This window comes from Pristis pectinata, chromosome 10, assembly GCF_009764475.1.
Source record: "Pristis pectinata isolate sPriPec2 chromosome 10, sPriPec2.1.pri, whole genome shotgun sequence".
Lineage (NCBI taxonomy): Eukaryota > Metazoa > Chordata > Chondrichthyes > Rhinopristiformes > Pristidae > Pristis > Pristis pectinata.
Window position 1 is genome coordinate 41435067 of NC_067414.1, and position 72089 is coordinate 41507155.

Sequence of the window (72089 nt, forward strand, 5' to 3'; positions counted from 1 at the left end):
CCCGCCCCTCTGGCTTGGCAATCACCCGGGACGTCTTCCAGTTTATCTGGCGGTCCAAGATGGAGTAAGTCCAATGGGTCACGCTGCACAAGTCCCCTGAGAATGGGGGCAAAAGTTTACCCAACATTGCCCTTATCCTGATGACCACCTCCGTGTATGGCTGTATCAGTCGGTGTTTGGAGCCATGTACGTGGGCACCAAGTGTCACTACGTACTGAGGCTCTACCTGTCCCTGGTGTTGCGGAAGATAGACCTGGCCCCTCTAGCGCAAAACATCCCAGTCAGGTGGACATTGCCGCACTACCTGTCCCTTGTGGAAGAGTCCTTCCAAGTGAACACCTTTGACCACAACTCCATCAGGAAGTGCTCCGCATGGAATGTACTTCAGATGCTGTGGGACAGGGACACTATGGATTCTGCGGGTTTGTTCCTGGAGTAAATGGTCCAAACCATCTGGCAGAATGCCTCATCGCCAGATCTCACCAACAAGTACCAAGACCTCGCTTGGCTGGTGGTGAGAGGTGCCCTCCTGGTCAGAGCTTTCCTCTACAGACAACGTATCACCCCCTTGGGAAGGCTGGCCTTGGGAAGGCTGTGGTGGGGAAGAAATTGTCACTCACCTCTTTGCAGACTGTGGATTTTCTAAGAGGGTGTGGAGACGGATGCAAGCGTCCGTGTCCTGGTTCATCCCCAGCAGCTGCGTATCAGAGTACACTCTGATCGACAGGCTGTTCCTGGGGCCACACCCAGATGGACATCAAGTGCTGCTAGAAGGTCATCAACTCGGTGAAGGACGCTCTTTAGTCTGCCCAAAACTTGTTGGTCTTCCAGCACAGTGAGATGTCCGTAAGGGAATGCTGCCAACTGGCACATTCCAGGCTGCAGGAATACTTGCTGAGGGATGCACTGATAAGAGAGATAAGATATCTTTATTAGTCACATGTACATCAAAACACACAGTGAAATTATCTTTTGCATAGAATGTTCTGGGGGCAGCCCGCAAGTGTCGCCACGTTTCCTGCGCCAACATAGTGTGCCCACAACTTCCCAACCCGTACGTCTTTGGAATGTGGGAGGAAACCGGAGCACCCGGAGGAAACCCGAGCAGACACGGGGAGAACGTACAAACTCCTTACAGACAGCGGCCAGAATTGAACTCGGGTCGCTGGTGCTGTAATAGTATTATGCTAACCGCTACACTACCATGCCTGCTGGAGCTGTAAGTAATCGAGTATTAAGCAACAGGCAATTCCATATTGAGCCACAAGTAATACTGTGTTGAGCTATTAGTAATACTGCATTGAGTCACAGATGGTAATGCATTGAGCCACAGGTTTGTGGGAGCTTGCTATGCACAGATTCACTGCAGGGCTTTGCAGACCCTTTCCTCCCAAAACCACAAACTGGATACAAATCCATGTTCACAAGATTACAGCAGGTGCATGCTTCCCCCAGACACATCAGTCAGTGGGTCACAAGTTCATTTACCACAAAAGGCAGCTTTTGTGCAGACAATACTAAGGCTCTGTGGGGAAGGACCACAGTCTAGGCTCCTTCTGCTACTGCACATGGAGGGGCAGAGCTGGATGGGGAAGCCCCTCAAACAATGAAAGGAGTATCACTGCAGGGAGCCACATAAGTGGCAATGCTATGTTTGTTTGTGTGTTTTTCTCTTCAAAGTTTACAGTACTGAATGTAACAACCATGAATGTTAAGGTTCTGTTTTTGCACTGTTTCTTCCTTTGTAAATATTTTTTATTATGGATAAAGTTTACTATTGAAATAAAAAAATGTAAAACAATTGGTTTATTGTAATTGTAATTATACAGGCACGGTAGTGTAGTGGTTAGCGCAACATTATTACAGCTCCAATGACCCGGGTTCAATTCCAGCTGCTATCTGTAAGGAGTCTGTACGTTCTTCCCATATCTGCGTGGGTTTCCTCCGAGTGCTCCAGTTTCCTCCCACATTCCCAAAGACATACGGGTTAGGAAGTTGTGGGCATGCTACGTTGGCGCCAGTAGCGTGGCAAAACTTGTGGGCTTCCCCCAGCACATTCTCAGTAATGCAAAAAGATGCATTTCACTGTGTGTTACGAGGTTCATGTGACTAATAAAGAAATCTTCTCTCATCTCTCTCATACTTGTATGTACATTGAAATGTTGTGAGACTGGACAAACCTGTTTGTCCATTTCATTGGGAGCTTCTTTGTTCAAATTGTTTGATTTTAAAATGATGAATTAACTCCTCGGTTTCAAAGCTGAGCCACATTTGATTCTGATCTTTTTTAAAACAAGTGGTGTAGACTTCTGAACAGCAAGAAGTTCTGGAAAAGATCCAACACTTCTCAATTCAAGACAAGTTTTTCACTGTACCTCGGTACGAGTGACAATAATAAACCAATACCAATACCAATACCAATACCAATAGAGCTGTTGTCTGCCAACATAAAGCACTGTGACTTTTCAGAGCCAAGATACTGTCTTTCAGAGACTTGGACTGTTTGGGTAGTTTGCTCTTTTCTAGGTCAAATATATAAAGTGAAATTTACCTGAAGTCAAAGAGAATGATGAAATATTGACTGCAGTTTAAAAGATGTGTATTATGGGGTTTTTCTGAATATTAAGAAATAAATTTTTAATTGGGGAAGCAAAGGTGAAATTTCACAAAATTTTTCAGTCTAGCAATAATTTGTTTAGTTAGGAATGAGAACATTGAACAAAGGTACAAAGTAGGGATATGTTTGAATATTTTGGGGTTTTTAATAATCAAGGAGGACTGTCCTACTAAACTAATGTTTAAGTGATTTTATGGAAATGCTGCATTGGATACTAAGGTCTATCCAGAGCTCCTGAATGAGATAAAATAGTAATTTCTACATCACAAATGGGAAGTTACAGCACTGATTGGGAAGATTTACAAAAGTGTTTGAGTTGGATGAAATGACCTAAATACCTGGGTGTAATTCACTAATAAATATTAGTTTTATTCTTTTTAAGTGAAATTTATAATTAATTCTTCGCTCTTGGAGAAATGTATGTCCTTGTCTATGAACGCTTTTAAAACAAAACTACATTTTATAACTTGTCCAATGCCTGAGAACTGGAGAGACAAGTCTAGCTCACTCAAAAGCCAAAACTTGGCTTGGGTAGATGACAGGTGTGGCATGATTGTGGGATACTACACTGAGTGTTGCAAGAATGATTGGAACAGTTTCTTACCCTCCGCCATCAGATTTCTGAATGCTCCATGAACCCATTAACACCACTTCGTTATTCCTTTGTTTTTTGCCCTGTGTATTTATTTTTGCAATTTATAATAATTTTGTGTCTTTGCACGATACTGCTGTCACAAAACAACAAATTTCATGTCATATAAGTTAGTGATAATAAATCTGATATTGGTTGTGACTGAGGTAACATGTGGAAATGTATGGTAATTTTACACCAAAGAACTGGTCTCAGACATGCACAATATATCTTGAAATGTTTAATTTGGTTCATGACAAAGTTACACTTATGGTTTTGAAAGATCATCAAGGCAGTGACACAAATCCCACAGAGGAAATGGTAATATAAGATTTCTTTATTAGTCACATGTACATCAAAACACACAGTGAAGTACATCTTTTGCATAGAGTGTTCTGGGGGCAGCCTGCAAGTGTCCGATGCCAACATAGCATGCCCACAATTTCCCAACCCGTATGCCTTTGGAATGTGGGAGGAAACCGGAGCACCCGGAGGAAACCCACGCAGACACGGGGAGAATGTACAAACTCCTTACAGACAGTGGCCGGAATTGAATCTGGGTCACTGGCACTGTAATAGTGTTACGCTAATTGCTACACAACAATTATTCTGGTCAAACATGTGGGTAAAAGTAAAACCTGGGAGTTAAAAGGGATGATGATTTTAGATTGATATAGTTGAACGCAAAGCAGAGGTAATACATTGCAATGAAAATCAAACAAAAACATCAGATGTTGTAAATCTAAAATAAAAGCAGAAAATTCTGGACATAGTAGTTCAGAATGCATCTGTGGGAAGAGAAACAGAGTTAACATTTCAGGTCAAAGATCCTTTGTCTGAACTGAGAAGAAGAGAATAGAAGTTCATTCAGTCTGCAGGGTGACTCTGAGTCTCCCGTTGCCTATCACGTTAATTCTCTATCCACTCCCACCCTGACTTTTCAGTCTGTGGACTCCTGTACTGGGGGGATGTCAAAGGTAAGTTCTTTACACAGAGAGTGGTGGGTGCCTGGAATGCACGGCTGGCAGGGATTTTGGAGGAAGATACATTAGGGACATTTAAGAGACTCTTAGATAGGCACATGAATGATAGTAAAATGGAAGGCTATGTGGGAGGGAAGGGTTAGATAGATCTTGGAGCAGGATAACCTGTCGGCACGACATTGTGGGCCGAAGGGCCTGTACCGAGCAGTAATGTTCTGTGTTCTATGTTACAATGAAATCCAGTACAAGCATGAGGAAGAGCACCTCATCTTCTCCATGGACATGTTGCAACCTTCTGGAATCAATATTGACTTCTACAAGTTCAGGTCACCTGATTTCCTTGTCTTTATCAATTGTCCGTCTGTGATATTAACTCAGCTTGTCTGCTTTTCTTTTGTTTTTTTCTCTCTGGAATTGAAGGACATGCCAGCCTTATGTAGTATGTCGTTGGCCATGAAGTTATTAAAAATTTGCAAAACAGCTGACTGGAACGAGTCAAGGATAGTGAAAGTCTGTTGATCTGGTCAACAAGGTTTGTTGATAATTGGTGTTGGATAACGGTTATATGGGGAAAGAATGGTAGTGTTAGGATAACAATAGACTCTGTTATAGTCCTGCTTTAGGTAACAAAGGGCTTATTACTTGAATACAACTTCATTGTGAATGTAATGGTACTGTTGGAGTGGATGCAAATCAAAAACAAGTTGATTAGTTAGCATGTAGTCCTGGCAACTCCATTCCTGTTGCTTTGCTGCCCTGAGACCCTTCCTCTACACCTAGTCCCATGATAGGGTTGACAATGACTGATAACACAAACATTGCAGTACCAACTGTTACTAGTCCTTTGTTGTGTGATGAGGTCCAAAAGATACAAGGGGGACATGACTTGTATTAGAAGAATCAGAAGAAGAAATTATTCTAGGACTAGGTTATAGACATGTGCAAGTGCTGTTCAACTTGACATCACTCCAGATTCCTAGACGGTGTGGAGTAAGCCTCCAGGAGGTTTTCCAACATCTATTATTTAAACAGGTTATTCATTCAGAATTTAAAACATGAGGGAGGCGAGAAAGGGGGATTGGGTTACACCACTGGAGTTTCCATGGTAAATACACGAGATATTGCAGAGGTAGACCTTCAGTTGAATTTCTACGGCAAAACATGAAAGAAAATGTGAAGCGAGATTATGAGGAAATGGGAGGAAATAATAATACTTTAGGCAAGCAACAGACAAACATAGTTTCAGAAATGCTCCATATCTTACACCCTTGGGAGACATGACAAACTGAATTATCAACAGAGTTAATATTGAGACCACCCTATATACTAAAGATGCTGTTTGTATAACCTATACCTCATGGTTACTTTCTGTAATCAGGTTCAATATGATGCAATTAGAGAACCATAGAGTTCCTGACTAGATTTCAGATGAACAATACATCAGGAGATATCATGGAGGAGGATAGATTTCACTTAGTAACTCACCCACCTATGCTATAAAGGGGCGAGATTCACAAGGTGGATCATGCCATCAAAAAGAATATTGAGTCTGCCCAGGGGGTCTGGTTTAGGCAGGATTAACAGAATGTGGCTTTGTTTCTTATGATAACTCTTCTTTATCTATCTTGCCCATCAGTAACAGGACATTCCTAAAATTTGACTTGGTGAATGATACCTATTCTATTGTCACTTCAAACACATACTATAAAAAGGTCTCGTTAAATTGCGGTCTCCAATGTTTCAGGAGACTTAGTTTTGGCCAGACATGTATTACCCAAACCTGTTGTAAGTCCCACCCATTTGCTGTAGTATACATGCCAAGGATACTATTGAAGATTTACTTAGATATGTACCTACTGCCTTTCCCTCTATTGTGACTGTGACTTGAGTCACCAGAGACACACTGAAGCTGGTGACATAGAAGTCTTTATTCATCATGACCAACAGATATTCTCCTGGAGACACTCTTGGTAGAGTCTCCCAGACTCAAAGTACTTTTTATATCCTTATGATCGAAGGTAACAACAGGTGATTCAATACAATTTCAATAGTTACAATAGCATCTTTTACTTCAATATTTTGAGTCTGACAATGTTTCCTTCGAGTTACATATCTACAACGGGAGACATCTCTGAATGTTCAAACACCTTTGCTGGGTAATTCACACGACGGTCTAAAAACTTCTGAGGACAGAGGTCCCAAACACCCAAAATTAATGCTGTGAGGGCTGATTCTCTGAGAACACAAATATCCCTAATATTGATTGATCAAACATGCCTGTGACCATGTTTGATGTGCTAAGTGACAACATCCGTCTGGTCTGCAAGCTTCCTTGAGCTCAGACACAATGGTGCAAAATAACTTAGCCATTGTTGCCTGGTTTGATACAGACCAATTAACATAACCCCGTTGTTTTACATTTGGCTGATGCAGACGAGAAAGTCTCATGGTCACATCACTTTACAAACTGTGTTATTATGCAGTTATAATAAAGAACTACAGTTCCCAGTGGGCAATGCAAGGGGTCACATGGGGGAACAGGAAGTGGCTCAAAAAAAGAGGGAAAGCAAGCCACTCTTGTGTTGGTTAACAAAAATGTTCAGATGTTAAACCCACGCGAAGTTTGTCTCTTGATGAAGAACAAACATAAGATGGTGTCAGAAGTTGGTGTGAGGTCTGAACAGGGAGAGTAGATGAATACTGTGTGCAATTGAGAAAGAGACTCGGTGAGTACGAAAGAAAAGCTGTAATAAGATAGATAAAATGCTGGCCGGCGTGGCGAGGGAGCACATTGTTCCTGAAGTTCAGCAGTCACCAGATTTGCCAAGAGAGATTCAGGTGAAAGGCCAGGAGTTCCTTTATGAATAAGCTAAGTCCTCCCATGACTATGCAGTTTACTGGCAATCTAACCGATAATTGGAAATGCTTCAAACAGCGATTCAACATATATTTAGATGCTAGTGGAGTGGGAGGGAACGATGAAAAATTGGAAGTGTCTATTTTTCTGCACATGATTGGTGAAGATGCTTTGGACATCTATAACAGCTTTCAAATTGATGAGACAGCTTTTGAGTTGGGCACTTCGATGAAAAAATTTTGAGGAGTATTTTATCCCAAGTAAAAACATCACGTTTGAGAGATATAAATTATTTTCCTGTGACCAGAAACAAGGTGTTAGCTTTGACCAATACTTAGCTGAGCTTCACACACTGAGTAAGTCTTGTGAATTTGGAGATTTGAGAAACTCACTAGTTAAAGACAGAATAGTTTGTGGAATTCCAGATAACGGACTCAGAGAAAGACTGTTGTGTGAAAAAGATTTGACACTGGAAAAGGCGGTGAATATGTGTAGGTCAGCAGAAACCGCACGAGCACAAGCTAGGGAGCTGCACAGGGCAGACACAAAACAGAGAAGCAGCACCCAAGGCATTTCCGAAAGCATCAGCAAAGCAAAGAGGAAGGCTCAAACAGCAAATGCAGCAGATGTGGAGGTAAGCACATTCTAAAGATGTGTCCTGCTTATGGGAAGTCCTGCAATAGCTGTGTGAAGAAGAATCACTTTGCAAGGTGCTGCAAAGCTGGGGCTAACAAGAGAAAGGTGCACACAGTTGATGAGGAAATGGCGGAATTCTTTGTGAATACTGTACAGACTGTGGCTGCTGGTAAAATAGAATGGATTGTTCCAGTAACTGTGAATGAGACAGTAATTCCATTCAAGCTTGACACCGGAGCTCAGCTGAATCTGTTATCCATGGATGATTATAAGGCTCTTACAGTAAAGGGTAAGATTTATCCTGTGAAGTTAAAAGTGACAGGCTACACTGGAGAGAAAGTTCCAGTAAAAGGGGGCTGTATGGTGAACTTTAAGCACAAGGGGCAGCACAAAATCACAGCTACTGATTGTAGAAAAGAGAGTACAGCTAATATTAGGTCTGAGTGCATGTGAAAATCTCAGCCTAGTGAAAAGAGTTTTCATAGTAGCTTTACATACCAAAGATGACCACACAACATGTATGGAAGAGTATGCAGATGTCTTTGAGGGGCTCAAATGCTTACCTGGTGTACACAAAATTCACATAGATGAAGCATTGGCTCCAGCTGTCCATGCATGCAGGGAAGTTCCATTTTAACTTAGAGATAAACTTAAACAAGAACTAGCACGCATGGAACGGATGAATTTCATACAGAAAATTGAAGAACCAACAGATTGGCTGAGTTCACTGGTCATTGTGCAAAAGAAAAATGGAACATTGCAAATATGTCTAGACCCAAGAGATCTCAATAAAGCCATCAAGAGAGACCATTTTAAATTGCCAACATTTCCCGGTTTTCAGGTGCCAAATGGTTTAGCAAGCTCGACGCATCGTCTGGGTTTTGGCAGATGAAGCTTGACGAGGCAAGTGCAAGACAGTATTTTTAACACACCACAGGGAAGATATCGCTATCTGCAGCTGCCATATCGGATTCTGTCCGCACCAGAAGTCTACCATGATTTTTGAGGGCATACCTGGTGTCGAGACCATGATGGATGACATCATCATCTGGGGGTCCACCAAGGAGGAACATGATGCTCGACTGAGACAAGAGCTTGACGTGACAAGGGATGTTTAGTGTGAAAGGTCATGGCTGTCACGTGACTGTGACAACACTGACCCTATCTGGTCAGTTGACAGCATTGTTCATCTGGTTGGAAGACACACCACTGTCAATCAAGGTCTGGCTCCACCCACCTATTAGCATACACACTTGACCATTAGACTTTGTAAAACATCTCTGTACCTGGCCCTGAGCGATTGGCTTGTTTGAATTACCTTGGCTGGCTCCACCCAACCCTCCAGCAGTATAAAGAGTGCCACATGCTTGTTTTCTGCCTCTTTTGTTCGTCTCTGAGGGATGTGGAGGTAAGCTGTGCACTACTTAAGAGTAATTATTTGAGGATCCCTAGGACCATAGAGCTGATGCTTGCACTGAGTCAGGGAGAGTGGCAGGTGTCATATTGTTTTGTCCTTGATTTACTTGGACCCAGTTTGTTGTGTGTGTGTGTGCGTGTGTGTGTGTGTGTGTGTGTGTGTGTGTGCGCGTGCATCCATTCCCGTTCATTCTGTCCCGTATTTGTCTTTGTGAATAAATCATTTTTAAAACGCCAAAGACTGTGTCCAGAGTCCTCTACCTTTGAGACCTCAAAGAACATATCTTACAACAGAATGTCAATTTGAAATTAAATAAAGAAAAATGTGAGTTTGGTGTTAAGACACTCATCTTTGTAGGAGATGTCATATCTGGAGAGAGAGTGAAGCCTGACCCAAGAAAGACATCAGCCATTGAAAACATGGAGAGTCCCCAAAACAAAGAGGAGGTGAGACATTTCTTAGGGATGGTGACTTACCTGGTTAAGTTCACCCCTCGACTGCCAACAGTGTCAGCACCACTTAGGTCACTCCTTGAGCAACAAAATGAATGGATTTGGTCTCATGAGCAAGAAGAGTGTTTCCAGACATTGAAAAGGGTCCTAACTGAAGAGCCTGTGCTGAAGTTTTATGATCCGGAAAGGTGTATCAGGATATCAGCTGATGTGTCCCTGCACGGCCTTGGATGGCATATGGCAACCTGTGGCCTATGCATCAACTGCGGAAGCCAACTATGCAAGATAGAGAAAGAGCTTCTCACCAGTACATATGCATGTCAAAGGTTCCATCAGTACATCTATGGGCAAGCTATTGAAGCGGAGACAGACCATAAACCATTGGTCTCAATTATGTCCAAACCACTGAATGACTGTCCCATGAGAATACAGCGCAAGCTGATAAGGCTGCAGAAATATGATGTGAAGATGATCTACACACCAGGAAAACATATGTTTGCTGTTGATGCTCTGTCTTGAGCAGTCAACAAGACAGAAAAGAGTGACCAACAGATTAATGCAGATATACAGGCCTATGTTGATATGATTGTCACCTCTCTTCCAGTATCTCCGGATAGAACAGAGCAGATTAGGAAAGCAGCAGAGGCAGATGAAACAATGAAAGTACTCAATGATACAATACAAAAAAGATGGCCAGCAGCAAAGGATGACTGTCCAATGTGTATTCGGGATTATTGGGCATGCAGAGCTGAACTGTCAGTAGTGAAAGGTATGGTCTTCAAAGGGAACAGGTTTGTGATTCCAGTGTAACCACACAAGGAGATGGTCCAGAAGATACACGAAGGGCATCTTGGGGAGGAAAAGTGAAAACGTAGAGCACGTGAAGTGATGTGCTGGCCAAGAATGAACCAAGACATCAGCTGGACCACTGCTTCATGTGAAATATGCCTTACCTACAGACCAAAGCAGCAAGCAGGACCACTTACAACACACCCTGTACCAGACAGGCCGTATTTCAAAGTTGGAGTGGATTTGTTTGACTGTAATGGGAAGAGCCATATTGTTGTAACAGACTACTTTTCCAATTACCCAGAGGTTGCGACACTGCAATCAACATCCAGCAAAGCAGTTATCACGTTCCTGAAAGCTGTGTTTGCGAGGCATGGAGTTCCATGTGAAGTAGTATCAGATAATGGTCCACAATTTTCGAGCTGTGAATTTGAATCCTTTGTCAATGTTTGGGGGTTTCGACATATAATCTCAAGCCCACATCACCCAAAATCTAATGGCCTAGCAGAGAGTTCAGTTAAGGTGGTGAAGGGCCTCATGAAGAAAGCACAAGATGGATGAGAGGATTTCCATAGAAGTCTAATAATTTACAGAAGTGTGCCACTGCAGAACGGCCTTTCACCAGCCCAAATGTGGAAGGAGCACACAAGATCAAACAGGCTAAAGAGGAAGGGAAAGAAAAACAAACAGAATCACAACAAGACGGCAAAAGGCCTACCAGTCCTGAAGTCTTGGGATCAAGTGCGAATCCGAGATCATGATTCTGGTACATGGTCCATGCAAGAAGTTGTGCAGGAGGAAGTAAATCCACATTCATACCAGATCCAGACAGAGCGAAGGACACCTCTGAGGAGGAACCGCATGGATCTACAACCACAAGCTCCAACCCATGGCTGTGACCCGTCTCCTGTCAGTACACCAAAGGGGCCAGCATATAGAGAAAATGAACATGTGGACCAGAGTTCCCAGGAAAACACCAACAGTAATGCAGCAAATGAAAGCAACACACCTGCGAAAACAAGTACCAGAAGCAAAAAAGGACCATTAAACCACCTCAGAGACTGATTGAAAGCTGCTGAGTGGACAAGGGTTCTTGGCAGGTTATAAGGACAAAGTATTGTGTTTGTTTTTCTTTAAAGGGGAAGATGTGTTATTATGTAGTTATAATAAAGAACTACAGTTCCCAGTGGGCAATGCAAGGGGTCACATGGGGGAACAGGAAGTGGCTAAAAAAAGAGAGGGAAAGCAATCTGTCTGGTGTTGGTTAACAAACTGTTCAGATGTTAAACCCACTTGAAGTTTGTCTCTTGATGAAGAACAAACATAACACAAAGCACATCTCTTGAGCAACCAGTCTCCTGCTGTGGGTCAGCAGCCTGTTCTCTGTAGATAGTACTGTTTGTTTGCAAAGCTGTCCTTGCAACTTCAGACTGATTACTGCTTGCAATTTACATGCAGAACTGAAGACTGGTTCTTGTTTGAATTAATATCTGCTATATTCACATAATTTCTTAACTCCTGAATCCCCACCACCCTCTATTCCTCATTTTACGGCAGAGAGGGATAGAGTTCTTCAGCCATTATCAGACGGTGGGATGAATTATCTCAGACTTTTAAAGACTATTAAAGAATATTGTTATTGGTATTGGTTTATTATTGTCACTTGTACCGAGATACAGTGAAAAACTTGTCTTGCATACCGATTGCACAGGTCAATTCATTACACAGTGCAGTTACATTGAGTTAGTGCAGAGTGTATTGAGGCTGTACAGGTTAAAACAATAACAGTACAGAGTACAGAGTAAAGTGTCACACTACAGAGAAAGTGCAGTGCAATAAAGTGCAAGGTCACAACAAGGTAGATCGTGAGGTCAGAGTCCATCGTATAAGGGAACCGTTCAATAGTCTTATCACAGTGGGGAAGAAGCTGTCCTTAAGCCTGGTAGTACGTGCCTTTTGGAGACTGTGCTGTCTGTGATCTTACTGTCACACGGACTGGCATAGAAGGATCTGCAGATCCTCAGTAATGTCTGCCTGTGAGGATGCTACTTCGGCATCCTCTTCCTTAAGGCTCTGGATCACAGAACTCCCCTTGTGAACCTTTCGGAACAAGAAGCGTGAGCACATCTCATTCTGCTCCACAAAGCTGACCCTGGATCTGAAGATGATCTTTGAGGATTCAGAGGCAAAGAGCACAGCTTGCCAACTCTTCACCTCTGAGTTCCTCTCTCACATTCACCCCCCTTAACTGCAGAAGGAGAAGTTGCTGCAAGTTTGTCTGGAGTTGGCGCAGTTCCCTTTGACTCTGTCTAGCTGTTTGAATACCTTTGTGGATGAAGAACCTCTTAATGTGCTCCTTGGTTGCCTCCCGCCAGTGAATCAGGGAGTTGAAGAGGGGCTTCGTAGTTCTCCAATCTGTGTTATCCCTCGATGTTCTCTGGAGTTAGCAGCTTAACCTTCAACTTCCACGTCCCTGTGTCTGCCTTCTGGTCCTCCTGTAGGTGACAGGAGGTTCGAAGGAGGCAGTGATCAGAGAAGAACACTGGTGTGACATTGGTGGCTCTGACCATGACTGCCTTCAACGTGAAGATGAAGTCTGTCTGGGACCGCAATGAGCTGTTCGTTCCTGTCTAGGCGTATTGTGGCTGTGCTCCACCTGCAGGGGTGCTGAAGGCATTGCACAACTTTGCATCTTTAACCGTTCTCATCAGGAGTCTGGAGCTGCTGTCCAGTCTCCTGTTGGCACTGCCGGATTGTCCAGCTGCATCATTGATGCAGTTGAAGTCACCGGCCAGAATGATTGGTAGGGATGTCGCCAGCAGCAGTGGGAGCTGCTTAAGGACAGCTAGCCGCTTGCTCAGCACGGGCGAGGTGTACACACTAATTAACCGGAGTGGATCGTTACAGTACTTTACATCAGCCACAAGGAGCTGCCCCCCTCCCCCCAACCACCTCTGACTTTTGTGTTAGAGAAGTTACCTCCCCGCAGCAGCATCCCCAGGCTGGATGTGCGACTATCATTTCCCCCGACCACATGGACAATCCCTGGGACCACCATCGCGGCCACCTCTGATAGTTGTGGAGGTGTGGCAGCCCATACTCCTCTAAAAAAGTCACAACCACCTTGACCTTGGCAAGGTATTGCAAGTGCTCTTTGCACTGCGCACACTTAAGATAAGCTATCTTTATTAGTCACATGTGCATTGAAACACATAGTGAAATGCATCTTTTGTGTAGAGTGTTCTGGGGGGCAGCCCACAAGTGTCGCCACGCTTCTGGCGCCAACATAGCATGCCCACAACTTCCTAACCTGTACATCTTTGGAATGTGGGAGGAAACCGGAGCACCTGGAGGAAACCCACACAGACATGGGGAGAACGTACAAACTCCTTACAGACAGCTGCCAGCTGTAAAGCGTTATGCTAACCACTACACTACCGTGCCTGCCTGATTTATCACCATAATTATTTGAGTTCATGGATCACAAATACTGTCCATTGTCAATCAGCCTGAGCCCTCGTACCGACAGCCTTGGTGAACTGCAGCACTGTTTTTGGCCTCAGGTACTGGGAATGGTCTTCCTCAGGGTGTGGTGATGTTGGTGATGTCACGGGGGGAGGAAGATTAGTTTCTGTTCCTGTTCTGCCCTCTGCCTCTGACTGTTGTGTACCCTGCATCTCTGAGAGCTGGAGTGCGCCGGACGTCGTGCAGCTCCTGGTCTCCCAGAGCTGGGGGCTGACGGTTTCTGTGCTGCTCCCGGACTCCCAGAGCTGGGATCCGATGACCTATGTGCTGCTCCCAGTCTCCCGGACTTAGAGGTCGGCAGGCTAAATCTCTTCCTCACCCATATTTGTCTGTGGCCTCCCTTCCTCCTTGTATTGGTATTGGTATTGGTTTATTATTGTCACTTGTACCGAGGTACAGTGAAAGACTTGTCTTGCATACCGATCATACAGGTCATAGTGTCGTAGAGTCATACAGCACAGAAAACAGGCCCTTCAGCCCAACCGGACATGCTGACCAAGATGCCCATTAAGCTAGTTCCATTTGCTCACATTTGGCCATATCATTCTAAAACCTTTCCTATCCGTGTATCTGTCCGAAGTGCCTTTTAAAATGTTGTTATGTGCCTTCCTCAACCACTTACTCTGGCAGCTTATTCCATTATACGGACCACCCCCTGGATGAAAAAGTTGCCTTTCAGAGAGGGAAGTAAAAAAGTTGGGGGGAGCGGCATTGCTAAGCAGGGATAGTAACACAGCTGCAGAAAGGGAGGACGTCGTGGAGAGATCGTCTACTGAGTCAGTGTGGGTGGAAGTGAGAAACAGGAAGGGAATGATCACTCCATTGGGAGTATTCTATAGGACCCCCAATAGCCACCGGGACACTGAGGAGCAGATGAGTAGGCAGATTTTAGAAAGGTGCAAAAATAACAGGTTTGTTGTCATAAAAGATTTCAACTTCCCTAATATTGATTGGCATCTCCTTAGTGCAAAAGGTTTAGATGGGGCAGAATTTGTTAGGTGTGGTCCAGGAAGGATTCCTGACACAGTAATATGGACAGGTCGACTAGAGGAGAGGCCATACTGGATCTTGTACTAGGCAATGAACCTGGTCAGGTTGACAGACCTCTTGGTGGGCAAGGATTTTGGAGACAGTGACCACAACTCCCTGACCTTTTGCATAGCTATGGACAGGGATAGGAGCAAATGATATAGGGAAGTTTTTAATTGGGGAAGGGGTAATTACGACAGTATTAGGCAGGAACTTGGGAGCGTAAATTGGGAACCGATGTTCTCAGGTAAATGCACAGAAGAAATGTGGAGGCTGTTTAGGGAACACTTGCATGGAGTTCTGGTTAGATTTGTCCCACTGAGACAGGGAAAGAATGGTAGGGTGAAGGAACCATGGTTGACAAGAGAGGTGAAGCATTTACTCAAGAAGAAGAAGGAAGCATACTTAAGGTTTAGGAAGCAAAAATCAGGCAAGGCTCTTGAGAATTATAAGGTAGCCAGGAAGGAGCTTAAGAAGGGACTTAGGAGAGCTAGAAGAGGACACAAGAAGGCCTTAGTGAGTAGAATTAAGGAATACCCCAAGGCATTCTACATGTACGTAAAGAACAGGAGGATGACTGGATTGAGGGTAGAACCGTTCAGGGATCAAGGGGGAAACGTGCGCCTGGAGGTGGAGGAGGCAGGGGAGGTCCTTAATGAATGCTTTGCTTCAGTGTTCACCAGGGAGAGGGACTTCGTCAAATGTCAATTCATTACACAGTGCAGTTAGATTGAGTTATTGGTATTGATATGGGTATTGGTTTATTATTGTCACTTGTACTGAGGTACAGGGAAAAACTTGTCTTCATACTGATCGTACAGGTCAAATCATTACACAGTGCAGTTACATTGGGTTAGTACAGAGTGCACTGATGTAGTACAGGTAAAAACAATAACAGTACAGAGTAAGGTGTCACAGCTACAGAGAAAGTGCAGTGCAATAAGGTGCGAAGGGTCACAACAAGACAGATCGTGGAGGTCATGGTCCATCTCATCATATAAAGAGAACCATTCAATAGTCTTATCACAGTGGGGTAGAAAGCTGTCCTTAAGTCTGATGGTATGTGCCCTCAGGCTCTTGTATCTTCTACCCGATGGAAGAGGAGAGAAGAGGGAATGACATGGGTGGGTGGGGTCTTTGATTATGCTAGCTGCTTCACCAAGACAGCGAGAGGTAAAGACAGAGTCCATAGGAGGGGAGGCTGGTTTCTGTGATGTGCTGGGCTGTGTCCACAACTCTCTGCAAGGTTTCTTGCAGTCCTAGGCAAGTCAGTTGCAGTACCAAGCCGTGATGCATCCAGATAGGAATACTTTCTATGGTGCATCGATAAAAGTTGGTGAGAGTCAAAGGGGAACAAACCAAATTTCTTAGCCTCCTGAGGAAGTCGAGGCGCTGGTGAGCTTCCTTGGCCTTGCATCTACGTGATTTTACCAGGACAGGCTGTTGGTGATGTTCACATCCCAGGAACCTGAAAGCTCTCAACCCTCTCGACCTCAGCACCATTGATGTAGACAGGTGCATGTACATCACCCCTTTTCCTGAAGTCAATGACCAGCTCTTTTGTTTTGTTGACATTGAGGGAAAGGTTGTTGTCATGACACCATTCCACTAAGCTCTCTGTCTACTTCCTGTACTCCGACTCATCGCTGTTTTAGATATGGCCTACAACGGTGGTATCATCTGCAAACTTGTAGATGGAGTTAGAGGCAGAATCTGGCCATACAGTCATGTATAGGAAGTAGAGTAGAGGGCTGAGGACGCAACCTTGTGCAGCACCAGTGTTGAGAATAATCGTGCTGGAGGTATTGCTGCCTATCCTCACTGATTGCGGTCTGTTGGTTAGAAAGTCAAGGATCCAGTTACAGAGGGAGGCGTTGAGTCCTAGGTACTCAGAGTTTGGTGACAAGTTTGCTTGGGATTATTGTATTGAAAGGCAGAGCTGTAGTCATTAAACATAGTCTAAGGTAAGTGTCCTTTACTGTCCAGATGCTGCAGAGTTGAGCGTAGAGCCAGGGGAGATGGTGTCCACTGTAGACCTGTTTTGGCGATAGGCGAATTGCAGTGAGTCAAGATTGTCTGGGAGGCTGGAGTTGATGCGTGCCATGACCAACCTCTCAAAGCATTTCATGATGGTGGATGTCAGAGCCACTGGTCGGTAGTAATTGAGGCATGTTACCTTGCTTTTCTTTGGTACCGGGAGGATAGTGGTCTTCTTAAAACAGGTGGGAACCTGAGACTGAAGCAGGGAGAGGTTAAATATGTCCGCAAATACTTCTGCCAGTTGATCAGCACCAGATCTGAGCACACTGTCAGAGACACCATCTGGGCCAGATGCTTTCCTCGTGTTCCCTCTCTGGAAGACTGATCTTACATCCTCAATAGTGACCACAGATTCAACTGCACTGGAGGCTGTCAGGGTGGGTGGTGAGAATCCACTTCCTTCTTTTCAAAACGCGCATAGAATGCGTTAAGTTCATCAGGAAGGGATGTGCTGTTGTTAACCATGCAGCCCGTCTTTGTCCTGTGGCCTGTTATGCATGTAAGCCCTGCCATAACTGACGTCTGGTCTGGGACTCAATTTTGAGTTGGTATTGCTTCTTGGCATCCCTGATAACTTTCTGAAGGTCATATCTCGATTCTTGTACAGATCAGGATCACCAGATTTGTGTGCAGCAGTCCTCGACTTCAGTAGGGAGTGGATCTCCCAGTTCATCCATGGTTTCTTGTTTGGGAACACCTGTATTGTCCTCCTTCGTACAAAGTCCTCCACACACTTGCTGATAAAGTCTGTGATGGTGGTGGCATACTCATCAAGGCTGGCAGCTGAGTCTTTGAACATGGACCAGTCCACTGTCTCAAAGCAGTCACATAGGAGCTCATCTGCTTCCTCAGACCAGCACTGCATGACTCTCTGTACCAGATCCTCCTGTTCAGTTTCTGTTTGTATGCAGGGGAGGAGGAGGCACAGCCTGTGGTCTGATTTCCCAAAGTGAAGGGCAAGGGGTGGCTCAGAAGGCATCTTTGATGGTTGTATAGCAATGGTCAAGGGGTGTTGCGCCCTTCGTGGAGCAGGAGATGTGCTGGTAGTATTTTGGTAACACACTCTTGAGGTTGGCCTGATTGAAAGTCACCTGTGATAATGAAGAGGGCCTCAGGGTATCCTGTTTCAAGGTTGTTGACCACGGAGTATAGATCATTGAGTGCAGGCTTCATGTCCGTCTGTGGTGAGATGTAGACTGCCATCAGGATAGCTGAAGTGAACTCCCTTGGCAGTTAGAATGGTCAACACTTCACAGTTAGATATTCCAGGCTGGGTGAGCAGGAGCTCGCCAGGACCATCACGTATGAGCACCACGAGTTATTGATTAAGAAGCAGACCCCTCCACCTCTAACTTTGCTTGAGGATGCTGTTCGGGTCCATTGGGTGGATTGAAAAGCCCTCAGGTTGATGGCACAGTCAGGTGAGGCAGGTATAAGTCATGTTTCAAGTGAGACATAGTATACAACAGTCCCTCAGTTTCTCTTTGGTAGGTCAGTCTTGCCCTTAGTTCATCAACTTTGTTCTCAATGGACTGGACATTAGATAGTAGTATGCTGGGGAGGGGGGTTTTGTACCCACGTTGTTTCAGCCTCGCCTGCAGCCCAGCCCTCTTGCCACATTTCCAAGATACACGGCAGTGACTATTCTGTCCTGAGTGGAGCCACCAGGTAAGTTATTGTTTAGGGTCAGACCTGTAAGACCTGGAGTGGATTCCCCTGGATTGGATGGTAAGTAACTTCTCCTTGCTAGACTTTAAAGACCTGGATCGGAATCACCTGGACTGGAAGGTAAGTGACTGCCAGTGAACAGACTTGGAAGACCTGGAGTGGATTCTGCTGTCTTGTGAGGTAAGTTGTTGCTTCCACACAGGTTTAAGTGTCCTGAAGAGGAGTGAGCTGCCTCAGCAGGTAAGTGAGGTCTTCTAGGGGAGCCTCGGCATCGGGAGACAGCCCTGGGTGCTCCGTGGGGTTGGGCTTCCAATCCGGAGGGGCCCTGATGTTGTGCATAAAAACAGTAACAGTACAAAGTGTCACAGCTACAGAGAAAGTGCAGTGCAATGAGGTGCAAGGTCACAACAAGGTAGATCATGAGGTCAGAGTCCATCTCATCATATAAGGGAACCATTCAATAGTCTTATCACAGTGGGGTAGAAGCTGTCCCTTAAGCCTGGTGGTAGGTGCCCTCAGGCTCCTGTATCTTCTACTGATGAAAGAGGTAGGTCCCCTCCATTTTGCCACTTCCTCTGCCTGCATCGACGGTTTCCTATACTTGCTTCATCCTCTGACGAGGAGAGGTTGCCGGCATTTGTCTGTAGCATTGCCCTTTTCTTCCATTACTTTTAGTCTTCGCAGCCTGTTGTCTCTTGGGAGGTGTCTTCTGGGACTTTTGCCTTTTCACCACCTGCCATTCCCCTTCTTGTCACTCTGCCCTTCCCTCTTCCATTGACTCCTCCTCTTGGGGAGGGGCCTGGGGGTTTGGTGCTGGGGTTTAGAAGCTCTGGGCAGTTGGCTTTTCTGCAGCCCAGGTCTCTGTCTCTGCTGGGGCCTCTGCACTGGTGGTGGGGGGGGGGGGGGGTTGGTATCAGCATTCCTCTGGGGGTTGTTGGTGCCAGCTCCCCCTCTTATTGCCTGTGCGTAGGTACAGGCACGTTTTGGACAGGCCTGGTTGAGATGGCCTGCCTCCCCACACAGGTTGCAACTTTTGCTCTCTCTGGCAGTCCTTGGTCTGGTGGCCTTTCTGCTTGCAGTTCTTGCATCATCCACCAGCCTCTGTCCCACAACTCCATCTCTCCCCTCCCCTACCTTGCTCGACCTGCCCGTCATCCTTAACCCCTGCATGTCCACCAATCACCTCTGGCCTCTTGACTCACCGCTGCCCCTCTCCTCTTTATACTGGCTACCTCCTCTCTCCACTCTGTCCTGACGTAGCATCTCGACCCAAAACATTGACAATTCCTCCTCCCTGCCCCCACCCTTCGCTATCCCACAGATACTGCTGGAATGCGCTGAGTTCCTCCAGCAGACTGTGTGTTGCTCCAGATTCCACCATCTGCAGAATCTTATGTCTCCAACAGCCATCGGTCGCTATTGGTAACGTGGAGTGTCAAACAAATCATTCTGAGGCAGAATCCAATCAATTTGTCCAATGCACTAAAATATGGTATTGTAACTTTTTCAGCAGATGTTACACTAGGGCTGCGCACTGCAGCTCGTAGAGTTGCTGCCTTACTGCTCCAGTGATTCAGGTTCCCTGCTGGAGGCATCTGCTGCTCTTGTGTTACTCTCCCTGCAATGTCCAAATTGTTGCAAGAAGTCTTCTCTGGCCCTGGCTAATTGACTTACCAGTCCTCAGGAGGTGGTGGAGAAGAGATGCAAAGCTGACTGTGTCGTTCGGAGGGCAGCAGGGATAACTGGCCCCAGCAGGGGTACCTCCATTAATGCGGAAGTGGGGGCTGTGGGTTCAAGATACAAGATAAAAGATATTTATTTATTAGTCACATGTATATCGAAACACACAGTGAAATGCATCTTTTGTGTAGAGTGTTCTGGGGGCAGCCCCCAAGTGTCGCCACACTTCCGGCGTCAATAATAACATGCCCACAACTTCCTAACTCGTACATCTTTGGAATGTAGGAGGAAGCTGGAGCACCCAGAGGAAACCCACGCAGACACAGGGAGAATGTACAAGCTCCTTACAGACAGTGGCTGGAATTGAACCCAGGTCGCTGGCACTGTAATAGTGTTACGCTAACCGCTACACTACTGTGCCTGGAAATAGATAGGGTAGATAGTCCGTCTTTCTTTGGGTAAGGGAGTCCAAAACAAGAAATCATAGGGTTAAGGTGAGAGGGGGGTAGGGGAAGAGCAGGAGAATCCAGGTAAGTCAAAATAAATTAATTCTTCATGAATAGTACTGAGCATGAAACTGTCAATTTGCATTAGTCTTTGATATATAATGTGTACTTCTTCAGCAAGACTTTGCTTTTACAAAACTTTTCAGACATATTTGACCAGAAAACAAGTGAAGTAAGCAAATCTACTCTTTGTTTACACAGCTGGCTACTTGAGCCACAATGCTCTGAAATTCATTTGCTAAGGTTACATCTGTGTGATGAACAAGCATGCTTTGATAGTTATTGGACACTATAAATTTCCTTAATTAGTTAGTCTGATCAGCCACAATCTATTGAATGACAGAGCAGATTAAACAGCTAAATGATTTACTCCTGTTTGTTTTCTGTCCCAGCAGCCTTAGCAGGAGAGGGGAGGAGCCAGCAGAGTTTGAAAAGGAGGCTGGGTCTAGCAAAGTGTTCATTTTGAAGGTGGCTGTGTTGGATTATCAGTGCTGAGTCTTTGGCAATGAGGCTAAGTGAAAGAAAGGGTAGGTTCTTAAAATTGCTCCTCCAATTAGTGTTGCTGTTGAGTTTCACTTTACAGGATATTAAGATATTTATTTACTAATCATATAAACATTGAACACACAGTGAAATGCATCCTTTTGTGTTACTGAGAATGTGCCGCGGGGCAGCCTGCAAGTAGTCTGACACTCTTCTGGCACCAACATAGCTTGCCCACAACGTTCTAACCTGTACGTCTTTGGAATGTGGGGGGAAACCAGAGCACCTGAGGAAACCCATGCAGGTCACGGGGAGAATATACAAACTCCTTACAGACACCAGCAGGAATTGACCTGGGTCACTGGCACTGTAATAGTGTTATGCCAAGAATGGCAAGGATTTAAAACAGCAAGTCATGTTGCTGGTAAATTTCACCTCACAGGAGCGAGAGCTACTACTTCCTAAACTAGTCAGATTTTTTTCCTCCAAGTGTTTAGTCATGGCAGGTGAACTCAGACCTGTGTCATGTTCCTCCTGTGCAATGTGGGAACTCAGGGAGGCTGCTGGAGTCCTGATGACTTCTTCCCTCTCGGAGCGGGCAGAAGACACAAAAGCAGGAAGTGTGTCCAGCTACAGCTCCACAGACTGCATGATGGCACTGGAGCTGTGCAGGGATTCACTTTTTTTTTGTAGTGTAGCGGTTAGCGTAACGCTATTACAGCACCAGTGATCCTGCTTCCATTCCGGCCACTATCTGTAAGGAGTTTGTATGTTCTCCCTGTATCTGCATGGTTTTCCTCTGGGTGCTCTGGCTTCCGCCCACATTCCAAAAGATGTACGGATTAGGAAGTTGTGGGCATGCTGTGTTGGGGCAGGAAGCATGGCAACACTTGCGGGCTGCCCCCAGAACACTCTGCAAAAGATGCATTTCGCTGTGTGTTTCGATGTACATGTGACTAATAGAGAAATCTTATTTTATCCGTGATGCTGAGAATGTTGTGGATAACACGTTTAGTGAGCTGGTCACACTACAGTTTAAGGAAAGATAGGGAATGGGTGACAAACAGGCAGAGCAATAGGAGGAAGGTAGTGCAGGAGTCCCCTGCGGTCATCTGCATCCAAAACAGATATACCACTTTGAATACTGTTGGGTGAGATGGCTCATCATGGGAAGGCTACCATTCAAGCTGGTGTGGTTGAAGTCCCCCACGATGATCGGGAAGGTATCCGGGTGCGCTGTCTCGTGACTGTTGTTCATGGTGCTCGGCTCCTCCAATGCCAGCTTGACGTTTGCCACGGGTCAAATGTACACTGCTACCAGGATGACGGCGGAGAACTCCCTCGGCAGGTAAACGGACGACACTTGACTGCTAGGGGAGCAGGACTGAGACAGAATGGCCACGTCTGTGCACCACGATGAGTTAATCATGAAGCAAATGCCACCGCTTCTGTTTTACATGAATGCCGCCATCCGGTCCATGCAGTGCATGGTGAAGCCCTCGGGGTGGAGTGCTGAGCCATGTCTTGAAGCAGAGTACACAACAGTTTCTGATATCACTCTGGTATTGCAGTCTTGCTCTGGGGTCTTCAATTTATTTTCCAGAGACTGTATATCAGCCAGGAGAATGGTAGGGAAGGGTGGCCTTAAGGCCCTGCATTTCAGTTTTACCTGGAGCCTTCCTGGGCAGCTAAGTTTCCTGAGACAATGAAGGCATCCCCTGACCTTCCAGGCTGCTGCACTCGCTCCCTGGGTGGTTTGGAGTCCCGAGTCTGCTGGTTCTGAAGATCGCTAGTTCAGTTAAATGACTTGTTGCTTACAGCAGTGTCTACGGCTGCAGATTTCAGCTGTAGTGGTTGTAAATGGGAATACTTGATTCTGTTGGGAGCTGCACACAGCAAGTCCCACCTCTCTGGCACCATTACTTGTCCTTTTGCTTCCACAAATATCAGACATAAGATCAGATATCTTTATTAGTCACATGTACATTGAAACACACGGTGAAATGCACCTTTGTGTAGAGGGTTCTGGGGGCAGCCTGCAAGTGTCGCCACGCTTCCTAATCAGTGTGACTTTGGAATGTGGGAGGAAACTGGAGCACCCAGAGGAAACCCACGCAGACACGGGGAGAATGTACTGTCGGATAGAGGAATTTTCAAATCCGCAGGTTTTTTTCAGGAGTCCAAGAATAAGTTGGAGAACAACTTGGTGCTTCGCAAAGTTTTATTGGAAAAGTTTAAAACAAAGACAGTCCAGAGTACGTGGCACTAGCTTTACTACTAGAGATGAGCTGAGACAAAGAAACTAAAATGGGGGAGGGGGGAAGAGTGATTAACAGAAAACTAACACCTTTTATAGCTGAGATAAGAGGTACTCCTTAGATAACAATATTCCAGTCAGAAAACCTATTAGATACTTGGTGGCAAAATCAACCAATGAGAAAACACATATTCACCTGATGACGAGCCAATAAAGCTAAGAAGTGGTTATAACTTTTACAACCACTTGAGGTGTATTGGTTTATTATTGTCACTTGTACCGAGGTACAGTGAAAAGCTTGTCTTACAAACCGGTCGTACAGGTCAATATCATTACACAGTGCAGTTACATTGAGTTAGTGTATTAAACACTATACATGTTTAAAAAAAACTACTTAAAAACAGTCGAATCCAACAGTACAAACTCCTTACAGACAGTGGCCGGAATTGAACCTGGTCACTGGTGCTGTAATAGTGTCATGCTAACTGCTACATCGCTGTGCGATTCTGTAATAATTGAACTAGGCTTTGTGTGAGCTAAGATACCATTAGTGGAGACTCTGTATGAGTTTAACGTTCAAAAGTTAAGGACCCAGATGCCTCCAGGGTCCTAATGCTGGGCAAGGACCTGAAATATCGACAATCCATTTGCCTCCACAGATGCTGCTTGACCTGCTGAGTTCTTCCAACAGTTGTTTTTTTTGCTCAATGGTAATGAGTTCCCTCCTTGATCCTACAACATTACTGAGTCCTGTTAAAGTCTTTCTGTGAAACCTGCTTCTATTTCTCTTCTGCATGCTCCCTCTTCAGAAAACATGAACCGTGACAACCAGCACTACCCCACCAATACTTCTGTCATGCTCCAATACCTCCCACATTGCTTCACAATGTTTGTCCGACGTTCAGTATTGGAGGAACTGAAACTTTCTCCAATCAGATAACGAGAAAGCTGAGACTCTTGATCTTATCGCAATAAACTCCTTTACCACTGACCACGTCACTCTCCCTGGTGTTTATGGCTAAATCAGATTATTCATGAGTTTGTCCTGTACAATCTGAGCTGGGCTTTTGACCCTGCATTTTCTTCATTATTGACAGTTTTTATCTCCCTCAGCATTGATCATTATCAACTGAATCAGAATCAGGTTTATTATCAAGACAAGACAAGATGTCTTTATTAGTCACACGTACATAGAAACACACAGGGAAATGCATCTTTTGCATAGAGTGTTCTGGGGGCAGCCCACAAGTATCGCCACTCTTCCGGCACCAACATAGCATGCCCACAACTTCCTAGCCCACATGTCTTTGGAATGTGGGAGGAAACTGGATCACACAGAGGAAACCCATGCAGTCATGGGAAGAGCGTACAAACTCCTTACAGACAGTGGCCGGAATCGAACCCGGGTCTCAGGCGCTGTATTAGCATATGTCATGAAATTTGTTTTGTGGCACCAGTCCAGTGCAAGACATAAATTACTATAAGTTAAAAATATAAATAAATAAATATTGCAAAAGAGGAATAACTAGGTAGTGTTCATGGACTGTTCAGAAATCTGATGGCAGAGGGGAAGAGGCTGTTCCTGAAATATTGTGTGTGGGTCTTCAGGCTCCTGTACGTCCTCCCTGATGGCAGTAATGTGAAGAGGGCACGTCTTGAATGGTGAAGGTTCTTAATGATGGATGCCACCTTCTTGAGGCACTGCATCTTGAAGATGTCCTCGATGCCAGGGAGCGTTGTGCCCGTGATGTTGCTAAACCATTTTATATGATTAGAAAGAGGTTCTGCTGAGGGAATTTGAGCAAGTAGGGACTAAATTGAAAAGAAGAACCAAAAAGATCATAATTTCCGGATTGCTACCTGATCCACGTGCAAATTGGCAGAGGGTCAATAAGATCAGAGAGTTAAATGTGTGGCTGAAAGATTGGTGTGGGAGAATTGGGCAAACTAGCCAATAATATAAGAGGATACCGAAAGCTTTTTCAGATATATAAGGAGTAAAAGAGTGGACATCGGACCTCTGGAAAATGACTCTGGAGAACTAGTAATGGGGAACAGTTTTTTAAATGAGTGAGTGTAGTCGCTATTACTAAGGAGACGGTGCTTGGGAAACTGAAAGGTCTGAAGGTGGATAAGTCACCTGGACCAGATGGACTACATCCCAGAGTTCTGAAAGAGGTAGCTGAAGAGAGTGTGGAGGCATTAGTAGTGATCTTTCAAGAATCACTAGGGTCAGGAATGGTGTTAGAGGACCGGAAAATCGCAAATGTCACTCCACTCTTTAAGAAGGGAGGGAGGCAAAATACAGGAAATTGTTGGCTGGTTAGCCTATAATTTTATATTTGAGAGAACTAGACTATAAGAGCAAGGATGTAATGCTGAGGCTTTATAAGGCATTGGTCAGACCACATTTGGAGTATTATAAGCAGTTTTGGGCCCCATATCTAAGGAAGGATGTGCTGGCGTTGGAGAGGGTCCAGAGGAGGTTTACGAGAATATCGGGAATGAAAGGGCTAACATACGAGGAGTGTTTGATGGCTCAGGGCCTGTACTCGCTGGAGTTTAGAAGTATAAGGGGGGGAGGGATCTCATTGAAACCTACCAAATATTGAAAGGCCTGGGTAGAGTGGATGTGGAGAGGATGTTTCCAGTAGTGGTAGAGTCTAGGACCAGAGGGCACAGCCTCAGAATAAAAGGACTTGCCTTTAGAACAGAGATGAGGAGGAATTTCTTTAGCCAGAAGGGCGTTGAATCTGTGGAATTCATTGCCACAGATGGCTGTGGAGGCCAAGTCATTGGGTATATTTAAAGCAGAGGTTGATAAGTTCTTGATTAATAAGGGTGTCAAAGGTTACAGGGAGAAGGCAGGAAAATGGGGTTGAAAGGGTAAAATAAATCAGCCATGATCGTATGCTGGAGCAGACTCAATAGGTCGAATGGCCTAATTCTGCTCCTATGTCTTATGGTCTTATGATCTAAGTCTCTTAGGAATTGGGGTGGTTTATATTTGAATGGCTGAGGATCTCAACCCAAGGTTACCCCCTCCAGATATGTCCTTTTTCCGGCTGCTCCCAACACTGAAACGGCCCAGTTCATTTGATGTTCACTCCCATCTAGGCTAGAGTGACTGCCTCCTGGCACTCTGTCCACATTTCTTCTCTCTCTCCCAGCTCAGTCTGCCTGGCTTTCAAGATTGTGGAACTTGGTGTATTTTGCCATAACCTGGATCCCTTTCCCCTCTGTTTGCCCAATACCTTTCTATTCTGATCTATCCCACTAAACATTTAACTGCCAGAACCAGGCTTCATTTCAAAACACAATTACTAACACATTTTACTGGTACCTCCATGATTTGCTGAAATACTCCCTCCATGTCCTTTGTTTGTGTTTGCATTCCCTTGTATCCCTTGATGTTTTACCACATTTGAAGTGTTTATTGTCAGTTGATTTTAGCAGTGGTTAATTTAACTTTGCATTTTCATTTAGACTACTCAACATGACAACAGCCAGTAAAATTGGGCTTTTTCAGTTCAAAGGCTGTAACTTCATCACTAATATTCACAACCCAGAATACTTGGCTGAAATTTGTCACTTTGAAATAAAGGAGAGTGATGTGATTACAGTGACATATCCAAAATCAGGTAAGCAAGTGTTATATTATTCCAACCCTCCCACCCACTCTACAAGGTAAAGGAAGATATTTAAACGGATTCAAGGAATACAGTTTTGGAGCATAATTAGAACTTCATTCTCATCTAGTATATAAAAAATCAACTTGTATGTGACTACAACTGGAGTCCATGATGGGGAAACCAACAAGAGCATAAAAGGGAACGTCCAGGCAGTGCTGTTCCCAATATAAACTGAGGTCCCCAGTTTAAGCTGAGGACTGAAAAGATCATAAAGAAGAAACAGCCTGAAACTAACACAACAAAAAAAAAACATTTTAATGGGATTAGAATGGAATTTGAAAAAGCAATTATCAAATTTACCTGCAAAGAATTAAAACAGCAATGCAAGCCAATTTATAATTAAGATCAATACTGTCCAGGAGAAATGTAATGGAGTGCCTGAATGAAAAAAGAAAGGACAAAATGGAAATCAAAGGAAAAGTTTGAGTACATTGGCAACAAAGCAGTTTGTAGGTATTTGAAACCCTTTATTGTACAATGATTGTTAGAAACGGAATTGATTTTTAATGGCAGTAAATCTAAAGAACTGATCCTTGACTTCCAGAAAGGGAAAGTTGGCTAACATGTACCAGTCTTCATTGATGGATCAGTGGTGGAGAGAGTCAGCAACTTTAAAGTCCTGGGGTTTAACATATCGAATGACACATCCTGGGCTCAGCACAAATGCAGTCACAAGGAAGGTGCTCCAGCACCTTTACTTTCTTAGTAGGTTCGGCTTGACACTGACCACTCTTAACAAACTTCTACAGATACACTGTTGAAAGTAATCTGACTGGCTCTATCATGATGTGGTACAGCAGTTCGAATGCACAGGAACGTAAGAAACTGCAGGGAGTAGTGGACTCAGCCCAATACATCACTGGCACATCCCTCCCCATTAAACGGAATAGGAGAATAGAACAGGTGAATATGTGACCGGAGAGATGGTGCAGGAGAGGGACTTAGATTTCTGAAGCATCTTTGGTACAGGTGGGACCTGTAGATGTCAAATGGGCTGTATCACAGCAGGACAGGGATTAATATCTTTGCAAGAGGGTTTGTTAATGGCACTAGGGAGGGTTTAAGCTAGATTGGAAGGGCTATAGGAACCTCAAAGGGAATTCAAGAAGGAGAGAGACAAAGCACAAAGAGGAAATTAGAAAAGTAGTAAATGAAATAAATGGATGTCAAAAACAAAGTTGAGCAGCAAAGGAGCTAAAGTGCAGAAAAGTGTTACAATGACAAAATTAAAAACTCACAGCATTCATAACAAGATAAATGAATTAATGACACAAATAAATGGGTATGATCTCATTACCATAAAGAGAACGTGTTTGAGTGACCAAAGCTGAGAAGTAAATATGCCAGGGTATTTGACATTGGGGAAAGACAGGCAAAAATGGAAAAGTGATGGTGTAACACTATTAATAAGGGAGGAGTTTAGTACAATGGTGAGAAACAGTCTTGGCATGACACAGGTCATGATGTAGAATTGAAATCAATCTGGAAAAAGCTAAGAAAGCAAAAGGCAGAAACACAGATGGGATTTATTTATATGCTAGCAAATAGCAGTTGTGTAATGGAAAATAAGCAGGTTTTCAAGAATTCGGATCAATGAGGGAGAAAAAAACACTTCAAGGTTGCAACAGGGTGTTTTACTAAAGTGTAATAAGTGATATGAAAGGTATTAACAAAACAATAAGTCTAAAATACCATATAAAAATCAATAAAATAACAAGTCTCGCGCTCTTCTGCTCATCAGGGACTCTGACTTCAGGACAGCTGGCCTGGAGAATCTGAGGTCCTTGGCACCAATTACAATTCCAGTCTGAGAAGTCTGATGCGCTTGCTCACTGCTCAAAGAACCCATACTTCTTTCCTAATCTACACATACCAGTCAGCTGTAACTCTAAAACTAGTCATTTTTCTTAATGATAGAACATAGAACACTACAGCACAGTACAGGCCCTTTGGCAATGCTGTGCTGACATTTTATCCTGCTCTATGATCTAGCTAACCCTTCCCTTCCACATAGCCCCCTATTTTTCTATCATTCATGTGGCTATCTAAGTGTCCCTAATGTATCTTCCCCCACAACCTCTGTCAGCAGTGCGTTCCACGCACCTACCACTCTCTGTGTAAAAAAGACTTACCCCTGACATCCCCCTTATACCTTCCTCCAATCACCTTAAAATTATGTCCCCTTGTGTTAGCCATTGTTGCACTGGGGATAAAGTCTCTGACTGTCCACTCGATCTATGCCTCTTATCATCTTGATAGGCAAGTATTTACATTTTCAACCAAACCAATCTCACTCATCTCCAAATAAACAAGTTTATCTTATATCACATTCATTTATGTCTAACATCTGCAAATTTCAAGGCCTCATGGACCCCATGAATTAAGACCTTCTGTTTTACTTATCTTCCTGATTAACGTGCCTGCTCATTATGAGGATTGTGAGCGGGCAACTCCATGTTAAGTAAAAAGATCTCATTTTAACCCTTTCATTACAAATTCTAATATTAGGAGTGGCATAAATCAGGAAATTAAAGGTGTGTGAAATGGGTAATACAGTAAACATACGAGACTTGACCTCCATTTAGACTGAAAAATCAAATTTACTATAATAAAGTGAACTCATGGAATGGATTTGAGATGCTTTTCTAGATAAATATGTTGAGGAACCAAACAGAAAAGAATCTTTTGGATGTAATCTTGTGTAATGAGAAAGGACTGCTTGATAGCCTTGTTGTACTTTGTTGTAGAATTTTTCATTGGGTTTGAAAGTGATGTGGTTTAATGGAAAACTATTGTTTTACATCTAACCAGAGGAAACTATGATAGTATGAAGAGAACTGGCTGTGGTTAGTTGGGAGAATACATCGAAAGGCATGATGGTGTCCAGGTAATGGTTAACATTGGAAGAAAAAATGCACAAGTTCAAACAAAACCCCAAAACTTTAAAGGGAAAAAAAAAGGTTCATCTATGGCTGACCAGAAAAATCAAAGATAGTATTAAATCAAAGAGGCTAATAACATTGCCAAAACCAAATAGCAGTAAGCCTGAGGATTGAGAGCATTTTAGACCTGTCAGAGGACCAGGTGAGAAGGGCAAGATAGAATCTGATGTAGGCTGATTAGAAGCATAAACAGACTGAAATGCTTTGGTGTGTGTAGAAAAAGGAAAAAGAAACTACATGGGCAAGTGTGGGTCCCTACAAAGAGAGACAGAATAATTTATAATGGGGAATAGGAAGTGAGAGGATTGAACTAATTACTTTGTGCTTGTTTTTATGGAAGAAGACACACCGAAATCCACCAGATGTATTAGAGAATCAATAGTTTAGTGAGAATTAGGAATTGAAGAATAGAAGTATTTTTCAAAAGACTAGTAATAGAGAAGTTGGTAAGCTTGAAGGCTGATAAATCCCATTGACCTCATGACCTACTTCCCAGCATTTTAAAAGAGGTGGCTTTAGAGATGATGTATACTCTCTTGTTGTCCGAGATTCTAGAATTTTTCCTGTGGATTGGAGGGTGGCAAATATTACCTCGCTGTTTAAGAAAGGAAGGAGAGAAGACAACTGCTGATCTGTTAGACCAATATCAGTGGTAGTGAAATGTTGCAATCCAGTTGTACCTAATGAAGGTAATAAGAGAACCCCTTGAAAAGAATATTAGGATTGAGCAGAGTCAACATGGATTCACAAAGGAAAAATAAACTTTGACTTTCCTGCCAAAGGGAACACATGGATGGTGTGGCATTCCACTGGGTAGTGTGGAGGAGCAGAGAGATCTAGGGGTTCATATCCACAGATCCCTGAGAGTTGCCTCGCAGGTGGATAGGGTAGCTAAGAAAGCTGATGGGATGTTGGCTTTCATAAATCGAGGGATTGAGTTTAAGAGCCGCGAGGTAATGATGCAGCTTTACAAAACTCTGGTTAGACCACACTTAAAGTACTATGTCCAGTTCTGGTCGCCTCATTATAGGAAGGATGTGGAAGTGTTGGAAAGGGTGCAGAGGAGATTTACCAGGATGCTGTCTGGTTTGGAGAGTATGGATTATGAGGAGAGACTAAGGGAGCTAGAGCTTTATTCTTTGGAGAGAAGAAGGATGAGGGAAGACATGATAGAGGTGTACAAAATATTAAGAGGAATAGATAGACAGCCAGTGCCTCTTTCCCAGGGCACCAATGCTCAATACAAGAGGACATGGCTTTAAAGTAATGGGTGGGAAGTTCAATGGAGATATCAGAGGGAGGTTTTTCACCCAGAGAGTGGTTGGTGCATGAAATGCGCTGCCTGGGGTAGTGGTGGATGCAGGTACACTGGTCAAGTTCAAGAGATTGTTAGATAGGCAAATGGAGGAATTTAAAATAGGGATATGTGGGAGGAAGGGGTTAGATAGTCTTAAGCGAGGTTTAAAGGTCGGCACAACATGGTGGGCCGAAGGGCCTGTATTGTGCTGTGGTGTTCTATGGTTCTATGATGGGATGTATTTAGATTTATGAAAGACTTTTGATAACCTCCACAAAGGAGGTTGGTCAACAAAATGAGAGTACAAGGAATTGGAGGTTAATGTTCTTTCATGGATTGAGAATTGGTTATTGGACGAAAAGCAAAGAGTGGGATCAAATGGATCCTTCTCAAATTGGCAGGCTGCAGGGATTAATACTTGTGCTCCTGCTCTTTTAATCTGGCTGAGGGCATGAAATACCATATTTCATTGTTTGCTGACAATATTAAACTAAGTGGGGTTGAGAATACAGAGGAGGATGTAAAGAGGCTTTAGGGGATATCGACCAACTAAGTGGAAAAAAAATGGGAGATGATATATCACATAGAAAATTGTGAGGTCATCCACGTTGGTGCACTTAACAGAAAAGCAGTGTGTTTGTTCAATAGTGAGAGATTTGAGTAATACTGGTGTTCAAAGGGATGAAGAAGTGCTTGTGCATAAATTCCTGAAGGCCAAGGTGCAGCAAGCAAATAGGAGGGCAAATGGTATGCTAGCCTTTATTTCAAGAGTGAGGAAGTCTTATCAGAAGTATAGGGGCTCGGAGAAGATGTTTCCCATGACTGAGGACTCTAGGGGCAGGGCTCATAATTTGAGTATAAGGGTTAGGCCATTCAAGATTGAAATGAGGGAACATTTCTTTACCTAGATGGTGGTGAATCTTTGGAATTCTCTACTCGGGGATTGTGTTCATTCAAAACAGAGATTGACAGATCTCTGGGTACTGAGGGAACCAAGCATTATGGTGATAGTGTTGGAAAATGGCACTGAGGCAGAAGATCAGCTACAATCCAGCAAGCCTGAAGGGCTGAATAGCCTATTCCTGCTTTTATTTTTTTTAATGTTCTTCTGTTCTTATTTCTATCATATACCAGGCACGACATGGATGCAACAGATTTTGTGTTTACTTTATTCCAATGGGGACCCTGCTCTTGTACAAAGCAAACTAACAGTAGAACGTGTTCCTTGGATGGAAGTCCCAATAGATAACTCTAAGGATATACTATTGCCTCATTTGCGTGTCACACATTTGCCCTACCGCTTAATTCCAAAAACTTTGAAAAAGGGAAATGGAAAAGTAAGAAATCTCATAACTTTAATTTTCTTTTTCGTTGCACTCTTTTAACTGGGTGATATTTTCCTCATATGTCCCATTACATTGTCTGTGTATGTTTCCTCTGTGTATTCTGCAATGCATGTTAATGGATTGCTATTAATGCAATATAATGACATATGGTGAAATTGTTGATTGTGATGTTAACCAACTTGAATTACCTGTAATATGATGATTTTTGGCTATTAATTTCTTATGAAGTAATGTATCAATTTTTTTTGTGAACTCCTCATCCACTAATTCCACTCATTAGATTTGTAGAAGATCCCACAACTGTATAACATTATGTACTATTTTGGTATGGGCTTATGGAACTTTAATAACCCTACTTGTGTTGCTCAATTTTACTTCCACTTTCTGAGCCATAAGACATCCATGCTGGAGGCATTAAATTCTGTTCCAACATTCTACACACAGGTTATTTATGTTGCCCGAAATCCAAAGGATGTTGCTGTGTCATTGTATCACTTTCAAAATTACGTCACTTTCCTGGAGACGCCATCGAGTTTTCAAGAGTTTCTGGAGGACTTCATTGATGGCAGACGTAAGAATCATTTACTGCATTAAATATTTTAGCTATTACTATTTATTTGTTTTCAAGTTTCAGTTCACTTTGACGTTCAGCTTAGTTGTGTGAATCATTTTCTGGTTCTCGCGATTCGCATCCTGAGTCCCACTGTTTCCAGTTTAGTAGGCAGATTTAGTGCTTGGTCATTGGCTGGTCTATTCTGCACCTTCTGCCAGTTGCACCATTATCTTGTGATCATATGCAAATTCTGAAATTTGGCCAAGCTTGTAGTAATCATAGGATTAGAGAATCACTAAGCCTCCTCAGCTTGGTTTGCCTAAACAGAATCTTCTCTAATTTTAGCGCAGATCAACTTTTTCATATTTGCAGTTTTGTTTACTGGCTTCAGGTTACTACATGTGTCTTAACAACATTAGTATGTCAATATTAGTCCATATTTACTGTATTTAAAACACTCTAGGATGCTTCACACCTTTCTTAAAATGTGAGGCCCAGTACTGGACACACAATTCCAGTTGAAGCTGAATCAGTGTTCAACTAAATCAATTTGAATCAGGTTTGGACGAGAGGACAAAACAGGAGAAATAGAGAGATCCTGGAGGGATGTAAAAGATAAGACCATGAGTGGATTTCAAAACTAGAATAAGAATTTTAAAATACTTCATGTCCAGTTTTTAAGGTGGCTTATACTTAAGGCAATGAAATTGAATTTCAAACATACCCAAATATATTGATTTCTTTACACATCTGAAAATTGTACCCAATGACTTCCCTTCTCCCACTGCATCTTTACATTTGATGTCCCCCAAAGATCTATCCTCAGTCCCATTCTATTTCTCATCTACAAGCTGCTTCTCTCAGTAACATTATTCAAAAATGTAACAGCACATTCATGTTTATTATGTCATCTAATTGTCAACTAATCATCTTTTGATACCCAACCCCTTTAGCTCTAAACTTCAGATTCCTTATCCAATATCAAGTACCACATGGACAGAAATTTCATCCAACTAAATATTGGAACACCAAACCCATTGTCTTCTGTCCCTGTCACAAAGATTGTTCCCAAGCCCCATACTTCATCCTGGTATGGGCCAAACACAGGCACATGGGACTAGCTTAGATGGGTATCTTGGTAGGTGTGGACTAGTTGGGCCAAAGTGCCTGTTTCCATGCTGTATGACTCTGAGTTTGAGTCATTGTGCACACCCAGGTATCATTCTTGACCACATGTCTGTGACATCACTATGACCAGCTATTTCCACCTCTGTAACGTGGCCCAGCTCTACTCCTGCACCAGCTCACCAGCTGTTGAAACTTATCTATGCCTAGGCTACCTTTAGATTGTATTCCTGGCTGCCCTTCTACATTCTGGTCTCTGTAAGTCTGAGGTCAACCAAAGCTCTGTTAACCATATGCTAACTCACACCAACATTTGTACACTTTTCAACCCCTGTTTGCTAATTACTAAGCAATGTGTCACTTTTAAAATTCTGATTCCCATTTACAAATTCATCACCTCCTTGGACCCTTTCTCTGTAACCATCTATAGTTTTAGATCTCTGTGAGATCCCGGAACTCATCCATTTCTGGTCCCCTGTGTGTCCATGATGGTAGGTTAATTGTCCACTGTAAATTGCCCCTCTTGTGTAGTTGAGTAGTAGAATCTGGTGAGAAGGGGGCAGGGAGGGTGGTTGGGAACGTGAGAAGCATAGACTACAGGAAAAGTTAGTGGGGAATGGGATTGTGAGTGAGCCAGCTTAGACTTTATGTACCAAAATGGCCTCATTCTATGCTCTATGGATTTTAATTCAAAGGTAGTAGGGATAGTCCAGGGAATTACAGACCAGTGAGCCTTACGTCTGTGGTGGGTAAGCTGTTAGAAAGGATTCTAAGAGATAGGATCTATGAGCATTTAGAGAATCATGGACTGATTAGGGACAGCCAGCATGGCTTTGTGAAGGGAAGATCTTGCCTCACAAGCCTAAAAGGGTTCTTTGAGGAGGTGACCAGGAAGATTGATGAGGGTAGTGCAGTAGATGTGGTCTACATGGATTTTAGTAAGGCGTTTGACAAGGTTCCTCATGGTAGGCTTCTTCAGAAGGTCAGAGACCAAGGGATCCAGGGAGGCTTGGCTGTGTGGATTCAGAATTGGCTTGCCTGTAGAAAGTAGAGGGTTGTGGTAGAGGGAGTGTATTTGGATTGGAGGGCTGTGTCTGGTGGTGTCCCACAGGGATCGGTTCTGGGACCTCTACTTTTTGTGATATTTATTAATGAATTAGATGAGGGGGTGGAAGGCTGGGTTAGCAAGATTGCAGATAACAAAGATCGGTGATGTTGTGGATAGTGTGGAGGGTTGTCGAAGCTTACAGAGGGATATTGATAGGATGCAGAGCTGGGCTGACAAGTGGCAGATGGAGTTCAATCTGGAGAAGTGTGAGGTGGTACACTTTGGAAGGACAAACTCCAAGGCGGAGTACAAGGTTAATGGCAGGATTCTGGGCAGTGTGGAGGAGCAGAGGGATCTGGGGGGTTCATATCCACAGATCACTGAAAGTTGCCTCACAGGTGGATAGGGTAGTTAAGTAAGCTTATGGGATGTTAGCTTTCATAAGTTGTGGGATCGAGTTTAAGAGTGCGAAGTAATGATGCAGCTTTACAAAACTCTGGTTAGACCATACTTGGGGTACTGTGTCCAGTTCTGGTCGCCTCATTATAGGAAGGATGTGGAAGCATTGGAAAGGGTGCAGAGGAGATCTACCAGGATGCTGCCTGGATTAGAGAGTATGGATTATGAGGAGAGACTAAAGGAGCTAGGGCTTTACTCATTGGAGAGAAGGAGGATGAGGGGAGACATGATAGAGGTATACAAAATATTAAGAGGCATAGATAGTGGATAGCCAGCGCCTCTTTCCCAGGGCACCAATGTGCAATACAAGAGGGCATGGCTTTAAGGTAATGGGTGGGAAGTTCAAGGGAGATGTCAGAGGGAGGTTTTTCACCCAGAGAGTGGTTGGTGCATGGAATGCACTGCCTGGGGTGATGGTGGAGGCTGATACATTGGTCAAGTTCAAGAGATTGTTAGATAAGCATATGGAGAAATTTAAAATAGAGGGCTGTGTGGGAGGAAGGGGTTAGATAGTCTTAGGAGTGGTTTGAAGGTTGGCACAACATGGTAGGCTGAAGGGCCTGTATTGTGCTGTATTGTTCTATGGTTTAAATCCTCAACTAGTGGCTGTCCTGCTTTCAGTTGCCAAGGCCCAAAGCTCTGCAATTCCCTCCATCGGCTTCTCTGCTTACACTCTGCTTTTTTTAAAAAAAATAAACCTATCTTTGAACTGCCTTTGATATCTCCTTATAGGACTCCATGTCCCCATTTTGTTTGATAATGCCTGTGTCATTTTATAATGTTAAAGGCACCACTTAAATACATTTTTGTTGATGAGAATGGGCCATTCTTTACTATGCAGAGTACATGACTTGTGGCTGGATCTCTGATGCAAAAGGTTTTAAATTACAAAACACACATGGGTTCCAAGTTTCTGAAGATGCTTTGGGGTTTTGGTTGCCACCTATCATTCAATTAGCAAGTACATAGAACTTGGGTATGCCTTAAAGTATATTGCACTCTTTGGGTGATGAAGGGACATTTACATCTGATACTTGATGATGGAAAGATTGGCTGTGAGTTTTGCTTTAATTTGCCTTTTGAAATCATCCACATCTTTCCTCCAACAGTGATATACTGCTCTTGGTTTGATCACATTATTGACTGGTACAGCCACAAGGATGAATTTGACTTCCTATTTTTGACCTATGAGGACATGAAGAAGGTAATTAGAAGAGCTACACTCATATTTCAGGTAAAGCAGAAAGTTGCAGCATGTAAAATTAGTACCTCAAAAATGCCAGGCAAAGACTACCTCTGACAAGAAAGAACCTAACCAACTACCCTTAATATTACTGAGTCTCCTAATGTTGTCTTGGAGTCACCATTGATCAGAAAATCAACGGAACCAGGAAAGTAAATACTTTGGCTGCTAGAGCAGGTAAGAGGCTGGGCAACGGGGAGTGACTCATCTCCTGACATCCAAAGCTTTTCCACCATTGGCAAGGCACAGGTCATGATGTGATGGAATAGTTTCCACATGTCTTGGGTGAAGGCAGCTCCAACAACACTCAAGATGTTGAACACTATCCAGGACAAGGTAAAAGAGGTGAGCTTGTCTTTCCATTTATGTCAAGTATTTATCTTCTTTCTGTCTTGTATACGAGTCTGCCACTCATAACAAACTCTCCACTTGGAGGGAGAAGCAACTTCAGATGCTGGAATATGAAGCAAAAATTAAGCTGCTGGAAGAACTCAGTGGGTCAAGCAGAACCTGTAGAGGCAAAGTGATGGTCAACGTCAGGTCAGGACTGGGAGTGTAAAGGGAAGATAGCCAGTATATAGAAGTGAGAGGAAGGAGTGAGACAGAGGTTGGTGGGAGATTGGGGAGGGGCATGGTGGTTGTTGGGCAGATGGACACTGGTGGAGGGAGGGGCAGGGGGAGTATTAAAACAGAGGCTGGTGGTGATAGGTGGCACCAAATGGTGGGAGGGGGAAGATGGACAGATGGAGCCAGGTGGGAGAGGAGGGTTGTTGAGACGAGGCTGATAAGTGCTAGGTTTAAAAACAAGAAAAGCAAAATAAAAAGGCAGATAGAGCTATATGGGGGAGGTGAGGAGGGAAAGGTAGGGACAGTGGCTGGTATGTGATAGGTGGAACCAGATACGGGAGGGATGATGTACAGATGGAACCAGGTAGGGGAGGGGATAGGTGAACCAAGAGAGAAGAAACCCAGGTAGATAGATATGTAGGGGATGGTCAGTGTTGTGACTGTGATCTGAGTCACTGGAGAGACACTGAAGCTGGTGATATAAAAGTCTTTGAGACCTTCTTGGTAGAGTTGCCCTGAACCCAAAGTACGTCACATTTTTATACTCTTGAGAACAAAGGTAACAGCAGCTAATTCAATACAATTTCAATAGCTACAAAAATTCATTTACTTCGATATTTTGAGTCTGACAGTGCTGCCATTGAATTACATACCTACAATGGGAGACATCTCAGAATGTTCAAACACCTTTGCTGAGACAAAGTAATTCACAAGGATGGATTAAAAGTGACAGAGAACCCAGACACCCAACAGTAATGCTGTGAGGCTTAACTCTCTGAGAACACAAATATCCCAACTATTGATAGAGCAAACATGCCTGTGACTATGTTTGATGTGCTAAGTGACAATATCAGTCTGGTCTGCAGGCTTCCTTGAAGTCAGTCACAATGGTGCAAAATAACTTAGTGGACAGTCAGAGACTTTTTCCCAGTGTGACAATGGCTAACACGAGGGGACAGAATTTTAAGGTGATTGGAGGAAGGTATAAAGGGGATGTCAGGGGTAAGGTGTTTTTTTTACACAGAGAGTGGTGGGTGCGTGGAATGCACTGCCTGCAGAGGTTGTCGGGGCAGATACATTAGGGACATTTAAGATACTCTTAGTTAGACGTATGAATGATAGAGAAATAGGGGGCTATGTGAGAGGGAAGGGTTAGCTAGATCTTGGAGCAGGATAAAGTGTCGGCACAACATTGTGGGCCAAAGGGCCTGTACTGTGCTGTTGTCTTCTATGTTCACTGTTGCCTGGTTTGATGCAGGCCAATTAACATAACCCCATTATCTTACATTTGGCTGATGCAGACAAGAAGGTCTCATGGTCACGTCACTTTGCAAACCACATCTCTTTGCAAACCACATCTCTTGAGCAGCCAGCACCCTGCTGTGGTCCAGCAGTCTGTTCTCTGTAGTCAGCGCTGTGCGTTTGCAGAGTTGTCCTGGCAACTTCAAACTGATTACTGCTTGCAATTTACATTAAGAACTGAAGACTCATTCATGTTTGAATTGACATCAGCTATATTCACATAATTCCATAACTCCTGAATCCCTAGTAGGCAAATGAAACCAGGTGGGGCAGGGTGATGTCAGGGTAACCAGGGAGTGAGAAATGTAAAAAGTGCTCGAGAGAGAGACCCTGGGTGGATTTGAGAGTGGGAAAGGAACAAAGGGCAGTGGGTTGTCTGAAGTTGGAAAGTTCGATGTTCATAGCTTTGGGTTGTAGGCTACCCAAGTGGAATACAAGGTGATGTACTGCAAATTTATGTTTGGTCACATCAGGACAGTGGAGAAGGCTGAGGACACATCAGTGTGGGAACTGGAAGAGATGTTGAAGTGACATGCAACCAGAATCTCAAGATGGCCACTGTGGACAGAGGGCAGGTGCTCTGCAAAACAGTTGTCTAGTCTACACTTGATCTTGCCAGTATAGGGGAGACCACATCACGAGTGCCAATGCAATAGACTAGGTTGAAGGAGGAGAACATGATATCTCCACCTCACCTGGAAAGGCTGTTTAGGCCCTTGGTTGATGTTGAGAGAGGAGGTGTAAGGAAAAGTGTTGCACCTCCTACAGTTGCAGGGGAAAGTGCCTGGGATGGGATGAGTGTACAAAGGAGAATGGTCCCTGTGGAAAGCAGAAAGGTGGGGGGAGGGTTTGGGGGAAGATGTGGCTGGTGGTGGGATCCACTGGAGATGGCAGAAGAAGCAAAGGGTGACATGCAGAATGCAGACACTAGTGAGATGAACCATGAGGACCAAGGTAGCTCTATCACAGTTCTGTCTGGGGAGGGGGGTGAGGATTGGAGGGGGGGGAGTTGCAGATGAGCAGGAAATGGAGGAAATGCATGTCAGAGCTCCATCAACTGTGGCGGGGGGTAGCCACGTTTCCTGAAGGAGGAGAACATTTCAGAAGTCCTAAAATGGAAAGCCTGTCTTGAGGCAGAGATAGAGAAAGGGATGATATCCCTGACAAGAGACAGGGTGGGAGGAGGTGTAGTCAAGGTAGCTGTGAGAATCCGTAGGTTTCTAGTAGATATCAGTGGATAGTTTGTCGCCTGCAATATGACTGAGAGATCCAGAAAAGAAAAAAGTGTCAGAAATAGTCCAGGTAAATTTGAGGGTAGGGTGGAATTTGGTGGCAAAGGTGATGAAGTTGGCAAATTTTGCACAAGTGTAGGAAGCAGCACCAATGCAGTCATCGACACAGCAGAGGAAGAGTTGGGGAGGGGTGCCAGAGTAGGTTTGGAACAAGGACTTTTCCATGTAGCCAACAAAAAGGCAATTGCAGCTGAGGACCATGCAAGTGCCCATGGCTACACCTTTGACTTATAAAAGTGGGAGGAATTGAAAGAGAAATTGTGATCAGTTTTCTTAAAGTGACAGTTCATCCATTGGCACTGTTGTGACTGATCTGAGTACACCAGAGAGATACTGAAGCTGGTGATATAAGTCACAACAAGCAGATACTCTCTTGGTGACCATCTCGACAGAGTCTCCCAAACACAAAGTACATCACATTTTTATGTGATGTAAAGCAAGTGATTCAATACAATTTCAATAGCTACAATGACATCATTTACTTCAATATTTTGAGTCTGACAATGCTGCCATGGAGTTCGAGAAACAAAGGATTGCAGATGCTGGAATCTAGATGAAAAACACGATGCTGCTGGAGGAACTCAGCAGGCCAGGCAGCATCCGTGGAGAAAAGCAGGCAGTCAATGTTTCTGGTCAGGACCCTTCTTCAGGACTGAAGATAGGAAAAGGGGAAGCCCAATATATAGGAGGGAAAAGCAGAGCAGCAATAGGTGGACAAAAGAGGGGAGGTGGGTTGGGCACATTGGTGATGGGTAGATGCAGGTAAGAGATAGAGATAGGCAAGTGCGGGAGAGGAGCAGATCCACTGGGGGATGGGTCAAAGGTAAGAAGAGAGAGGGGGGGAGAAAAGTAGAAAAAGAGGCTAGGAAAGGGAAGAGGAGAAGGAGGATGGTGGTGGGGGGGGGGGTGGTTTGTGGGGAAGGGGGAGTGGAGAATTACCTAAAGTGGGAGAATTCAATGTTCATGCTGATAGGCTGCGAGGTTCCAAGATGGAAAATGAGGTGTTATACCTCCAGTTTGCGCTTGGAATTCTCCTGGCAGTGGAGGAGGCTGCGGACTGTCATATCAGTGATAGTGTGGGAGGGGGAGTTGAAGTGATTGGCGACGGGGAGATGCAGATTGCGGTTACGCACTAGGTGTTCTGCGAAATGGCCACCTAGTCTGTGTTTGGTCTCACCAATGTAGAGGAGGCCACACTTGGAGCACCAAATGCAGTGGATGATATTAAGGGAGGTGCAGGTGAATCTCTGTCTCACCTGAAAGGACTGTTTGGGTCCCAGGATGAATGTGGTGTAGGGGCAGATGTTGCACCTATAGCAGGGGCAGTGGAAAGTTCCCAAGGTGGGAGCGGGATGGGTGGAGGAGTGAATTAGGGAGTCACGGAGAGAGTGGTCCCTGTGAAAGGCAGAAAGGGTGGGGAGGGGAAGATATGCTTTCATCTGCCATTGAGTTATATATCTACAATGGGAGACACTATATAAAGGGTGAGCAGCTTCAAGTTCCTGGGTGTCAACATCTGAGGATCTGTCTTGGGCCCAACACATTGGTGTAATCATGAGGGCGGCATGCCAGTGGCTCTACTTCATTAGGAGTTTGAGAAGATCTGGTATGTCACCAAAGACTCTTGCAAATTTCTACAGATGTACGGTGGAAAGCATCCTGACTGGTTGCATCACAGTCTGGTATGGAGGCTCCAATGTGCAAGATTGCAAGAGGCTGCAGAGGGTTATAGACTCAGCCAGCTCCATCACGGACACACCCCTCCCCACCATCGGACATCTTCAAGAGGCAGTGCCTAAAGAAGGTGGCATCTATCATTAAGGACCCTCAGCATCTGGGACATGCTCTCTTCTTATTACTACCATCAGGGAGGAGGTGCAGGACTCTGAAGACCCACACTCAATGACTCAGAAACAGCTTCTTCCCGTGCCATCAGATTCCTGAACAATCCATGAACACCACCTCATTATTCCTTTTATTTTGCACTATTTATTTGTTTTTGTAATTTATAGAAACTTTGTCTTTGCAGTGTATTGCTGCTGCAAATAACAGATTTCATGCCATTTGTCAGCGATAATAAATCTGATTCTGAATGTTTAAACACCTTTGCTGAGACAAAATAGTTCACAAGAATGTTTGAAAAGCTTCTGAAGACAGAACCTAGACACCCAAAGGGCTGACTCTGAGAACACAAATATCCCAATTATTGACAGATCAAATATGCCTGTGACTGTGTTTGATGTGCTAAGTGACAAAATCAGTCTGACTTGCAAGCTTCCTTGAACTCTGTCACAATGGTGGAAAATAACTTGGCCCATGTTGCCTGCTTTGAAGCAGGTCAATTAACATAACCCCAGTGTCTTGTATTTGGCTGATGCATATGCGAATATGTCATGGCAACTTCACTTGGCAAACTATATATCTTGAGCAGCCAATCCCCTGCTGTGGGCCAACAACCACTGGTTGCTTACAGCGTTGTCCTTTTAACCTCAAACTGATTACTGCTTGCAATTTACGTTAAGAACTGAAGACTTGTTCTTGTTTGAATTAATATCTGCTATATTCACATAATTCCATAACTCCTGAATAATCCCTAACAGACACATGGACAAATGAAGAATTCTGGAGCAAAAAATAAACTGCTGGAAGAACTCGGAGGGTCAGGCAGCATCTGTGGAGGCAAGGAGATGGTCAACATTTTGGGTCAGGACCCTGCATCAGGACTAAGTGTGAAGGGAAGATAGCCAGTATGGAGAAGTGAGAGGGAGGGGTGAGACAGAGACTAGTAGGCAATAGTTGGAACCAGAATGGGGAGGGGAAATTTTTCCCCCCAGTCATTTTCGATTGTTCCCTCTATGAAGCAGTCCTCCTGTTGGCTTTTCCAGATTTCCAAAATTTTAAGCTTTCTTCAGTTATCTTGATCTCTGGCATTTTCCACTTAATTTGTCCCCTGGTATTTCCTAGAAATGGTTTAAGCCACAGACTTGCTTTTTAGAAGTTAAGAATATGGTAAATATGCATTTAACATCATGAGAACCTGTTTCTCTTACTTCTCAGAGGTTAAGATTTAGCAACTACGTTACTCTGCTTGCATTTTACAGGATTTAAAAGGCTCAATACAAAAAATATGCGACTTCCTTGGGAAAAAGTTGGATGAAGATAAGCTTGACCTCATGGTGGAGGAATGCAGTTTCAAAGCAATGAGAAAAAATCCGAAGGCTAACTACGAACATGTTGAAGGCAAACACCCAAAAGGGTCATTTCTCAGAAAAGGTAATGTTCCTAATTTCATTGTCTTGCTTAGAAAACAGATAGCTGATGGAACCCGGAAAATGAGACACAATATACTTGGCACTGGACTGCTGATAACGTGGGAGGAAAACGTTATTATTTTTCACTAATGTGGCCTTTGACACATTCCACTAGGAACCAGCCCTGGCCTAATGCCCAGAGGACTATGTTACCCAATGTACTTTTTCAGTGAAAGGCAGATTAAAAAAAATAAAAACAATTCTGCAGAGTAGGAAATGTGATGGTGTTTATGTAAGACCATAAGATGTAGGAGCAGAATTAGGTCATTCATCCCATCGAGTCTGATCTGCCATTTGATCATGGCTGACTTATTTTTCCTCTCAACCCCATTCTCCTGCCTTCTCCCCATAACTTTTGACACCCTGACTAATCAAGAACCTATCAACCTCCACTTTAAATTATACCCATTGACTTGGCCTCCACAGCCGTATGTGATGATGAATTCCACAGATCCACCACCCTCTGGCTAAAGAAATTCCCCCTCATCTCTGTTACTATGAGGCTGTGTTCTCTTTTCCTAGACTCTCCCACTACTGGAAACATCCTCTCCATGTCCACTCTACCCAGGCCTTTCAATATTTGGTAGGTTTCAATGAGATTTCCCGCCTCCCCCCCTTTATTCTTCTAAACTCCAGCGAGTACAGGCCCAGAGCCATCAAACGCTCCTCATGTGTTAACCCTTCCATCCCTGGGATCATTCTCGTAAAGCTCCTCTGGACCCTCTCCAATGCCAGCACATCCTTCCTTGGCTATGGGGCCCAAAATTCCTCACAATGCACCAAATATGGTCTGACCAATGCCCTATAAAGCCTTAGCTTAACATCCTTGCTTTTATATTCTAGTCCTTTTGAAATGAATGTTAACATTGCATTTGCCTTCCTTACTACTGACTCAACCTACAAGTTAACCTTTAGGGAATCCTGCATTCGAACTCCCAAGTCCCTTTGCACCTCCGATTTCTGAACTCTCTCCCCATTTACAAAATAGTCTACACCTTTATTCCTTCTACCAAAGTGCATGACCGTACACTTCCCCACGCTGTATTCCATCTGCCACTTCTTTGCCCATTCTCCCAACCTGTCCAAGTCCTTCTGCAGACTCCCTGCTTCCTCAACACTACCTGCCCCTCCACCTATCTTTATATCATCCACAAACCTGTCCTCAAAGCCATCAATTCTATCATTCAGATCATTAATATGATCACTACCTCCCAAGGGTTCCTTTACCTCAAGCTCCGTAATCAAATCCGTAATAAAATTCCTTCTCTTGGGGTCCAGTACTAACCTATTTTTCCCAGTCTACCTGCATATTCAAGTCCCCCATGACCACTGTAACTTTGCCTTTCTTACATGTGTCACGAACCAGCAACAAAAGAAACACACTGAGCATGATTTAGTGTTAAAAACTATTTTATTAATTACTACTTATGATAATACGTAAAATAAAAGTAAAAATGTTAGTATGTTAGAATTCAAAAATGTTAAACCTCGAACGTTAACCCCAAAACTAAACTCTTCGTGTGTGTGTGGGTGTGGCAAAGTCCAAAACTCCCAGTTCCGGAATGGTTCTTAAAGTTCAGTTCCGCAAGCCATAAGGTGAAACATGATCAAGGGCTTCTTCAACAACCACCATTGTCTGAAGATAAGACGTAGACGTAGAGAAACATAGAGAGAGTACATATGAAATCCAAATGTTCCACGATGGAACCCAAACGACACTCCAGTGTTTACTCGGTAGTGACTGCCTCACCCCGAAAAGCATCCGAATCGTGGTCGTCCACACATAAATACCTGTTTCCTTCTACAGGTCAGCATCAAAGTGAACTCCACCGGATTACTTCCAACTTCCATACATGGATTTCTATGGCAAACACAGTTATTGTTTCTCATCCATCGATAGAGAAAACAAGCAGGCTGGTGTCTCTCTCCCTTCTCTCTCTCTCTCTCTCTCTTCTTCTTACTTCTTCAACAACGTCATTACGTCCTTTATCTTCTATTGACGTAAGCACGCCCCACACACACATATACACACACACTCTCTATCTTAAAGGGACTTTCACTGAGTCCGTAACACATACCTTTTCCACCTCCTGTTGTAATTTGTACCCAACGTCCTGGCTACTATGTAGAGACCTGTATATAACTCCCATCAGGGTCTTTTTTATCCTTGCAGTTTCTTAACTCTACCCACAAGCATTTTACATCTTCTGATGCTCTGTCACTCCTTGCTAAGGATTTGATTCACTTTTTTTACCAACAGAGCCACCCCACCCCCTCTGCCCACCTGCCTCTCTTTTCAATAGGATGTGTATCCTTGGATGTTTAACTCCCAGCTGTGATCTTCTTTCAGCCATGACTCTGATGCCCACAACATCATACCTGCCAATTTCTAAATGCTCTATAAGCTCATCTACCTTGTTTTGTATACTTTGTGCATTCAAAAATAACACTTTCAGTCCTGTATTCACCACCCTTCTTCTCAAATTTGTCTATGTGTTCCCTGAAGTTAAATTCTTATCCCTTTCTAAACTTTGTCTTATTCTTTATTCTGGAAACTTCAGTAACCTCTCCTGCACTCTCCTTCCCTTTTACTTTAACCATACTTTTCCAATCTGTTGAACCCATCCCCCTACTATTTAGTTTAAAGCCCTATCCACAGGCCTGGTTATGCGATTCACCAGGACCCTGGTCCCAGCATGGTCCGGGTGGAGACAATCCCATCGGAATATCTCCCTCCATCTCCCAATACTGGTGCCAACATCCCATGAATTCAAACCCACTTCTCCCACACCAATCTTTGAGCCATGCATTTAACTCTCTGATCTTATTGACCCTGTGCAACTTGCATGTGGCTCAGGTAGCAATCCAGAGATTATTACCTTTTTGGTTCTGCTTTTTAATTTAGTCCCTAGCTGCTCATATTCTCTCAGCAGAATCTCTTTCCTTGTTCTACCTACATCGTTCATACCCACATGAACCATGACAACTGGATCTTCCCCCCCCCCCCCCCCCCCCCCCCCACTCCAAGTTCCTCTACAGGTCAGATGAGATGTCCCGAACCCAGGCACAGGCAGGCAACACAGCCTCCGGGACTCTCGATCCTTGCAACAGAGAATTGTGTCTATTCCTCTAACTATGTTATTCCCCAATCACAACTGGCTTTGGGGGAATATCCTTATGTTATTTTTTTGTGTGTGGGGGGGGGAAAGAGGGTGCCCTGTGTGATCAATCATATGCATCACTGGCAGATACTGCTGTTTACATAAAAGCTACTGAGTGCAATAATGTTTTGTTGGCTACATCCCTTTTACTTGCCTATGCAAGCAGAAATACAAAAGAGCCTTCAGACAAGTTTTTCCTCAAAGAAATGTTTTGTATATTTTATTACTTTTCTCTCATGTTATCTAATTTTAGAATCTCAGACATTTGTTTTTATTCCCTTTCAGGAATAGTTGGAGATTGGAAAAATCTTTTCACTGTGGCTCAGTCAGAGATGTTTGACAGAATATACCAAGAAAGAATGAAAGACTTTCCTTTCAAGTTCATCTGGGACAGCAAATAATTAAAACAGATTATCCGTACAACAGAGGCCCAAGTTCCAGAAATAAATGAAGAGATGTATTAAAATACAGACTAATATCGTGTGAATGAGGTCATAGTGTTTTATAGACAAGTAGACATAACTCCATATTTCCTTATGACATAGAGGGAGTCCATTGAGTCTGTACTGGCCACAGAGCAATCTGTTCCTCTATTAATTTTCCATGTAACCATTTCTCTTCATATTCCCATCAATTCTTCCACCCACCTACCAAACTACACTAGGGAAAATTTGCAGTAGCCAATTAACTTAACTGTACATCTGTGGGAGGAGAGTGGAGCACCCAGAGGAAACCCACATGGTCACAGGGAGAACATGCAAAGTCCAGAAAGCACTGGAGGTCAAAACTGAACCTAGGTCACTTGAGCTGAGAGCCAGCAGTTCTAGCAGCTGTTATATTGTGCCACAACATAGATTATTATGGAAAATATTATCTCAAGAAGCTCAACACCACCAAGGGCAAAGCAATCAATTTGACTGGTATTCGTAAGTTTAATTTTCCAGGAATCAGGACTTGTAGCAAGAGCGGGGGAGTTTAAGAGGCAAGTCTTTTTGATTGGCTGATTAACAGCAGCCAGTAAAAAAAAGGTATGGTCAGGCAGAGCAGCCTGTGTGAGAAAGAGAGCGGGAGCTGAGGCTTTGAGGAAGAACAAGTGAGGAACAGCTAAGGTTTTATTTTTCTGTTCATATTTTAGCACTTAATTCAGTGTAGGCAGGATGATAGGGCAGTTGAATGCTCTTCCTGAAAGATGTGGGAAGTCAAGGAACCTCATGGACTCCTTGATGACTACATCTGTGGGAAGTGCACCCAGCTGTAGCTCCTGACACACTGGGTCAAGGAACTGGAGCTGGAGTTGAATGTACTGAGGATCATAATTTAGATCACTGTGTTGGTTCAGAAGGTTACATTCTCACCTTTGGTAATGGGTTCAAGTTGTGCACAAAATCTGGGCTGATACTCTGTGTACTGAGAGAGTGGTACATCCTTGCTGTAATTCTGCAGTAACTTTAAATTGAGGCTGTCTTCTCTCAGGAAACAGAGGAGAATGCATGGTACTATTGGAAAGAAGATCAGTGAAGGTCCCCTTGTGACACAAAAGCAAAATAATGCAGATACTGTAAATCTGAAATAAAAATAAAAATTGCTGAAGGCACCCTTGTGTCAGGTGGCATCTGTGGAAAGACAGGCTTAATGTTTCAGGTTGATAACCCTTCATCTGAAATGTTATCTCTGTTTCCCTCTCCATAGATGCAGAGCATTTTCTATTTTTATTCAAGTACTCCCAGTAACCTACCCAATATTTAGCTATCAGCCAATATCAATAATATAGATAATTGTTAGCACATTACTGTTCATGCGAATTTGCTGTGTGTAAAGTGGTTTCCAAGTTCCTATGTCACAACAGAGCAATCTTTCAAAAGTACTGATTGTTGTAAAGCACCTTGGGATGTCCTGGGGTCATGATATAGGACATTTAAATGCAAACCTTTCTTTAATTCTTTATCTAAAGATTAACAATAATAGTCAATTAAGTTCCTTTTTACATTTAGTTCTAAATATGCAGCACTGCCAATGTAGCTGGCAGACAGTATCAACATGTCAACATTGTAGCTTTTGAGCAAAATTAGCTCCCAATATTTGGTGTGTGTGGAGTACTTTGTGTGTATACATTTGTACCTTTTATTCATTTTGTATTTTACACATGGTATGAAGTTATTTCATGAGATTGGGATGTCAATGTTACAATCTTGTCTGACTTCGGAGAGTCAAAGGAATTGGATGTAGTTTTCATGTCAGGACCAGTTCTTGGAAAAACTATAAAACATGAACCATGATTAACAATGATTAAACATTAAATATGATTAAGTGCATCTAATATCTTGTTGCTATTGTGTTTGTTATTCATAAATAAACACATAACTTAATTCCCTTTCCCATAACCATATCAACTTAATTTATAAAGCACTTATGATGTAGTAAAACATCATAAGAATCAGAAGTACGAAAGGAGTTGATAATCAAAAGCTTGATAAGGGTTTCTGGAGGGAAGAGAGAGAGAGGTGGACAGTTTTAGGGAGAGAATTCCAGATACTAAGGCTGTGGCAATAGAAGGCTGCTGACAGTGGAGCAATGAAATTTGAGATAACTAAAGAGGCCAAAATTGCAGAGCAGAGATATCTAGGAGCATTTTAGGCCTGCAGACTCACCTCGGCCATTTTGGAGAGGCCATTGTGAGACCAGACCAGTGGAGGAGTGGGAATCTGAGGCTTTGGCTCGAGAGGATTCAGTGAGGAGGCACAGGTGAATAGCAGTTAAGAACAGGTAAGGTTATTTTAGTCGTTAAATAAAAAAAGCACTAAATTACAACTAGTTAAATAAAGTAGGGATGCAGGATCAGGTGATGTGTTGTAGCTGCATGATGTGGGAGCTGGTGGACCCCATTGTGGTTCCTGGTGACCACATCTGCAGCAAGTGTTGGTACTCGAGGAACTCAGGATCAAAGTTGATGACACGGAATCTGAGCTTCAAACACTGTGATGCATCAGGGAGGGGGAGAGCTACCTGGACGCTGTGTTTCAGGAGGCAGACACACCCATTAGATTAACTACTTCAAATTCGGTCTGTGGTCAAGGACAAAAGGGTGTGACTGTGAGTGAGGCAGGTAGGCAGATCCAAGAGGTAGTGCTGGAGGAGCCTCAGCCCTTGAGCTTGTCCAACAGGTCTGAGATTCTTGTTCCCTGTGCAGATTAGAGTGGGGGCTGTCAGAAGGATGAACAACTGAAGCATGGTTCAGGGAGCCACTCAAGATGGGGGAGAGAAGAGAAATGTTGTTGTAATTGGGGATAGTGTAGTCGGGGGAATAGACACAATTCTCTGTCGCAAGGATCGACACTCCCAAAGACTGTGTTGCCTGCCTGGTGCCTGGGTTCGGGACATCTCATCTGACCTGCAGAGGGAGTGGAAGGAGAAAGATCCAATTGTCATGGTTCATGTGGGCACCAATGAAGTAGGTAGGACAAGGAAAGAGATTCTGCTGAGAGAATATGAGCAGCTGGGGACTAAATTAAAAAACAGAACCAAAAAGGTAATAATCTCTGGATTGCTACCTGAGCCACGTGCAGGTTGCACAGGGTCAAAAGATCAGAGTTAAATGTGTGGGTCAAAGATTGGTGTGGGAGAGGTGGGTTTGAATTCGTGGACACTGGCACCAATATTGGGGGAAGGAGTGAGATGTTCCGATGGGATTGTCTCCACCTGGACCATGCTGCGACCAGAGTCTTGGTGAATCGCATAACCAGGACTGTGGATAGGGCTTTAAACTAAATAGTAGGGGGATGGGTTCAATAGATTGGAAAAGTATGGATAAAGTAAAGGAGAGTACAGGAGAGGTTACTGAAATCTCCAGAATAAAGAATAAGACAACATTTAGAAAGGGATAAGAATTTAACTTCAGGGAACATGTAGACAAATTTGAGAAGAGGGGTGGTGAATACAGGACTGAAGGTGTTATATTTGAATGCACGCTGTATACGAAATAAGGTAGATGAACTTGTAGCACAGTTAGAAATTGGCAGGTATGACATTGTGGGCATCACAGAGTCGTGGTTGAAAGATCACAGCTGGGAGCTAAACATTCAAGGATACACATCCCCTCAAAAAGACAGGCAGTTGGGCAGAGGGGGTGGGGTGGCTCTGTTGGTAAAAAATGAAATCAAATCCTTAGCAAGAAGTGACAGAGGATCAGAAGATGTAAAATCCTTGTGGGTAGAGTTAAGAAACAGCAAGGTTAAAAAGACCCCGATGGGAATTGTACACAGGCCTCTAAATAGTAGCCAGGATGTGAGGTACAAGTTACTACAGGAGATAGAAAACGCATGAAAAAATGGCAGTGTTATAGTGGTCATGAGGGATTTCAATATGCAGGTAGTTTGGGAAAATCAGGTTGGCACCGGATCCCAAGAGAAGGAATTTGTAGAATGCCTACAAGATGGCTTTTTAGAGCAGCTTGTGGTCAAGCCCTCTAGGGAAAAGGCATTTCTCGATTTAGTGTTGTGCAATGAACCAGATTTGACTAGGGAGTTTAAGGTAAAGGAACCCTTAGGAGGCAGTGATCATAATATGATAGAATTCACCCTGCAGTTTGAGAGGGAGAAGCTTAAATCAGATGTATTGGTATTACAGTTCAGTAAAGGTAACTACAGAGGCACGAGAGAGGAGCTGGCCAAAGTTGATTGGAAGGGGACCCAAGCAGGGATGACGGTAGAGCAGCAATGGCAGGAGTTTCTGGGAGTAATTCGGAAGGCGTAGGTTCGGTTCATCCCAAAGAAGAAGCGGCATTCTAAAGAGAGGATGAGGCAGTTGTAGTGACAAGGGAAGTCAAATACAGCATAAAAGCAAAAGAGGGGGCATACGATATTGCAAAAATTACTGGGAAGCTAGAGGATTGGGAAGCATTTAAAAACCAACGAAAAGCAACCAAAAAAGCAATAAGGGGAGAAAAGATGAAATATGAAGACAAGCTAGACAGCAAAATAAAAGAGGATGCTAAAAGTGTTTTCGGATGTATAAAGAGTAAAAGAAAGGCGAGAGTGGACATCAGACTACTGGAAAATGACCAGAGGTGGTTTACAAGAATGATCCAGGGAATGAAAGGGTTAACATGTGAGGAGCGTTGATGGGTCTGGGCCTGTACTTGCTGGAGTTTAGAAGGATGAGGGGAGATCTCATTGAAACCTACCAAATATTGAAAGGCCTGAATAGAGTGGACATGGAGAGGATGTTCCCAGTAGTGGGAGAGTCTAGGACCAGGGGGCATAGCCTCAGAATAGGATGTCTTGTGAGAACCGAGATGAGGAGGAATTTCCTGAGCCAGGGGCTGGTGGATCTGTGGAATTCATTACCACGGATGGCTGTGGAGGCCAAGTCATTGGGTATATGTAAAGCAGAGTTTGATAAGTTCTTGATTAGTAAGGGTGTCAAAGGTTATGGGGAGAAGGCAGGAGAGTGGAACTGAGAGGGAAAAATAAAAATCAGCCATGATCGAATGACGGAGCAGACTCGATGGGCTGAATGGCCTAACTCTGCTCCTAGGTCTTATGGTCTTATGACCTCTATCATGAGAAAAAAGTAAATCATTGATGTTGTTCTCATTCATTCTCTTTCCTGAAAATTTCAGGGAGCAATCAGGGGAAAATGGCACTGTAAGGAGCTCAGTGCCACTGTTGTTGCTGTCTACATTATGAATCATCATTTCTACAACTTTAACAAAATTCCACGGCAGTAGGAATTAGGATGTGGCCACTTCCAGCAGTATTGATTGGGATGTTCACTTGCTAATTGCTAAGACACTAAAATGTTTGTGGAGGCACTTGCCTTAATTATGTTTGGGCCTTTTGCAACTAAAAATATCTTTTGAAGTGTTTCTGTGACTGTACAACCTGCTGAACTCTTAAGGGGCTTCTAGCAATGCACTTTGTCTTCATAGGACATTCTTTTTAGCAACTCTTGGTTGGCTAATCGCAAGATAGAGAAAAAGGACTAGCAGTAAGAAAAAGGAGACAGGATTGTAGCTATTAAGAAGGGCAAATAGATGGAGAGTTGCATGGAGGAATCTTTACTATTGCAATAGGATTCAGAAGCCCAGATGTGTGATATGCACTAAATTTATTTTTAAGAAAACTTGTTTCCAGGAATGTGTAATAAAGGGATTGACCCTGATATGAATGCAGTTATACATTTTTAACTAGGAGACCATATTAGCAAAAATGGTGACTTATTTGTAAAAATGTGCATATGAACATAAGTAGAAGCAGGAAAAGGCCATTTGGCCTCTCAAACCTGCTCCACATTCAACAAGATCATGGCTGATCTTCTATCTACCCAATCTCCACAGTCCTTGACTTCTCCACTATCCAGAAATCTATCAGTCTCTATCTTGAATGAATGAGGCTCCATAAGCCCTCTGTGGTAGACAATTTTAAAGGTTCACCACCCTCTGATGAAAAAATATCTCCTCATTTCAGTCTTATATGACCCTACCCCTTTATTTTGAGACTTTTGCTACTATTTCTAGACTCCTTGGCCCATCTCCCCATTCAATGGATCATCCTTCATAAATTCAGTGCTATGCTATGACCAGTGCATCTTCCCCTCCCTTCCCTTCCAGCATTCCAATGAGACCATCCCCTCCAAGACTCCTGGATCCACTTGTTCATCTCTACCAACACCCATTTCCCTTTTAATGGCATCTTCCCATGCAACCACAGGAGATGCAACACCTGTCTTTCTATCTCTTCTCTTCACACCATTAAGGTACACTTGGCTGCACAAGTTGATAGGGTGGAAAAGAAGGTGTATGGCATGCTTGCTTTTATTAATTGACGCACTGAGTTCAAGAGTCAGGAAGTTACGCTGCAGCTTCATGAAACTCTGGTTAGGCCGCATCTGGAGTACTGCATTCAGTTCTGGTCACCCCATTATGGGAAGGACGAGGAAGCTTTGGAGAAGATGCAGAAGAAGTTCACTAGGATGCTGCTTGGATTAGAGGGCATGTGCTACAAGGAGAGGTTAGACAATCTTGGGTTGTTTGTTTGTGGTGCAAGCTGAGGGAAGACCTGATGGAAGTTTATAAAATCATGAGAGGCATTGATAGAGCAGACAGCCAGTATCCTTTTCCCAGGAGCGAAATGTCTAATACTAGAGGGCATGTATTTAAGGTGAGAGGAGGAAAGTTCAAAGGACGTGTATGGGGCAAGTTTTTTTTTGCACAGAGTGGTGGGTCCTGGAATGCGCAGTCAGTGGTGGGGGTGGAGGCAGATATGATGGAGGCATTTAGGAGGCTGTTGGAGAGGCATATGAATATGCAAAGAATGGAGGGATACGGACAATGTGCAGGCAGAAGGGATTAGTTTAATTAAGCATCTTTAGCTTAATTAGTTTGGCACAACGTTATGGGCCGAAGGGCCTGTTCCTGTGTTGTACAGTTCTCTGTTCTAGGTTCCAAAACCTACTGAAGCAGAAATTCACTTGTACCTCTTCCAATTTAGTATACTGCACTCAGGGCTGTCCATTGGAGAAACGAACACAGATTGGGTGTCCGCAAATTTGGATCCTTCCTTATGTAATGCAATTGCGTTCTGGGTATGACAAGAGGACAAATGAGACAGTTACGGGTAGAATTGCTACAATTATTTCAAGGCAAAGGCCGATCCGATGCTATCAGATCGGATAGATTATACTCATTGCCAAGGATAAAATGTTGACACATACTGATTCTCCAAGTATTTTTGACTTCAATATCAAACAAAGTAAAACTACATGTTGTGAACTTTTGTGCTGCTCTTGTTGTCAAGGACTTAGTATAACGTAACCAGGTTATTGAAGGAAGGGAGGGCTGGAAGAATGGGACAACAGAGAGTAAAGGATAAATTATAAATTTGTGTGTATTTTATCTGGATTGCAAGTGGGAAGGATATATGAATTTCATTTCTTGCTCTGTATAAAAGAATCAGTTATGTCTAGATTCTCACAGGTAAAGATGGAGGAACATGGAATGAAGTATAAGGGAGTCCAGATCAGAGTTAGGGTCACAAACAATCTGCCGTAAGAACATAGCGAGTTGCAGCATCTGTGGGATGAAAGGAATTGTCAGTTCCTTTCCTCCCACAGATGCTGCTTAACCCACTGAGTTTGCACAGCAGATTGTTTGTTGCTCCAGATTCCAGCATCTGCAGTCTCTTGTGTCTTCAATGTTAGGCTATACTGGAAAAAGTAGCGAGAGAATTGATTAGAAAAGGAAACCCTTTGAGCTGTAATTTTTCCAAATTAAGAATAAATGATGTTTCTTTCCTGGGCCTAACCTATAAAAAATACTTTAAACTGTGCCTAACGTTGCATCAGGTTTACAGTGTCAAGTTATACTCATGTAGCCTTCCAAGGTGATCAGAACAGACTTTGCAATCAGTGACTCGCCACCTGTGCTCACCACTGAACTCAGGACTGTTCACACTTACTTTACTCATATCCCACAGCTGTCAAAGCTTCTGAAACATCTAGTTTCTGAATTATTCTAAAACATTCAAAGATTTTCCAAAGCTATTAAAAGTTGAAGCATCTCAGTAAAAATGAAATCTAAAACCTCAAACGTTTAAATGTATTTAAATAAACTCAAGAAACTCCAAAATATAGGAAGAACTATAATTACCTTAATCTGCCAGCATCCAATTTTGCATAACTTGTTTGAGTGGATTCCTCAGCATGGCTTCTGGAGAATTTCACTCTTTGCAATTGCATCACATGAGAAACCCATGATAATTGCAAAGAATAATGAAAACATACGTCAGGAAGTTTAAAACTTCTGTGTTTTCACATAGATGGAAATTCTAACCTTGCAGTCACCATTTTCCAATGGAATACATCCAGATGTAACACAGTGTAAACGAACATAATAATCAGTGCCTGAGTCCACAAGATGCAGGTGTTCATTGGGCAAGTTGACAAGGCTGTTAAAAAGGTGTATGCATAAAATAAAAGTGAATGAAGTTTTGTCAATCTTTATAAAACATTGGGTGTGTTGTCACTGTGAATGAGCAACATGGAGACTGGATCTGTAGATCTAAAAGGTCGTTAGTCAACACAAGCAGACATTCAGGAGGAGATCTAGTGAAAGACTCCCTCCTGGATAATCTCTCAGTAGAATCTCTGTAGAAACTCTCAGAGCTCAGAACTGCATTGTAGTTTTATACTCTATAAAGATAACAAAAAGTGATTAAATAGTTTCAATAGTAACAATTACTGTTTACTTTAACATTCTAGGTGTAGGCATATGGCTCCATAGAATTACAGACATACAATGGGAGCATATCTCAACTGACAAAAACATCTTTGCATATTTCAACACCTGTGTTAGGAATTCAGACATCTAAAACAGCTTTCTTTTACCACCACATTGGGAGATGGCTCTTAATTGGGTTTTTTTTATCCCCATTGGCTAAATGTCACCACTCTTTTTCAGAAGTGCTAGGAGACAAGAGAACCACACCAGTATTCATCCGGAGATGTTTGAGAAAATTTGAAAGAAAATTGAAAAATTACCTTTTAATGTTTGTGTTGGACAAAGAATCCATCTGTTAAGACTCCAAAAGATATGCCAGGAATTTCAAAGTTGTCCCCACTCCATTGTCCCACATTCCCTACCAAAGCCATGGTAGAATCAAACAAGGCTTCTCCCACACTTCCATTGGATAGTTGGCAGCAGCTCCAAAAAAATTCTTGGCCTGACACTCCAAAAGAGGAAATACATGTGGAGAAAAAGTGTAACAAGTAAGCCTTTGGCTCATACACTGGGCACTGACTATAATAGCCATCAGAAAAAGTCATTGGGGAAATTAGTGTCCAGAGCTGCTCTAGTGAAAAGTGAGGGCAAATGATCGGTACCCATTCATATTTTGAACACATTCATTTTCAGATGTTATTTAGGATCAAGGCAAAACCACTCTATTCTCATATTTCATTTTTAGCTTCCAAATTATTTGGCAGAATAAGAACATGTTGTTAGCTACAACCAAAACCGTGCACCTGACTCCTTACATCACCACTTGGTTTGGCTGAAGCCAGCAGTGTTTTGCATTCTGTTTTTTTTGGTCTTGGAACTGAATTTCAAGCACCATGTCCCTGGTAGAGTTTAGTAGTCAGACCTGGAATACATTCTGCAAAAATACAGGACTAACACTTGTTTCCCCATGAGCAATAATGAAGAACCTCCGCTTTAAACCTGTATATTATAAGGTTTGCACAACCTTAAAAATTATTAGCTTCTTGAGCAGAATTCTTAGCAACAGATTAAGATTGTTTCTCTCAATCAACTGGAAGTTTTACAATAATGGATGTGTTATTCCAAAAGGTTGTCTCATCAGCATTAGGACTATTCCTGACAGAACTGTGGTGACACTGGAGAGTGAGATTTTGTGAAAATGAAGACTTAGAGTTGAGTATTCTTCAACTTGTCAACACATGTTGAAGGATCTGTGTGGGAAACCTATGCTGACGAAGTTAGAGGACTAATATACCAATAGCATGGTGTCCAGAGTGCATGCATGTTAGAATCAGCAGTCCTGGGATGTTAGAGTAACAAGGTACTACAGTTGGTGGAATCTAGATGAAAAACACGATGATGCTGGAGGAACTCAGCAGGTCAGGCAGCATCCATGGAGAAAAGCAGGCAGTCAATGTTTCAGGTCAGGACCCTTCTGCAGGACTGAAGATAGGAAAGGGGGAAGCCCAACATATGGGAAAGAAAAGCAGAGAAGTGATAGGTGGACAAAAGAGGGGAGGTGGGGTGGGCACAGGGTGGTGATAGGTAGATGCAGGTGAAAGATAATGATTGGCAGGTGTGGGGGAGGAGGGAAGAGCAGATCCACTGAGGATAGGTCAAAGGTAAGGAGAGGGAGGAAAAAAAGTTGAAAAAAAAGGGCCAGAAAAAGTAAGAAGAGAAGAAGCAAGGTATGGGGGGGTGTGTGTGTGTGTGTGTGTGTGTGTCTGTGTTTGTGTGTGTGTGTGTGTGTGTGTGTGTGTTGGGGGGGGGTGTTTGTGGGGAAGGGGAGTGGGGAGTATGTAAAGTGGGAGAATTCAATATTCATGCCATTAATGTTTTGCAGAACACCTGTGCTCTGCCCGTAACCACGACCTGCATCTCCCCTTTGCCAGTCACTTCAACTCCCCCTCCCACACTATCACTGATATGACAGTGCTCAGCCTCCTCCACTGCCAGGAGAATTCCAAGCACAAACTGAAGGAATGGCACCTCATTTTCCATCTTGGAACCTTGCAGCCTAACGGCATGACTATTGAATTCTCCCACTTTAAGTAATCCCCACTCCCACTTCCCCACAAACCCCACCCCCACCCACCACCACCACCATGCTTCTTCTCTTCTTCCCTTTCCTAGCCTCTTCTTTTCTCTCTCTCCTTACCTTTGACCCATCCCCCAGTAGATCTGCTCTCACCTCCTCCCCCGCACATGCCTATCACTATCTCTTACCTGTATCTACCTATTACCACCCTGCCTCCCCTCTTCTGTCCACCTATCACTGCTCTGCTTTTCCCTCCTATATATTGGGCTTCCCCTTTTCCTATCTTCAGTCCTGAAGAAGGGTCCTGACCCGAAACGTTGACCGCCTGCTTTTCTCCAGGGATGCTGCCTGGCCTGCTGAGTTCCTCCAGTGTCGTCGTGTTTTTCATCAGTCCTAGGAGGTTGCTGCATATTCATGCACAAAACACATTGCAGGATTCTTTCCCACTGTGCCAGAAGGGTCAGAGAATTGGGAGAAGACCAGGGTCAGGAAAGACTGGGGAGAAGATTTCTCTAATGTGGACACAGTGGGACAAAGGGCCTGCTTCCATGCTGCATATCTATCAGTGAAGATAACAAAATAATTTGGAGTCAGGGAAAGATAATGGTGAAGAGGGGCAGAAGGTTGAAGGAGGGAAGTGGTGTGATAAAGATTGCGATGGGGAGATGATAATTGGGTGAGTAAGATTAGAGGGGAGGCAAGGACTTTCAGGGATGGATGGAGGTGAATGAGGGGAGATGAGCAGGGAAGATAATTGTAGTTACTGGCGAGAACATCAGAGATGACAGAAAACTGGGGTGTGTGAGAAGATTGGCAGAACTGGGGAAGAGATCAGTAGGTGGAGGAAAGACAGGGCAGGGGAGTGGAGAGGAAATCAGACAGTAGGCGAGGAGAAGTTTGGCAATGCAGCGTAGGGGTGGTGGAATAATATCCCAAGGACTGAGACACCATGGGTGCCATGGAACTAATTGTGGCAAGGGAGTGGTACATGGAAGTTAACTGAAGTAGTGGGAAGAGAAGGAAGATGAGGAGAAATCCAAGTGGCAATGGAGGATATGAAGGGCAGTAAGTGACATTTGATTGCAGAGTTCACTGTTATTGATTAAAGAGACCTTGTGGTACAAGGACACTGTTCCCTAAAAGTGACAACACAGGTAGACAAAGAAGGCACACAGCATGCTTGCCTTCATCAGCTGATGCATGAATTGTAGGAGTTGGGACATCGTGTTACAGACATGCAAATAGTTGGCTAGACTGCCCTTTGAGTATTGTGCGCGCTTCTGCACGCCTCGCTATAGAAAGGATGTGATTAAGTTAGAAAGGATGCAGAAAACATTCATAAGCATGTTACCTGGACTGAAGGGCTTGAGTGATAAGGATAGGCTGGAACTGCTTTCCCTGGAGCAAAGAAGGCTGACTTTATGGAGGTTTATAAAATTATATAGCTAGGGTAGATAGCCACATTCTTTTTCCTCAGGTAGGGGAGTCTAAAACTAGAAGGCATAAGCTTAAGGTGAGAGGGAAAAGATTTAAAGTGGATCTGAGAGGCTTTCTTACAGAGGGTGATGGGATATGAAGTGAGCTGCTAGAGGAGGTGATGGAAGCAGGCACAATTACAATGCTGAAAAGACATTTGGACAGGTATATGGATAGGAGAGGTTGAGAGACATGAGGGCCAAACACAGGCAAATAGGATTAGCGTGGATAGGTCTATTGGTTAGCATGGATGAATTGGACCAAAGGGCCTGTTTCCATGCTGTAAACGAATCTATGAATTTAATCCTTTAACCATTGTGATAACAGACTTTACTCCTCTGGTTTGGAAATGCTTCTCCAGCTATGGTCCACCTCATTCATTTACCACAAACTCATTGCAAAAAGAAATCCTAGAAGTTACAGCAATAATGTATTGCACTCTGGTTGACACCTCATTCAATGCCCAGTAACCCAGTAGCACTAAACAAACATGGAAGGCTTGATTGTGATCAAGTATTAAATAAAATTCAGTTGTGCAATTTATAAAATTATGTTTTCCTGAAGTCTGTCCTGAGGGAGGTACCCAAATTTGAGAATGAATGGAAGTCCAGAAGTCTAGCAGAACTGAAATTAACTTTTCTCATTATTCATTTATATCTTTTGTTAGTATTTTGACAAAAGGTCATTGACCTAAAATGTTAAATCTGTTTGTCTCTCCTCTTGGTGCTCGATCTTCTTAAAATATCCAGCATTTTAAAACTGTCACTCAGGTTTTTTTTGTACATTCGGGCATGTTCACTGGCCAGGCCAGCATTATTACTCATCACTAGTTGCCTTAAGAGCATGGAGCTGTGCTGAAGCCTATGTGTTTACAATAATCAATCATCGCATTTTGCAAATAGCTGTTAGTTATTTGTCCTCTAATTGCTTCTCCTAGCCTGATGCAGATCATGTAATGTTTTTCTAATGTTTATCCTGGGATCATACTTAATTAGCTTCCCAGAGGCATTTTTACTGTTATAGTATATGCGGCTCCCAAGGATAGCTTGTTCTAAAACATTCAGTGAGCATTAAAAACTAGAGTAAATTTACTATTTAAAAAATAGCCAATAGAAACCATAAAAAAAATTAACTGATGCATTTCCTGCATCATTTTAGTTTTTAGACTATGAAGAACCCAAAATCTACCGCTTTCAGATTAATTAGTTAGCAGGATAAGTTTACCAAAGGGAAACTCTTACTAGATTCGATGAGGGAAGAATTGGTAAATGGGACTGATAGATCTGCAATGGAAAATATTTAAGCGGGAAATAGAATGGGTGATTAACATCATGAGGTTTGGCAAGGTAATGGAAGGGACATTAAAAAAATCAAATATGCAAATATTCACTTGGGGGAGGCATAACCTCAATGAAGTTGAGATGGGATCTGGTTACAGTAGATGGAAACAAAAGAATGTTGGGTAAAGTAGTAAATGAGGAATGGGAAACTTTAAAGGGAAAGGAAAGGCCTCGGAAATGAGAGCTCTCTGTCAGTGGTGTCTGGTCATTAGGGCTGGTCAGGCATGGTCAGGCAGGAAAATAATGCTATTGGCCTGACTTGACTCCCTTTGATTGGCACAGCAATATATTTTATTCTCACACATGCGTTCTGTTTACCGTGACGTAATGTTCTGTTTGCGTTTGCGTACAGGCAGGGTCACAAATACAAGAGCAGCACACAGGCAAGGGATAGCATGCAGGCAGGGGACAGGAGGCAAGGGAAAATGCACAGACAGCATAACTGCACACAGAAAGAGGGCAGTGAACAGAGAGGATCATAACACACAGGCAGGTTGGCAGCATACATGCAGGTTCAAACTAGGATCATGAATATGGAGGAGCTCATAAAAAGACATAAAGGAGATATGGACAAGATGACTGACAGATAGAATATAATTTCAAAAACACAAGCTCGTCTACTTTGGTGCACAAAGTGAAAAAGCAGAGTATTGTTAAATGATGAGAAATTGGGTAGTGTTGATATTCAAAGGGACCTAGCCACTGAAAGCCAACATGTAGGTGCAACAAGTAATTAGGAGGTGAAATGATATGTTTATTATGAGAAAATTTAAATAAAGGAGAAGAAAATGCTACTGCAATTTGCAGGGGCTTGGTGAACCTGGACCTGGAGCATTGTGTACAGTTTTGGTCTCCTTACCTGAGAAAAGATGTGTTTGCCGTAGAGAGAATGCAGCAAAGATTCACTAGACTGGTTCCAGGGATAGCAGACTTCTGTAAGAGAAGAGACTGAATAGACTAGACCTGCGTTCTCCAGAGTTTAGAAGAATGAGAGTTCATTGAAAAGTACAAACTTTAGAGAACTTCACAGAATAGAAGTAAGGTGAATGTTTACCCTGGTTTAGCAGTCTAGAATCAGTGGTCAGAATTAGGGAAAGGCTGTTCAGGACTGAGACGAGAAGAAATATCTTCACTCAGATGGGCTGAACCTTTGTAATTCTTTACTCCTGTAGGCTGTGGAGCCTCAGTCTTCAAGTTCATTCAGAAAAACGATCAATAGATTGCTAGATAGTAAGGGAATGAGGGATATGGGGATAGTGAAGGAAAATGACATTGATGTAGAAGATGAATATAGGAGTACGCATGAATGCCTGGATGACCTATTCCTGCTTTTGCTCCCATTTCTTATGTCCTTATGTTGAAGCTATAGAAATTATAGTGGAACAGAAAAAGGAAGCTCATGAAAAATGTATAGTTCATAATTCAGTAGAGAACCAAGCTTAAAATAAAAAGTGCTCGGTGTAACCGAAGAAAGGAAAAAAAGAGAGGTAATGGGAGTTTGTGAGATTAGTTGGCAACATAAAAAACATAAAAGTAGTATAAAGACATAAATAGTAAAAGGGAAGTGAAAGATTAGATGGGGCCAGTTAAGCCTCAAAAAGATCACTTTGTGGAGTCAGAATTTGATTGAGATACTAAAAAATGAGCACTTTAAATCTGTCCACCAATTTTCACAACAGCTGTAAATGAGGAGGGAGAAGGGACATTATACGTGATAAAAATAGATAAAAAGGAGGTAATTAAAATGTCGGCACCACTCAAAGTTGGAAAGATAGCTGACTCGGATGACATGTTTCCAAGACTGATGAATGATGGGTGGAGATGTTGGGGGCTCTGTTCACAATCTTCCATTCTGTATTAGATCTGGAAACACACAAGGCAATGGAGATCTTTAAGTGTTACAATCCTAAAGAGAAGCCCAGGAACACCAGTCCAGTCAGCCAAATGTCAGCTGAGGAGCAATGTTTTAGGAGCAGTAGCCTAAGATATCACTTGGAAAAAATATGGGTTATGAATGACAACTTGCATGGATTTGGGAACTCATATTTGACTAAATTCATTGATTTCTTTGAAGCAGTGACAGAGAATGTTTAATGCAATATGAGAGTTTTGTGTAGGGTTTGACCAATGCCACAGAATAAACTTGTTAGCAAAATTAGAGCCCATGAGATTATAAGGACACTGTCAGCATACACATAAAACTGTAAGAAACAAAAAGCAGAGAGTCAAAGTGAAGGGTTGTTTTCCAAGTATACTGCAGAGCTCTTTGGGACCTCTGCACTCTTTTAATATGAATCGTTAACTAAGGTTTTTACATGGCAATAATTGCTGGAAGAGTAACAGAATAGACTGGTGTCCCAAGGTGCAAACTATTCATCTGCAAACTGGTAATCAAAATTATTTGGAATGTGAATGTAGTACCAGTATTAGGGAAAATGAAATTATCAGACTGTTGCAAAAACTTGACTGGTTCACTCATATCCTTCAAAGAAGGAAATTTGCCATTCTTATCCTGCATGACTGATCTGTGATTCCAGAAACATCCATGTTAGGCTGCCCTCTGAGATAGCCTAGCAAGTTATTCAGTTCAACGGGCATTTAGGGATGGACAGTAAAAATTAGTCTTAGCAATAAAATCATTAAAAACTTTCAAATTTTTCAGAAGTAAAGAAATTTAAAACTCCATTCTGCTTTGAGCAGGATAGACTTCAGGAAGATATGGACAAGCAGATCTGTCACACGTGAGGCTCTGGCTGGAGTATTGTGGCATGTTTTGAAGACTGCACCTTAAGAAGGAAAGCAAAGCAAACAAAGATGTGACTGTGACTAAGACAGATGAGAAATCAATGAATTTAGAAGAAGCCATTTAGATAAGCAAAAGGATTGGGAAGTAAAACCTACAGATTTAAAGACCCAGAAGTAAAATGGAGTTATGAATTGAGTTATGAACTGGATTACGTTGCCTGAAAGGCTGGTAGAAATAACTTGCACACTCAAATTGGATAAATATTTGATGGGCAAAATTTGAAGGGCAAAATTGTACACAGCAGGCAATGTAAAATAACCAATTGGTCATTGGGGATTCTATAGTGAGGGGAACAGATAAGAGATTCTGCGAACCTGACAACAGTACCCGGTGGGTGTGTTACCTCCCTGGTTCCAGGGTATGGGATGTCTCGGACAAGGTCCAGAATATTCTGAGGGGAGGGGGTGATCAGCCAGAAGTCTTGGTGCATGTAGGTACCAATGACATAGGTAGAAAAAACGAGGAGGTCCTGAAGTAAGATTACAAGGAGCTAGGAAGAAGGTTGAGAAGCAGGACCTTCAGGGTAGTAATCTCAGGATTACTACCTGTGCCAAGTGCTAATGGAAGTAAGAATAGAAAGATCTGGCAGATGAATGCATGGCTGCGTGGCTGAGTGACTGGTGCAGGGGGCAGGCCTTCAAATTCTTGGATCATTGGGACCCTTTTTGGGAGAGGTATGACCTATTCACAAAGGATGGGTTACACCTGAACTCCAAGGGGTCCAATATCCTGGCGGGAATGTTTAATATAGTTGTTGGGGAGGGTTTAAACTAATTTGGCAGGGGGAAGGAAACCAGGATGTTAGGATAGAGGAAGAGGTATATAGGAGCAAGTCCAAGACAGTGTGCAGTGAAGATGGAAAGAAGGACAGGCAGGTGAACAATAGAAATACAGCAAAATCAGCAGCAGATACTGGTCTAAATGTACTATATTTAAACACACGTAGCATTAGAAATAAGGTGGATGACCTAGTGGCATAGCTACAGATTAAGAAAATATGACATTGTGACAATCACCGAGTCATGGCTTAAGGAAGGCTGTGAGTGGGAACTAAATGTCCAAGGGTACACAGTGTATAGGAAAGACAGGCAGGTAGGCAGAAGGGGTGGTGTGGCCTTGATGATTAGTAATGATATAAAATCAATAGAGAGAAGGGACATAGGGTCAGAAGAAGTGGAATCCTTATGGGTGGAGCTAAGAAATGGCAAGGGTAAAAGGACAATAATGGCAGTGATATATAGGCCCCCTAACAGCAGCTGGGATGTGGACTATAAGTTACAGCTAGAAATAGAAAAAGCGTGTCAGAGAGATAATGTCAAGATAATTATGGGGGATCTTAACATGAAGGTGGATTGGGAAAGCCAGGAAGGCAGTGGATCTCAGGAGAACGAGTTTGTGGAGCGTCTACAGGATGGCTTTTTGGAGCAACTTGTTGATGAGCCCATCAGGGGATCGGCTGTTTTGGATTGGGTGCTGTGTAATGAACCGGAGGTGATTAGGGAACTAAAGGTAAAGGAACCATTAGGAACTAGCGATCACAACATGATTGAGTTCAGTTTCAAATTTGAAAAGGAGAAGCTGATATCAGATGTGTCAATATTTCGGTGGAACAAAGGAAATTACAGTGGCATGAGAGAGGAACTGGCCCAAATTGATTGGAAGAGTAAGCTAGTTGGAGGGACGGCAGAGCAGAAATGGATGGAATTTCTACAAGAAATAAGGAAAATGCAGGATAGATATATTCCAAGAAAAAAGAAGGTTATGAATGGAAAAATGGCACAAATGTGGATAACTAGAGAGGTGAAGGCTAAAATAAAAGCAAAAGGGAGGGCATACAAGGAAGCAAAAATTAGTGGGAAAACAGAAGACTGGGAAACTTTTAAAAACTTACAGAAAGAAACTAAGAAGGTCATTAGGAAAGAAAAGATGAATTATGAAAGGAAGTTGGCAGATAACATTCAAAAAGATACAAGGAGTTTTCTTAAATATATGAAGAGTGAAAGAGAGACACAGGTTGATATAGGACCAATTGAAAACGGTGTGGTGTAGCGATGGGCTACACACTGAGCTAGAAATAACGACACACAGTCGGTAGGTTGCACTCGAGACTGGTTTATTGCGAACCTCGCCGCGCTGGCTTTTAAACAGTTAAGTTCCTGCCCTCTCCGGGCGTCGATGACGTCAGAGGTGCGCCACCAGAACCTCCTCCCGCGCACGGGCTTTCTCCCCTCACTGGTGGAGAAGAAGGCCCAGTGCCATTTTGTGGCTGGCCTCTCTGCCGACGCGCGCGCCGTTTTTGGAGCCGGTTTGCCTGCCTGGAAGGTGGGTCACCACATGACCCCTACACAGAACCGGCGATACACCCCCCAAACTCCACAGACTGGCTCAGTCGCTGTTTGGGCAGTCTGCCTCTGAGTCGCGGGGCCTGAACCTCAACCGGCTGCGCCAAGTCGACATGGGCCGGTTTGAGCCGGTCCACCGTGAAAAGCTTCTCTTTCCCCCCAATGTCTAGAATGAACGTGGACCCGTTATTCCTGAGCACCTTGAATGGCCCCTCTTACGGCCGCTGTAGCAGTGTCCGGTGTGCGCCCTTCCATACAAATACAAACTTACAGTTCTGCAGGTCTTTGGCTATGCAGGTCGGGATCTGTCCGTGCCATGAAGTCAGTACGGGGGCCAGGTTGCCGAGCCTCTCGCATAGTCTGTCCAGGACTGCCGCGGGTTCTTCCTCTCACCCCCTAGGGGCTGGTATGAACTCCCCTGGGACGACCAGGGGTGCGCTGTACACCAGCTCGGCCGACGAGGTGTGCAGATCCTCTTTGGGTGCTGTGCGGATTCCAAGCAGGACCCAGGGGAGCTCGTCCACCCAGTCAGACCCTTTCAGGCGGGCCATGAGAGCCGACTTCAAGTGACGGTGGAAACGTTCCACTAGTCCATTCGACTGTGGGTGGTAGGCAGTTGTGTGGTGTAACTGTGCTCCCAACAGGCTGGCCAAAGCTGACCACAGGCTGGAGGTGAACTGGGCACCTCTGTCGGAGGTAATGTGGGCCGGTACCCTGAAGCGTGCTACCCAGGTTGCAATCAGCGCAAGGGCGCAGGAATCGCGGTGGTGTCAGTGAGCTGGGCCGCCTCCGGCCATCTCATGAACCGGTCTACCATGGTTAGGAGGTACCGCGCTCCCCTCGACACTGGCAGGGGCCCCACGATATCCACATGAATGTGGTTGAACCTCCTGCGGGTGGGTTCGAACTGCTGCGGCGGGGCTTTGGTGTGCTGCTGCACCTTGGCTGCTTGACATTGCGCGCACATTTTAGCCCTGTTTTCACTGAGCTGTTTGCGAAGGCCGTGCCACACGAACCTGCTGGAGACCATCTGGATGGTTGTCCTGATAGATTGGTGCGGCAAGCTGTGTATGGAGTTGAAAACTCGCCGCCGCCAGGCTGCCGGGACAATGGGGCGAGGTTGGCCAGTAGACACGTCGCACAGGAGGGTCCTCCCACCTGGGCCTACCAAGAAGTCTCGCAGCTGCAAACCCGAGACTGCAGCGCTGTAGCTGGGCAACTCGTCGTCTGCCTGCTGCGCCTCTGCCAGTGCTACATAGTCCACCCCCTGAGACAGGGCCTGGATAGCTGGCCTGGAGAGTGCGTCCGCCACAATGTTGTCCTTTCCCGAGACATGCTGGATGTCCATCGTGTACTCGGAGATGTAGGACAGATGTCACTGCTGGCGGGCCGACCAGGGATCAGACACCTTCGTGAACGTGAAGGTCAACGGTTTGTGGTCTGTGAACGGTGTGAAAGGCCTGCCCTCTAAGAAGTACCTGAAATGTCAGATTGCCAGATATAGCACCAACAGCTCCTGGTCGAAGACGCTGTACTTGAGTTCGGGTTGCCGCAGGTGCCTGCTGAAGAATGCCAGGGGTTGCCAGCGCCCCTCGATGAGTTGCTCCAGCACCCCACTGACCGCTGTGTTTGATGCATCCACTGTAAGGGTGGTTGGAACATCCGTTCTGGGGTGCACCAGCATCGCGGTGTCTGCCAAGGCTTCCTTGGCTTGAACGAAAGTGGCCGTGGCCTCTTCATCCCAAGTAATGTCCTTGCCTTTACCCGACATCAGGGTGAACAAAGGGCGCATGACGCGGGCTGCTGAGGGGAGGAAACGGCGGTAGAAGTTGACCATACCCACGAACTCCTGCGAGCCTTTGACTGTGTTGGGCTGGGCGAAGTGGCAGATCGTGTCTACCTTGGCAGGCAGGGGTGTTGCCCCGTCTTTGGTAATCCTGTGGCCCAGGAAGTTGATGGTGTCGAGTCCGAACTGGCATTTGGCCGGGTTGATCGTGAGGCCAAAATCACTCAGGCGGGAGTAGAGCTGGTGGAGGTGGGACAGATGCTCCTGACGATTTCTGCTGGTTATGAGGATGTCATCCAAATAGATGAACGCGAAGTCCAGGTCGCATCCCACTGCATCCATTAGCCGCTGGAACGTCTGTGTGGCACTCTTCAGGCCGAATGGCATTCAGAGGAACTCGAACAGGCCGAATGGGCTAATGAGTGCTGTCTTGGGGATGCCTTCAGGGTGTACCAGGATTTGATGGTATCCCTGGACGAGGTCCACTTTGGAAAAGACGCTTGCCCCGTGCAGGTTCGCTGCAAAGTCGTGTATGTGCGGCACGGGGTAGCGGTCTGGGGCTGTAGCCTCGTTCAGTCGACAGTAGTCACCGCATGGTCTCCAGCCCCTGGCTGCTTTGGGCACCATGTGCAGGGGGGAGGCCCATGGGCTGTCTGACCTCCGTACGATCCCCAATTCCTCCATCCTCTTGAACTCCTCCTTTGTCAGGCGGAGCTTGTCCGGGGTAAGCCGTCGTGCGTGGGCGTGGAATGGTGGTCCCTTGGTCGGAATGTGGTGCTATATTCTGTGTCTGGGGATGGCTGCCGTGAACTGCTGTGCCAGAACCGATGGGAAGTCCACCAGGATTCTGGTGAATTCATTGTCCGACAGCGTGATGGAGTCCAGGTGTGGGGCCGGCAACTTGGTTTTGCCCAAGGACAACGTCTGGAAAGTCTTGGCGTGGACCAGCTTTTACGGACTCAGTGAACGTCCCTTTAAGATAGAGTGTGTGTGTGTGTGTGTGTGTGTGTGTGTGTGTGTGTGTGTGTGTGTGTGTGTGTGTGTGTGTGTGTGTGTGGGGCGTGCTTACGTCAATAGAAGATAAAGGACATAATGATGTTGTTGAAGAAGCAGAAGAAGAAGAGAGAGAGAAGGGAGAGAGAAGGGAGAGAGACACCAGCCTGCTAGTGTTCTCTATCGATGGATGAGAAACAATAACTGTGTTTGCCACTGAAATCCATGTATGGAAATTGGAAGTAATCCAGTGGAGTTCACTTTGTTGCTGACCTGTAGAAGGAAACAGGTATTTGTGTGTGGACGACCATGATTCGGATGCTTTTCGGGGTGAGGAAGTCACTACCGAGTAAACACTGAAGTGTCGTTTGGGTTCCATCGTGGAACATTTGGATTTCGTATTTACTCTCTCTATGTTTCTTTACGTCTACGTCTTATCTTCAGACAACGGTGGTTGTTGAAGAAGCCCTTGCTCATGTTTCACCTTATGGCTTGTGGAACTGAACTTTAAGAACCATTCCTGAACTTGGAGTTTGGGACTTTGCCACACACACACGAAGAGTTTAGTTTTTGGGGTTAACGTTCAAGATTTAACATTTTTGAATTCTAACATACTAACATTTTTACTTCTATTTTTCGTATTATCGTAAGTAGTGATTAATAAAATAGTTTTTAACACTGAATCATGCTCAGTGTGTTTCTTTTGTTGCTGGTTCGTGACAAAATTGGGGGCTCGTCCGGGATCCAATCCAAAGATTAACGAGTGTCGTCTGGGATCGTTCCCCAGATTGACAAAATTCGTTCGGGATTCAATCCAAAGATTGTTGAGGGAGGTCTGATAAATTCTTTTTAATTGGCTTGTGTGTGTGGAAACCAGCAGCAATGGATATTAAGGCATTTTTGGAGTCACCAACCCAAAAGGGATTGGAGGTGGCGAAAAAGGATGATCTGATAAAGATTGCTACAAGGCTAAACCTTACAGAAGTAAAGCAGTCTATGAGAAAGGCAGATATTCAGAGACTGATAGCTGGCCATTATGTGGAAAAGAAGGTGTTTGAGAAGGAAGTGTTAAAACAGTTTCCTGGCAGTGAAATAGCAATTTCTGAGGCACAGGTGCAGCTGGCAAAGATAGAGGCTGAACGAGAGCAAACCCAGTTGAAGATAGAGGCTGAACGAGAGCAAAAGAAATTAGAGGCTGAATGAGAGCTAACTCGGATGAAGATAGAGGCTGATCTAGCAATGAAGCAGATGGAATTGAAGAGGATGGAGCTGGATAGCGAGGAGAAGGAGAAACAGAGGCAGCATGAGTTACAAATGAAGTGAAAGAGTTTGGAATCTGATTCTGATGATGGTTTTTCAGCCAGCAGAGAGGTTCGATTAGTCCCTCCTTTTGAGGAAAATCAGGTTGATCAGTATTTCCAACATTTTGAAAAGGTTGCTGTGAGTTCAAACTGGCCAAAGGAAGGATGGGCTCTTATGTTACAGAGTGTGATTAAAGGTAAAGCTCAAAAAGCTTATTCTGTTTTGTCTGTTGAGGATGCAGCTGATTATACCAAGGTAAAACAAGCTGTGTTAAAGGCCTATGAATTGGTCCCTGAAGCTTATAGACAAAAATTTAGAGACTTGAGGAAATCTGCAGATCAGACTTATATGGAATTTGCCAATGGAAAGAGAATATGTTTTGAACGATGGTACATGGCTAAAAATGTAGATGGGGATTTTGATAAATTGAAAGAATTGATATTAGTGGAAGACTTTAAAAGATGTGTTCCATCTGAATTAACAACATATTTAAATGAAAAGGGAGTGGAAACTTTACAAGAAACTGCTAGGTTGGCAGATGATTATGCTTTAACCCATAAATCCAAATGGGGACAACCTAAAACCTTTCAAAAGAGTTATAAGGACAATCCAGGTAAACCGGAGATTAAATTGGGAGGTAATCAAAAAGGGAAGGATGAAAAGAAGCCAGGGCTGGAGAAACCTGTTGAGCGTACTTGTTATTACTGTAAGAAACCTGGCCATGTGATATCTAATTGTGCCCTTTTGAAAAAAAGGAAGGAAGCTGTGCCCAATGCTTGCTTTCAGGCAATTAAAATCAAAAGGTTTAGGAGATGCTGTTAAAGATCAGTCCTTGCAAGAGATAAAAGTGGAAAAGTTGGAGGAGGTGAGAAAGGAATTCCGTTCGTATGTATCAGAGGGTTTTGTTTCACTGAATGATGAGTCACCCCAGGTGCCAGTGAAAATTCTTAGAGATACTGGGGCTTGCCAATCTCTCTTGCTGGACAGTGTTTTAAATTTTGGTGAAGAAACTGACACTGGTGAGGTAAATCTAGTGCGAGGCGTTACAGATGACACCATATCTGTCCCTTTACACAGGGTGATTTTAAAGTCAAAGTTCGTAGAAGGACCAGTCGAGATAGGGATAAGACCTAGGTTACCAGTGGAAGGAGTTTCTTTGTTACTGGGGAATGACCTTGCAGATGGAGAAATTGTTCCTGTGGTACGGTTAACAACCAAACCAGGGATTGATGAGTCTGAGAATGATCCAGATGTTTACCTATCATGTGCAGTAACTCGATCTAGAGCTAAAGAATTAGCCCAGGCCGACAGTCCTATGCAGCCTGATGTGGTTCCCTGTGACAGTCCTAAACAGGAAGAAAATTATGATGCCTTATCTGAGACTTTTCTGTCTTCACTGGAGGATCAACATCCTTATAGTGAGCCTGAATTTAAAGGTTTGTCTTTGTCAAGGAAGGAGTTTATAGTGGAACAGACAAAGGACCCTGAGTTGACAGAATTGAAAGAAAAAGCACTCTCATGTGAGGAGATTGAGAAAGTGCCAATTGGCTATTATGTCAAAAATGGAGTGTTAATGAGGAAATGGAGACCTCCTCATGTTCTTGTTAATGAGGAATGGGAAGTTATTCATCAGGTTGTTGTTCCAAAAGTTTATAGGAATGAGATTTTAAATTTGGCTCATAGTATGCCTTTCGGTGGTCATTTTGGTGTGAATAAAACCGTAGGGAAGATCTTGAAACAATTCTATTGGCCTGGTTTCAGAAAAGATGTGGTGATGTTTTGTCGAGCCTGTCACACATGTCAGATGGTAGGTAAACCAAATCAAAAACCCCCTATGGCTCCGTT

The 72089-nt window shown here is 43.7% G+C and overlaps 1 protein-coding gene across 1 annotated transcript; it reads left to right on the forward strand.

The window, feature by feature from the left end:
* Positions 1–20763: 20763 nt before the first annotated feature.
* LOC127575103 (amine sulfotransferase-like) lies at positions 20764–49223 on the forward strand. The gene is made up of 8 exons (XM_052024764.1): positions 20764–20854; positions 21223–21357; positions 27057–27211; positions 32636–32838; positions 33292–33418; positions 37142–37236; positions 43538–43709; positions 47194–49223. Exons 3-8 carry the CDS (start codon positions 27067–27069, stop codon positions 47307–47309), a joined length of 858 nt encoding a protein of 285 aa, XP_051880724.1. The 5' UTR covers positions 20764–20854; positions 21223–21357; positions 27057–27066; the 3' UTR covers positions 47310–49223.
* The last annotated feature ends 22866 nt before the right edge of the window (positions 49224–72089 follow it).

Excerpts from the sequence above, each read along its gene's own strand:
- LOC127575103 (XM_052024764.1), top strand. The coding sequence starts at position 27,067 with ATGACAACAGCCAGTAAAATTGGGCTTTTTCAGTTCAAAGGCTGTAAC. Across the intron at positions 27,212-32,635 it reads AGTGACATATCCAAAATCAG|GCACGACATGGATGCAACAG; the intron begins GTAAGCAAGTGT and ends ATCATATACCAG. Across the intron at positions 43,710-47,193 it reads AGGGTCATTTCTCAGAAAAG|GAATAGTTGGAGATTGGAAA; the intron begins GTAATGTTCCTA and ends ATTCCCTTTCAG.